The sequence below is a fragment of the Homarus americanus genome, unplaced genomic scaffold (genome assembly GCF_018991925.1).
Source record: "Homarus americanus isolate GMGI-L3 unplaced genomic scaffold, GMGI_Hamer_2.0 scaffold30535, whole genome shotgun sequence".
NCBI classification, from domain to species: Eukaryota; Metazoa; Arthropoda; class Malacostraca; order Decapoda; family Nephropidae; genus Homarus; species Homarus americanus.
Window position 1 is genome coordinate 15,572,033 of NW_024732440.1, and position 72,089 is coordinate 15,644,121.

General features: G+C 42.5%; 4 protein-coding genes across 4 annotated transcripts in view; all 4 read left to right on the top strand.

Moving 5' to 3' along the window:
• The first annotated feature begins 106 nt into the window (after positions 1-106).
• On the top strand, positions 107-3,407 carry LOC121868694 (protein O-linked-mannose beta-1,2-N-acetylglucosaminyltransferase 1-like). The gene is made up of 3 exons (XM_042369531.1): positions 107-204; positions 332-653; positions 1,545-3,407. The coding sequence occupies exons 2-3, from the start codon at positions 372-374 to the stop codon at positions 3,168-3,170; spliced, it is 1,908 nt and encodes a 635-aa protein (XP_042225465.1). The 5' UTR covers positions 107-204; positions 332-371; the 3' UTR covers positions 3,171-3,407.
• Positions 3,408-10,319: 6,912 nt separating this feature from the next.
• On the top strand, positions 10,320-11,896 carry LOC121868702 (protein O-linked-mannose beta-1,2-N-acetylglucosaminyltransferase 1-like). The gene has a single exon (XM_042369539.1). The coding sequence runs from the start codon at positions 10,349-10,351 to the stop codon at positions 11,894-11,896; it is 1,548 nt and encodes a 515-aa protein (XP_042225473.1). The 5' UTR covers positions 10,320-10,348.
• Positions 11,897-13,522: 1,626 nt separating this feature from the next.
• On the top strand, positions 13,523-17,411 carry LOC121868695 (protein O-linked-mannose beta-1,2-N-acetylglucosaminyltransferase 1-like). Its single transcript, XM_042369532.1, has 3 exons — positions 13,523-14,534; positions 14,665-14,986; positions 15,099-17,411. Exons 1-3 carry the CDS (start codon positions 14,401-14,403, stop codon positions 16,740-16,742), a joined length of 2,100 nt encoding a protein of 699 aa, XP_042225466.1. The 5' UTR covers positions 13,523-14,400; the 3' UTR covers positions 16,743-17,411.
• Positions 17,412-57,500: 40,089 nt separating this feature from the next.
• LOC121868862 (bifunctional glutamate/proline--tRNA ligase-like) overlaps positions 57,501-72,089 on the top strand; it is a 23,113-nt gene continuing 8,524 nt past the window's right edge. The window contains exons 1-4 of the mRNA XM_042369856.1: positions 57,501-57,636; positions 66,380-66,552; positions 69,851-70,007; positions 71,046-71,128. Coding sequence (XP_042225790.1) covers positions 57,600-57,636; positions 66,380-66,552; positions 69,851-70,007; positions 71,046-71,128 — 450 coding nt within the window. The 5' untranslated portion in view covers positions 57,501-57,599. The remainder of the gene's footprint in view (positions 57,637-66,379; positions 66,553-69,850; positions 70,008-71,045; positions 71,129-72,089) is intronic.

Genomic DNA, 72,089 nt, shown 5'->3' on the forward strand with positions numbered 1-72,089 from the left:
GCCTTTCATTGCCAACTCTCCTTTTAGGGATCCCTCCCTTCGACCTAATACGTTGTATAGCTGTCTTGAACTTATCAGGAAGCTCCTCACTCCTACACCGGCCAATATCATTGCCTCCTGCACTAAGGCAAATAATGGGTTTGTTCCCATTACAAGCTACCACCACAAACAACCACTTCCTATCAACCCGAGGGACAAGACAAGGTGAGTTGACAACCTTTTCTTTGTTGTATTATTCATGTTATAATTTGATAAATTTACTACAATCATCCATGTGTGGTAAACATGTAATGAGGAAACCAAAGAGCTTCTTTTTTTTTTTGGTCAACAGTCATACCAGTAATAGCACTAAAATCAGCAGCAGCAGCAAGATGGACAGCAACAGTGGGAGTACAGGTAGAGGCAGAAACAGCAACACAGACAACAGCAGCAGTGTTAGGAGAGTCGGGGTGGAGGTGTGGTCGAGTTTCAGTGGGTGGAGTGTGAGGGTGGAAGAGTGTCACCACAACCTGACCTGCCACACCTCTCCCCCGCTCGTCAGTAAGGGCTTCAACTTGCCCCCGGAGGACGCCCGCCCCCACCCACCTACCCTCGACGAGGGCGTCACCCTCACCGTCCTCAACCAACGAAAATCTTCCCTCATCTTCCACAGGGTGAGTCTCCACCCACTGTACTTGTGGGAACTAAACACACACACACACACACACACACAACCACACACACACACACACACACACACACACACACACACACACACATACCATAGACAACAAACTAAATTGGAAACCACACGTCAGTGAAGTTGTCAAATCCTCCAGTTTCCGTCTCCACCTCCTCCGCCGACTCAAGTCCCTCGGAGTTCCTGCACACGAGCTCCTCAGTGTATACACAACATTCATACTTCCCAAGCTCACCTATGCCTCCCCCACCTGGTCTTCCTCCCTAAATGCCACACAACGTAAACACCTAGAAAAAGTGCAAAAGAGGGCATGCAAGATTATTCTCTCCCCTTCCTACTCCACATATCAAGAAGCGCTCAACACACTGACCCTTTCGACTCTCACTGACCATCACCACGGCCTCATCTGCAAATTTGGTAAGAAGCTTCTACACCATCCCCGACACCGGCCCCTACTACCACCTGAGATCCCCTGTCCGAGAATTGCTGTTCGACACCACAACCGCATCCAGCCCATACGTGCACGAACTGATCGCTATAAGAACAGCCCAGTCCCAACCATTGTAAAAATTATCAATAACATGTAATAAATCAGTGTATTCACTCCCAGTAAACACTGCTCCCTACACTGTCACTATGTTGAAATGAACTGTAGTTTGAGCTGATCCCCATCTAAGTTATTATATGTCTTATTTGTGTCACTTATGTCACTTGTATATTATTTGTAATTCGTAACCCATTCCCCAAATATGTAACTGTATATTTTCAGCCTTCTGGCTGCCAAGCTCTTTCAATAAACCGTTAATTATTATTATTATTATTATTACCATGACCCATCAATAATAACGGTCTGTGTTTTGGACAGGTGTTCCCGCTCGGCCAGTACTGGGCACACTGGGCAGACCTGGAGTGGCACTTGAACCGGGTGGCACCGGGACGCATCGTCGTCATGACAGTGGCAGTGTCTGGCACTGTAGGACTTCGTGACGCCGCCCGACGCCTCGCCCAACTTGGATCACTGTTCGCACTCCACCTCACGCCCATGGCTCACTGGACATGGGTCTTTGTCAAGGGCGGACGTACCATCTCCGAGACGGCTATTATCCAAGGCTACGCCCCACATCACGCCCACCTTATCCTTCCACTCTCACACCTAACAACGCCGCCCACCTCATTCAGCAAGAATCAAGAGCTGCGACAGCAGCGTTGGCAGTACTGTGAATCCCATGGTGCCATGGGAGGCCTCTGTGACGAGGACACCCCCGACCCACTACCTGTGCCCCCTCCTCCGCCTGTGGCCCAGCAGTGGGCTCTGGATGGGGTGCCCGTGGTGGTGACGGCAGGCAACAGACACCAGTACCTCTACCACACCCTCACCACCCTCCTCACCACACCTGGGGCACAACACAACAACATACTCGTCGCCCTCGGTGACGCGCCACAACCCACAACACAACTCCTCCGTCTACTCAACATCACCTTCACTAAACTTGTCGTACACGGTAAAGACAACAACAAGCTCTTCCGTTACTACCGCAGCGTCTTCCAGTACGTCGCCCGCACCTTCCCCGACGCTCCGGCAGTCATCATCCTCGACGAAGACGTACAAGTCTCTCCAGATTTCTTCTCCTACATGAGCCAGACGCTCTGGCTCCTCCACCATGACCCGACACTCTACTGCATCAACTCTCACTCCATTTCCGGGTTCTCTGATCGAATTCACAATCCCTCTCGAGTATTTAGAGGCAACGTGCAGGTGCAGTGGGGATACGCCGTCACTCCTAGCTTCATCCGGGATGCCTTAAGCAAGTGGCCTGAGGACGAACACAAGACCAACATCATCATATACGATTACTGGCTCTACACCTACGTGAGACGGGGGAGAGAATGTGTCTTCCCGGAAGTGGGACGTTCCCTCCATTATGGCCGCGGCACTAACACCGACCCCCTCACAGCAGAGAGAGCTTTCATTGACAAGCCTGTGGTAGGCGAGGCTGGCGTACCACTGGTGGGAGTGTCGCGCCTCCAGCATGACATCTGGCGCAGCCACCTCGCACACAACATTACCCTGGCTACACCTTTACTGGACAACCCTTGCTCACCAGCCTTCATACCTACACACAACCCTCGAGAGTTGTATGTGTTCTACTACAGGCTGGACGCCGACGATGATGGACGGGCGAGTGCGATCCAGTTTTTTGATCTTCACAACTGTGTGGGAGGATGGAGTCTGTCTGATCAGGGCCAGCACGAGGGAGTGAGCATCGTCACGCTCTCCGCCCACACCACGCTCTACCTGGTGGGCGTCCCCTACTCATCCTACTCCCACCTCCGCCCTCAAGGACTTCCTCTGTGGGACATCAACACCATCTCCGAGGAAGACTTTATTATGGTCGAAGAAAATAAACTCAACAAGTATAAATTTACTCCAATTATTGCCAACAGTAACATGGAGACGCTGCAACTGATGAAGCTGTTGTCCACGTCCTGACACACACACACACACACACACACACACACACACACACACACACACACACACCCTGAGCCCGTAACACTATACCACAGTCACCTTTGTAACTATGTATATAACACCACAGTCAAGCTGGCCACGGGTGATAATACTGACCCTCACCTCCCCACCTTCTTCCCCTTAATAAACATAAATAAGGAGAGAGAGAGGAAGATGGTAGGGATGAAGGCGAAAGGGAAGAATAAATCTTTCGACATTTACCAAATAAATCCTTAATTTTATTTTCACCTAATAATAATAATAATAATAATAATAATAATAATAATAATAATAATAATAATGATAAAAATACAAAAAATAAAAATAATATTAATTATAATAATAATAAAAAATAATACTGCCAATAATAATAATGATAATAGTAATAATAATAATAATAATAATAATAATAATAATAATAATAATAATAATAATAATAATAAAATAATAATAATAATAATAATAATAATAATAATAATAAAACACAAACGTACGTCATATGGAAGTATACAGTACAGCCATCACACAGAGGCCTGGTAAAATAAAGAATGTAAATACACTTAATTATATAAGAGTTAATATTAAGAGACATCTAATACAGACATAATAACGAAGAAAATAAATAATAACAAACACCTCATGCGAATAACATCAAAAGACAATGAAGACAAAACAATACAAAAAAGTAATAAAGAAGAATCAAAACTGAAACCAACAAAAAAGTCAACAAACAGAAATAAAAACATTGTCTATACCTGTCTGTATATTTACCTTACCTAACCTAACCTAACCTAACCTAACCTAACCTAACCTAACCTAACCTAACGTCAGTCTTTATCTCTATAGCAAATGTCTCCTTGTGTTAACTATCTCCGTCTTGAATACTGAAGTGGACTAGTGGAGGGTAAGTGAGAGATGGAGGGAAGGAAGGTAAGTTGAGGGAAGGAGGAAAGGTAAGTCAGGGGAGGGAGGGAAGATGGGTAATGTGAAGGTAGAATGGAAGGAAGGTAAGACGAGGGAGGGAGGGTAGGGCAGGCGAAGGAGGGAGGAAGAAGAGAAGGAGGGTAAGGCAAGGCAGCATCATACACCAGGAAAACAGCAGCGGAATCAAGGCATCCCCCTGAGGCACACCAGCCAGCGTGGATTTGTATTACGCCAGCCTCCTCCACTCCTGTGTGTCTCTTATAGTCTCTCCTCCACCAGTACTATCACCATCGTCTCTTGTCTCTCCTCCACCAATACTACCACCATCGTCTCTTGTCTCTCCTCCACCAATACTACCACCATCGTCTCTTGTCTCTCCTCCACCAACACTACCACCATCGTCTCTTGTCTCTCCTCCACCAATACTACCACCACCGTCCCTTGTCTCTCCTCCACCAACACTACCACCATCGTCTCTTGTCTCTCCTCCACCAATACTACCACCATCGTCTCTTGTCTCTCCTCCACCAACACTACCACCATCGTCTCTTGTCGCTCCTCCACCAACACTACCACCATCGTCTCTTGTCTCTCCTCCACCAATACTACCACCATCGTCTCTTGTCTCTCCTCCACCAATACTACCACCATCGTCTCTTGTCTCTCCTCCACCAATACTACCACCATCGTCTCTTGTCTCTCCTCCACCAATACTACCACCATCGTCTCTTGTCTCTCCTCCACCACCACCACCACCATCGATCTCACCATCGTCTCTTGTCTCCTCCACCAACACCACCATCGTCTCTTGTCTCTCTTCCACCAACACTACCACCATCGTCTCTTGTCTCTCCTCCTACCACCATCGTCTCTTGTCTCTCCTCCTGCTTCCACCATCGTCTCTTGTCTCTCCTCCTGCTTCACCACCCACCATCGTCTCTTGTCTCCAACACTACCACCATCGTCTCTTGTCTCTCTTCCACCACGTCCTTGGTCTCCTCCTCCACCTCACCACTACCACCATCGTCTCTCGTCTCTCCTCCACCAACACTACCACGTCTCTTGTCTCTCCTCCCAACACTACCACCATCGTCTCTTGTCTCTCCTCCGCGAATCTACCACCATCGTCTCTTGTCTCTCCTCCGCCAACACTACCATCAAATCTCTCTCTCTTCCACCAACACTACCACCATCGTCTCTTGTTTCTCCTCCCACCACCACCACCACCATCGATCTCTCTTGTCTACTCCTCCCGCAGACTACACCATCGTCTTAACACCATCGTCTCTCTAGCTCCTCCTCCACCAACACCACCATCGTCTCTTGTTTCTCGTCACCACCACCACCACCACCATCGTCTCTTGTCACCACCACCACCACCGTCTCTTGTCTCTTGCCCTGTCTCTCTTGTCTCTCCTCCACCACCATCCACCATCGTCTCTTGTCTCTCCTCCACCAACACCACCACCATCGTCTCTCTCTCTCTCCTCCACCAACACTACCACCATCGTCTCTTGTCTCTCCTCCACCAACACTACCACCATCGTCTCTCTCTCGTCTCTCCTCCACCAACACTACCACCATCGTCTCTCGTCTCTCCTCTTCATCACCATCAGTCTCTTTGTCTCCTCCACCAACACTACCACCATCGTCTCTTGTCTCTCCTCCACCAACACCACCACCATCACTTGTCCTCCTCCACCACCACCACCATCGTCTCTTGTCTCTCCTCCACCACCACCACCATCGTCTCTTTGTCTCTCCCCTCACCAACACTACCACCATCGTCTCTTGTCTCCTCCCACCAACACTACCAGTCATCGTCTCTTGTCTCTCCTCCACCACCACCACCACCATCGTCTCTTGTCTCCTCCACCACCACCACTCATCGTCTCTGTCACTACCACCATCGTCTCTTGTCTCTCCTCCTCACCTACTACCATCGTCTCTTGTCTCTCCTCCACCAACACTACCACCATCGTCTTACTACCATCATCGTCTCTTGTCTCTCCTCCACCAACACTACCAATTATCGTCTTGGTCTCTCCTCCACCAACACTACGTCTCTTGTCTCTCCTCCAACACTACCACACCATCGTCTCTTTGTCTCCTCCACCAACACTACCACCATCGTCTCTTGTCTCTCCTCCACCAACACTACCACCTCTTATCTCTTCCTCCACCAACACTACCATCGTCTCTTGTCTCACCTCCTGCTACTACCACCATCGTCTCTTGTCTCTCCTCCACCCACTACCACCATCGTCTCTTGTCTCTCCTCCACCAACACTACCACCACATCGTCTCTCATTCTCCTCCACCAACACTACCACCATCGTCTCTGTCTCTCCACCAACTTCACTCGTCTCTGTCCTCCCTCCAATTAACACTTTCACCATCGTCTCTTCTCTCCTCCACCAACACTACCACCATCGTCTCCTCCACCACCTCACCAACGTCTGTAGTCTACCACCATCGTCTCTTGTCTCTCCTCCTGCCTTACCATCATCGTCTCTTGTCTCTCCTCCACCAACACTACCACCATCGTCTCTTGTCTCTCCTCCACCTACCACCATCGTCACCAACCACCATCGTCTCTTGTCTCTCCTCCACCAACGTCTGTACTACCATCATCGTCTCTTGTCTCTCCTCCACCAACTTACTACCACCATCGTCTCTTGGTCTCTCCCTCCTTGTCCAACACTCACTTTACCATCGTCTCTTGTCTCTCCTCCACCAACACTACTCAAGCACCATCGTCTTGTCTCTCCACCACCAACACTACCACCATCGTCTCTTGTCTCTCCTCCACCACCACCACCACCATCGTCTTTGTCTCCTCCACCACCACCACCACCATCGTCTCTTGTCTCTCCTCCAACACTGCCTCACCACCGTCTCTTGTCCTCCACCACCATCGTCTCTTGTCTCTCCTCCTCCACCAACACTACCATCGTCTCTTCTCTCCTCCACCAACACTACTCACCATCGTCTCGCCCCTCACCAACACTACCACCATCGTCTTTCTCTCCTCCGCCACTCGTCTCTTGTCTCTCCACCATCCACCATCTTGTCTCTCCTCCACCACCCACCACCATCGTCTCTTGTCTCTCCTCCACCAACACTACCACCATCGTCTTGTCTCTCCTCCACCAACACCACCACCATCGTCTCTTGTCTCTCCTCCACCAACACTACCACCATCGTCTCTTGTCTCTCCTCCACCACCACCACCATCGTCTCTTGTCTTTCCTCCAACACCACCATCATCGTCAATAACTTCATGTCAAGGCAGCAGCGTCAATTCTCCACCACGTCATCGCTTAGGTCATCGTTCCCGACATAGTGGAGAGGTTATCGTACCGTAATATAAGAACAGGATGCCCAGTGCTCTACCGCATCAATAATTAATTATCAAGACATCTGAAGAAAATACTCCGCCAGTACGAGCAACCAACAGCGCCTGACGAACACTCTCCCTTCGTCCTCTTCCTTCAACAGTGTTATTTTATCGTAAGAGGAATTGTAACAGTGAAAGTGAAAGGGGAGTAAGAGTGACAGTGAGAGGACAGTGATAGTGAGAGGAGAGTGACAGTGAGAGGACAGTGATAGTGAGAGGAGAGTGACAGTGAGAGGACAGTGATAGTGATAGGAGAGTGACAGTGAGAGGACAGTGATAGTGAGAGGAGAGTGACAGTGAGAGGACAGTGATAGTGATAGGACTGATAGTGAGAGAACAATGAAAGTGAGAGTGAGAGGACAGTGATAGTGAGAGGGGAGTGACAGTGAGAGGACAGTGAGAGGACAGTGAGAGAACAGTGATAGTGAGAGGAGAGTGACAGTGAGAGGACAGTGAGAGAACAGTGATAGTGAGAGGAGAGTGACAGTGAGAGGACAGTGAGAGAACAGTGATAGTGAGAGGAGAGTGACAGTGAGAGGACAGTGAGAGAACAGTGATAGTGAGAGGAGAGTGACAGTGAGAGGACAGTGAGAGAACAGTGATAGTGAGAGGAGAGTGACAGTGAGAGGACAGTGAGAGAACAGTGATAGTGAGAGGAGAGTGACAGTGAGAGGACAGTGAGAGAACAGTGATAGTGAGAGAACAATGAAAGTGAGAGTGAGAAGACAGTGATAGTGAGAGGACTGATAGTGAGAGAACAATGAAAGTGAGATGAAAATGAGAGTGAGAGGACAGTGATAGTGAGAGGACAGTGATAGTGGGAGAACAGTGATGGTGAGACAACAGTGATAGTGGGAGAACAGTGATGGTGAGAGGACAGTGATAGTGAGAGGACAGTGAGAGGACAGTGATAGTGAGAGGACAGTGAGAGTAAGAAGACAATAAAACTAAGAAGAAAGGTGAAAGTGACTTGACAAAAAATAGGAATATGAGGGTTAAAGGCAAAAGAAGAGTCAATCCAACACCCGCCTCTCCTGACCTGACTGATTTTGTTAGTCGCACGTGAGGGACTGTCTTTATATTTCTGTGTTTACCTCAAATGTAGCTTTACCAATAATATTTTCTGGATTTTTTTTACAGTGTTTAGAGTTAATTATTATTTATACATGGTAATGGTGATGATGATGATGGTGATGATGATGATGATGAGACAGAAACAAAAATTTACCATGTTATCATTTTACCATCAATCTAAGAAAGATGAAGATGATGTGATGACGACGATGATGATGAAGAAGATAATGATGATGGTGATGATATAACAACGAAAATGATAATGAAGGTGATGATGATAGTGATGATGATGATGATGATGGTGACAGCAACACAAACCTCTGCAGCAAAACTGAAAAGGTAACTCTCTCTTTTTTTACCATCATTATTAACTATTAAATAATGTCATGATACAGTATTACCATTATAATGCCCAGTAATACACGTGTATGTTTGTGTGTCCGTGGTATAGACCTATGGTGGGCGTGGTGGTGTGGTCGGGCGTGGAGGGCTCGGGACTGAAGGTGTACAACTGTGTGTATGGCCATGACCACTGCACCCTCAGGTAAATATACAATATACACCCACCCTCAGGTATCCTTTAATACACTCCTCTATACACCTGATACAATATTTTCTACTGAGTAATACATCTTATGAAACAAACTCCTTAATAAAGTAATGCAACAGCTAGCGTAATAATAATAATAATAATAATAATAATAATAATAATAATAATAACAACAATAATAATAATAATAATAATAATAATAATAATAATAATAATAATAATAATAATAATAATAATAATAATAATAATAACTGACAGGTCCACGACTACACCACCACCACCAGGCTCCATCACCACCACACCATCACCACCAGAACCAGGCTCCATCACCAATTACACCATCACCACCAGAACCAGGCTTCACTACCACCACACCATCACCACCACAGAACCAGGCTCCATCACCACCTCTTTTCACACCATCACCACCACCACTACCACTGGCTCACCTGCCACCACACCACCACCACCAGACACCACCACCACCACCACCACACCACCACCACCACCAGACACCGCCACCACCACACCACCACCGGGCTCCACCACCACACCACCACCACCAGACACCACCACCACCACACCACCACCACCCTCAGAAGGACTCACCCTCGACGTGCTCAACCAACACTCAGCGCTCGTCATCTTTCACAAGGTATTGCTCGAACCTTTACCTGCCTCTATCCTTGGCCTTATTAAAGTAACAAGAGATGGTCCACTACATAGTTTATGTGGCTCTAAATGGTTGCCACATACAAGTAGATTATGTACATTTATTGTATCTTTCTTCTACTGTATATGCCACGATAATGCCTCTTAGATAAACCTACAGGAAACTTATTTATTGCATGTTTACTCGTGTTACATCAGGCAGACAACATTAAGGATATTAATCCAAACACAATGAAACAACGTGTAATTATTATTTTTCCTTCTAGAGTGACCACACTGTGAGAACACCGAGTTATTAAAGAATAAACATATAAGTAGTTCCACTATACTAGGTCTACTAGACCCATCAGAGTAATGATACATTAGTTATCCGTTTGCTGTAGAGAAGTTTTATCTGAGGTCAAGGAACCGTCAGTTAATCATCACAGTGATAACAGTGTGTGTTCTGTACAGGTGTTCCCGCTCGGCCAGTACTGGTCACACTCGGTAGATCTGGAATGGCACTTGAATCGGGTGGCACCGGGACGCATCGTCGTCATGACAGTGGCAGTGTCTGGCACTGTAGGACTTCGTGACGTCGCCCGACGCCTCGACCAACTTGGATCACTGTTCGCACTCCACCTCACGCCCATGGCTCACTGGACATGGGTCTTTGTCAAGGGCGGACGTACCATTTCCGAGACGGCCATTGTCCAAGGCTACTACGCCCCACATCACGCCCACTTTATCCTTCCACTCTCATACCTAACAACGCCGCCCACCTCTTTCAGCAAGAATCAACAGCTGCAACAGCAGCGTTGGCAGTACTGTGAAGCTCACGGTGCCATGGGCGGCCTCTGTGACGAGGACACCCCCGACCCACTACCTGTGCCCCCTCCTCCGCCTGTGGCCCAGCAGTGGGCTCTGGATGGGGTGCCCGTGGTGGTGACGGCAGGCAACAGACACCAGTACCTCTACCACACCCTCACCACCCTCCTCACCACACCTGGGGCACAACACAACAACATACTCGTCGCCCTCGGTGACGCGCCACAACCCACAACACAACTCCTCCGTCTACTCAACATCACCTTCACTAAACTTGTCGTACACGGTAAAGACAACAACAAGCTCTTCCGTTACTACCGCAGCGTCTTCCAGTACGTCGCCCGCACCTTCCCCGACGCTCCGGCAGTCATCATCCTCGACGAAGACGTACAAGTCTCTCCAGATTTCTTCTCCTACATGAGCCAGACGCTCTGGCTCCTCTACCATGACCCGACACTCTACTGCGTCAACGGCTACTCAGCTACAGGTTTTCAAGGAATATCACACGATCCGAAAACATTATTGCGAGCTAACGTCCAAGTAGAGTGGGGCTTCGCGGTGACACTAGGTTTCGTCAAAGAAGTTATCAGTAGATGGCCGAGTGACCCCTCAGAGACAGACACACTGTTCTACGATGAGTGGCTGTACAAACACGGCAGTAAGGGGCGGGAGTGTGTCTTCCCTGAAATTAGCAGAACAATACATTATGGTATTGGCGTCAACTCTGAAGCTTGGAGTACAGAGATGTATTTCTTGTTTAAACCCATGGTCCGAGAGGCTCATGTTTACCTGGACAACGTGAACAGAATGCTGCAGCGGCCGTGGGAGGAACACTTCTCCCGCAGCATTAAAGAAGCCACACCGCTCACGGGCAACCCCTGCAGCGATACCTTCGTGCCATCTATCAACACTGCCACCAACTTCGTGTTTTACTACCGCGTCAACAAGAAGCCAGACGGACAACTTGATTACAGAAACTTTTTGTACGCCGCTACATGTCTCAACGCGTGGGGTGTGTCCGAGCAAGGCTTACACCAGAAGGTGTTGACAGTCAGGGTGTCCATGCTAGCCACACTCTACCTCGTGGGTGCTCCATATTCTCCCTACGCTCACTTCCGCCCACGACACATCCGCCCATGGGTTTACGATTTAGTTTCCGACGAAGACGATAAAATCATTATGAAGAGAATAGCAGAGATCCAAATAGGGAAATATAAAATACTTAATTGGAACGTTACAAGTGACTCCTTGATGGACTTATTATCTGTGACAAACTAATAATGCTGGCAACGTAATCTATATAAAAAAGTAACTATAGATGAAGCAATGAGTGATCTATAACACTTACACCTAACAACCAGCAACCAATCAACTGCTATGTAATGAAACAGTTGCTAAGGACGCTAACAACAACCACCAACCATGACTCCACAAACAACAACCACCACAAAAAAACTGTACACAACTATGGCCACCACACAAACAACCAATACAACTACTACCAACACCAAATAAACAACACAGTACTACCACCACCACCACCACAAACACCCAATACAACTACCACCACCACACACAATCAACCAACACAACCCACCACCAACACCAAATAAACAACCACCTTAAGCCAAAAACAACAACAACACAATCACCCGCCAACCAAGAGGCAACCATCACCACACACTGTCAAACAACCATTACCTAACAACAACAACAACAACCAACACGAACTCTACCACACCAACGGACACTACCACCACCACCACCACCACAACAACATGAAAATGGTAAATGACTTTGGTGTTTGTAAAGGAAAAAAAGCTTTTGAATTTGGGAGAAATCAGGACAAAGAGAGAGAGAGAGAGAGAGAGAGAGAGAGAGAGAGAGAGAGAGAGAGAGAGACCTACACCATGCCCAACAAGACAACCGTACACAACCAAGACAATCAGATAAATGCCATTAAACCCTCAAAACACTGCCATGTAAACATATAATCAACCCAAAACACCAAAAACAGACAATCAGACATACATACGTACACCACCACACAACCAAACACACAGAATTACACGACCAGACAGACAGAAGTACACAACCAGACAACCAAATACAACCACACAACCAGACAGACAGAAGTACACACTCAGACAACCAAATACAACCACACAACCAGACAGACAGAAGTACACAATCAGACAACCAAATACAACCACACAACCAGACAGACAGAAGTACACAATCAGACAACCAAATACAACCACACAACCAGACAGACAGACGTACACAACCAGACAACCAAATACAACCACACAACCAGACAGACAGACGTACACAACCAATCAACCAAATAAAACCTAACATAACTTAACACATAACCAGTCAACCAAATAAAACCAAACATAACTTAGCACATAACCTGTCAACCAAACAAGACAAAACACAACCAGTCAACCAAACAAGACAAAACACAACCAGTCAACCAAACAAGACAAAACACAACCAGTCAACCAAACACACCCAAACACAACAAGTCAACCAAACACACCCAAACACAACCAGCCAACCAAACACACCCAAACACAACCAGTCAACCAAACACGACCAGTCAACCAAACAACCAGTCAATCAAACACCCAGTTAACCAAACAACCAGTCAATCAAACACAACCAGTCAACCAAACACAACCAGTCAACCAAAAAGCAACCAGTCATCCAAACAACCAGCCAGCCAAACACACCCAAACACAACCAGTCAACCAAACACAACCAGTCAATCAATCACAACCAGTCAACCAAGCAACCAGTCAACCAGTCAACCAAACACACCCAAACACAAACAGTCAACCAAAAACAACCAGTCAACCAAACACAACCACATAACCAAACAAACAGACGACCCGGGAGGATAATGTGACAGCCCCCCCCAACCCCTCCCCCCATGAACTGAAGGCGCGCCACGTGAACCATCAAGCTGTCATAAATAAAACAACAGAGAGAGGAGGAAAACAGTGAAGAAATCCTACAACCTCTGGCCCGACCCATCTGCCTCCTCAACAGTGATCTTTTAATACCGTGCTGCACGAACCTAACCTGGGTGAATCTTACCTTCAAGTTCTATCTCCAGAGTTAAGTTTATTATGATCAAGTTTAATTGTGGTGTTAAGTTCCATATACTGAGTTGGACTAATAACCCGGGTGAATCTTATCTTCAAGTTCTATCTCCAGAGTCAAGTTTATTATGATCAAGTTTAATTGTGGTGTTAAGTTCCATATACTGAGTTGGACTAATAACCCGGGTGAATCTTATCTTCAAGTTCTATCTCCAGAGTCAAGTTTATTATGATCAAGTTTAATTGTGGTGTTAAGTTCCACATACTGAACTTTTGACTAGCAACCTGGGGTCCATCTTACACCTAAGTTTATTTGCTGCTTAAAGTTACATATTGTTAAAGAAAAGTTCGATGTCTTGGTGGTAAGGGAAGACAGTATTACTTTTTCAGGAAAGTTCAAATATTTTAATAAATCTCAGTTCGCTGGTGTAATCCGGAGCATCAAAGAGAACTAAGATCAAGTTCAGTTTGTTGTATATTACTCTACATGATAACAGCAGAATGTCCACTCTCGCTGTCTGAAGTTGCTGGAATTATCTACTGCACAAAACAAAACTGTAGTCAAGTTCAAGAGAAAACAGGTGGGAGCCTTTCAATGGCCTCCTGTAGGGTAACACAAGCTTTCTTAACTATCAAGTATTACCTGGACCAGAAATATCTATTCCCCCAAACATGAGAGCAACACACGGAACATCCTCATTACAAGGTGTGGTCACCGTGGTCGCCGTGGTGGTAGTGGTGGTCGGGCAGAATACAAGCTACCACCACAAACAACCACTTCCTATCAACCCGAGGGACAAGACAAGGTGAGTTGACAACCTGTTCTTTGTTGTATTATTCATGTTATAATTTGATAAATTTACTACAATCATCCATGTGTGGTAAACATGTAATGAGGAAACCAAAGAGCTTCTTTTTTTTTTTTTTGGTCAACAGTCATACCAGTAATAGCACTAAAATCAGCAGCAGCAGCAAGATGGACAGCAACAGTGGGAGTACAGGTAGAGGCAGAAACAGCAACACAGACAACAGCAGCAGCGTTAGGAGAGTCGGGGTGGAGGTGTGGTCGAGTTTCAGTGGGTGGAGTGTGAGGGTGGACGGGTGTCACCACCACCTGACCTGCCACACCTCTCCCCCGCTCGTCAGTAAGGGCTTCACCTTGCCCCCGGAGGACGCCCGCCCCCACCCACCTACCCTCGACGAGGGCGTCACCCTCACCGTCCTCAACCAACGAAAATCTTCCCTCATCTTCCACAGGGTGAGTCTCCACCTACTGTACTTGTGGGAACTAAACACACACACACACACACACACACACACACACACACATACCATGACCCATCAATAATAACGGTCTGTGTTCTGGACAGGTGTTCCCGCTCGGCCAGTACTGGGCACACTGGGCAGACCTGGAGTGGCACTTGAGTCGGGTGGCACCGGGACGCATCGTCGTCATGACAGTGGCAGTGTCTGGCACTGTAGGACTTCGTGACGTCGCCCGACGCCTCGACCAACTTGGATCACTGTTCGCACTCCACCTCACGCCCATGGCTCACTGGACATGGGTCTTTGTCAAGGGCGGACGTACCATCTCCGAGACGGCTATTATCCAAGGCTACGCCCCACATCACGCCCACCTTATCCTTCCACTCTCACACCTAACAACGCCGCCCACCTCATTCAGCAAGAATCAAGAGCTGCGACAGCAGCGTTGGCAGTACTGTGAAGCTCACGGTGCCATGGGCGGCCTCTGTGACGAGGACACCCCCGACCCACTACCTGTGCCCCCTCCTCCGCCTGTGGCCCAGCAGTGGGCTCTGGATGGGGTGCCCGTGGTGGTGACGGCAGGCAACAGACACCAGTACCTCTACCACACCCTCACCACCCTCCTCACCACACCTGGGGCACAACACAACAACATACTCGTCGCCCTCGGTGACGCGCCACAACCCACAACACAACTCCTCCGTCTACTCAACATCACCTTCACTAAACTTGTCGTACACGGTAAAGACAACAACAAGCTCTTCCGTTACTACCGCAGCGTCTTCCAGTACGTCGCCCGCACCTTCCCCGACGCTCCGGCAGTCATCATCCTCGACGAAGACGTACAAGTCTCTCCAGATTTCTTCTCCTACATGAGCCAGACGCTCTGGCTCCTCTACCATGACCCGACACTCTACTGCATCAACGGCTATGGAGGGACGAAGGATCTTTCTCATGACGAAACTAAAATATTACGAGGAGATAACCAGGTCTCGTGGGGTTACGCTATTTCACTTGATTTCGTTCGAGAGGCCTTACAACTATGGCCTTCCCCCAGGCCAGGTAGAACCTTTATCTATGATTATTGGCTGTACAGTAACATTGCTGGAACGCGTGAGTGTGTATTTCCTGACGTCAGTCGCAGCCGACATTTTGGCATAGGAGTCAATACTGTCCCCTGGGTCAAAGAAAACATATTCCAGCTTAATCCTTTGGTGGAGAAGAGCGGGGTGTTGCTGGCAGATGTTGAGCGTGTACAGCTGTCAGTGTGGAGCCGTGATCTGGCTGCCAACATCAGAGACGCCACACCCATCCTTCACAACCCCTGTGACAAAACTTTCCTCCCTGATCCTCGGCAGCCATCCACCTACGTGTTCTACCTCAATATGACCAGGAAGGCAGACGACTCTCCTAACATCGATGACTACTTCTGCGTGGCCCACTGCCTCGGGGCCTGGAGCTTCTCTCCTATGGGCCTCCACAAAGGTGTCAAGACACTTCGGCCCTCCACCCACGCTACACTCCACCTAGTAGGTGTCCCTTATTCCCCTTACTCTTATCTCCGTCCACCTCACATCCCAGTGTGGTCTATGGCAACTCTTACTCCACCTCAGAAGGAAGTTCTTAATGACCGCATCAAAAACAGAACTCCAGTGACCATGGCCAACACTAACCTGACCATAGAACAAGTTATGAATACACTCTCGGGGTGTGACGTGAGTGTCTTGTCTGGTGCACTGTGTTGGTGAGCAGGGACACAACCTAATCATATCTAAGTTACTTAGACAACATTTTGAGTAAAAATATCAGTAACAGTTTTCCTGAATCCTTCTGTGATGTCATAACTGCACCTAGATTCACTCTTCGTTTTCAATGTGTTTATTTATGATCAAATTGTAAATCGTAAAGGTATAAATTGACTTCTATATTTGTGTATGAAAAAATCTAGAAATAAAAAAATCATTATTTATAAAGTTAATCTATTTATAGTAAATAACTATTATCACCTAATGTGCTTTACCAGACTAACTAACACACGGAGGGAGGCGTAGTAAAAACTTGCCACACATAACAGCCTTGAACTAGTGACCATCAGGACCCGTCGGCAGTGCACCCTACAACTTCACTTTTGATTTTCTTTTCCAACACCTGTAATTACCTTCACATATCTAACCAGACTTAATGATATAATGCTTATCCCCTCCAGAGTTCCTGCGCCCGAGCTCCTACTCAGTTCTTACTCAACATTCATACTTGCCAAGCTCACTTATGCCTCCCCTGCCTGGTCTTCCGCCCAAAATGACACACAACGGAAACACCCAGAAAAAGTGCAGACGAGGGCGTACAAGATTATTCTCTCCCTCCTACTCCACATATCAAGAAGCGCTCAACACCCTGATCCTCTCGGCTCTCTCTGATCATCACCACGACCTCATCTGCAAATTTTGGGAGAAGCTTCTGTACCATCCTCGACACCAGCTCCTGCTTCCCATCCAGCCCATACGAGCACGTACTGATCGCTAGAAGAACAGCCAAGTCCCAACCATTGTAAAAATTATCAACAACTCCGAGTTAACCAATGTGTTCACTCCCAGCCAATCTTACTTTTGCACTGTTACTATGTTGAAATGCCCTGTCGTATGACCTTCTCCCCCCATTGTTATTATATATCATATTTGTACCACTTATGTTACTTGTACATTATTTGTCAATCAAGTGATCTATTTCCCCAATTATGTAACTGCATATTTTGAGCCTTTTGGCTGCCATATTCTTTCAATAAACAGTTAATTATTCGTATTAGTAGTAGAAGTAGTATTATTACACACACACACACATGCACCCCCCACACACACAACAATCTCCTCAAGTCTAGCTCATACCTCGCACGATCCTAATAAATCCAGATTTCACGGAGAGAAGAATCCCTCGAGGGTGAAATCAGGAAACATTTTGTGTTTCGGAGGAAGAGAGAAGAGAAGAGAAGACCCGGGTGCTCAAGACTCGTAGGCTCATATACTTACCCTTAACTGGTTATGAAAAGGAATGCATCGAGTTACGGTAGAGTCTCAGCGACATCCTGAGACATTCGGGTTCTCATCTTTGTGTTGTGGCTGAGACTGAGTGAAGGAGTCAGGCGCCGCGACCTGACATTTCTACCGTACAAGTATCTGAGAATCCAGGTCTGTGTTACGGGAAATAGATACGTTCTCAAATCTCCATCTAGGGCCAAAAAATATCCCAACTTACAAACCTTTGAGAATCATGAAATCAGATCAACAAGGTTCTAGTGGTGAGGCAACAGACACGAAGCAATTGTGAGTTACGACCACCCAGGAGTTATCAGTATGGTATCTGCGGCTGTTTTTAGTCCTGTTGGGGGGAAGGTTAAAGCTCAACAATACAGAGATAACCTGAAGGAAAATGCTGAATCGTGTTGCTGGGTTTTGATGATGAAAGTTGTGTGTTGACTTGTGTGAACCAGAGTGAGTTCTTCAGCCCATGTAACCAGGCGAGTATAGCTTATCATGATATATGGAGCAAGGTTTAGTTTTATAGTCTGGTAGGTGATGGTGGTGGTGTGGTGGTGGTGGTGGTGGTGGTGGTGGTGGTGGTGGTGGTGGTGGTGGTGGTGGTGGTGGTGGTGGTGGTGGTGGTGGGTGGTGGTGGTGGTGGTGGTGGTGGTGGTAGTGGTGGTGGTGGTGGTAGGTGGTGGTAGTGGTGGTGGTGGTGGTGGTAGTAATTCTTTAATCTAATTAATATTGTCAATGACATCAGAGTTTATTGTGCACACCCACACTCATCCTGTGAGCGGTAGCGTAAAAGGATTACAGAGTAGAGTTTACAAAGGGTCAGAATAATTAACCCCCCGTAGTCAGGATATTATGGCATTGAGTGTTACAGAGTATTTCAAATAGATTCTTTGTTTAGTTCTGTACATAGAGGGCGACTTATTCACAACTGCGTGAGTACAGGAGTGTGAGGCAATATGTCTGGCCACACACTTTGTTATTCACATTTGGGTGAGAGGTATTCAAGTACATTGTGTGTTTGGTTCTATACATGGGAACTGGGGTGGTGGTGGTGAGTTATGGATGGATTATGATGGCGAGTGGTGAGTGACGGTAGGTGGTGGTAGTGAGTAGTGGGTGGATGGTGAGTGGTGGTAGTGGGTGATGGTAAGTGATGAGTGGTGGGTGATGATGAGTGATGAGTGATGGTAAGTGGTGAGTGATGGTAAGTGATGGTAGTTGTAATGCTGGTAAGTAATAGTGGTGCTACTGATGATGGTAATGGTGTTAGTGATCCATGAATTAACTTGTAAAAACGTAAAACTCAGAAGTCCCTAAATTTTACAGTTATCCCAAGTTATTTATCGTAAGGGGACGTGTGCTCGCCCCCGTGTTCCCACTATACGCGTCACCCGCTACTTGACTATGGGATGGGTCTTTGGAATCAAGGTTGACAGTAAACATAGACAAGTTGCCCTCCACGCCACATCAACATCGAAGGTGTTATAATTCGAGACAATAAAAACACAAAACATATAATTATCGACATCTGGGAGCTCCTGGGGGCTCTCAGGGGGGAGATAGGACATCCGGGGGGTTCCAGAGGCTTTCTTTCCAGGGGGAGATGGGGCACCCGGGGTTTCCTGGGGGCTCTTTATCAGGGAGGAGATGGGGCACCCGGGGGTTCCTGGGGGCTTCGTTCATGGGGAGGATGGGTACCCTGGGGCTCCTGGGCCTCTCTTTCAGGGGGTTCCGGGGGCCCGAAAAGCTTCTTAACCACTCGAGTCGTTTTTCATAGTCGCTCTTGTGTTGGTCCTCGTTGTGGGAGAAGAGGGTGATAATGGCCGTCGATGGAGCACTGTGAGGGAGGGAACCGTGGAAGGGATGAGGAAGGAAAGGAAGATATAGGCGATATAGAAGGAAGAGAAAGAAATAGTGGAGAGACACAGGAAGAAGAGAAGATAAAAAAATAGAAGAAGAGGAGGAGGATAGGAGAACTGGAGAAAGAAGAGAAGGAAATGTGAGAAATGGGGAGGAGGAGAGGAGGGGAAAAGGAAGAAAGTAAGGGCGAGCCAACCAGGGTAGGTTAGGTTAGGTTAGGTTTGGTTACGTTACGTTACTCTACGCAACGTCACGTTACTCTATGTTACGTTACGTTATGTTGGGTTACGTTACGTTACATTACGTTACCTTAGGTTAGTTCAGCGGTCATAATGTTTTAGGAACACATTTACCTATCAATCTACAACAGGTAAACTCCCAAACAACATCTTGAGCCTTTACAGTCACCTTAGACAAAGACCATAACCAACAATTAACTCAACACAAACCCACAAAAATAAATATAAATAAATAAAAACATAAAAATCAAATCCCTCAACAAAAACCAAAACAAAATACTAATCCCTCCTATGCATTACTCCATAACATTTTTTTTTAGTATTTATTTTTTCAGACTTTTTATAATCCATTTCCTCTCACAGGGAGGTTGGGTTCAAGAGGAACATGTGATTCTACCCCAACACGGCCTCTACATTCTACCTCTCGTTACCTCTACATGTAATTCTACCCCAACACGGCCTCCACATTCTACCTCTCGTTACCTCTACATGTGATTCTACCCCAATACGGCCTCCACATTCTACCTCTCGTTACCTCTACATGTGATTCTACCCCAATACGGCCTCCACATTCTACCTCTCGTTACCTCTACATGTGATTCTACCCCAATACGGCCTCCACATTCTACCTCTCGTTACCTCTACATGTGATTCTACCCCAATACGGCCTCTACATTCTACCTCTCGTTACCTCTACATAGACCTCCCCATGTCCGGTAGTTTGTATGTAACGTCACTTGATAATTCGCAGTAAAACCAAAACGTGAGACTTTGAGACGTTGTTTATTTTGAGAGATAAGAAGATTTGTTTTACGTTTAAGAAGTGAGAGACAGAGTGAGACAATAGGTAGATAGAAAGTGACAGACAGAAGTAGACATATAATAAGAGACGGTCAGAAACAGAGAGAGACAGAAGAAAAGAGACAGAGAGATATAGATACTGAGAGAAACAGAGATTTAAAGAGAAAACAACAGAGATAGAGAAAGAAAAAGAACGAGATAAAGATACAGAGAGAAAGAGAACGAGAGAGAGAGAGAGAGAGAGAGAGAGAGAGAGAGAGAGAGAGAGAGAGAGAGAGAGAGAGAGAGAGAGAGAGAGAGAGAGAGAGAGAGAGAGAGAGAGAGAGAAAGAGAAGAGAAAGATAGAAACATACTGAAAGAACCACAAAGACACAAAGAGGCTTTCAGAGACTGGGTGAGAAATACAGGAAGAGATAAAATAAATTATGAAGGTACAGATACACGCCTCTGTAAAACTCTTTTGAATTTTTTAAGCCATTTTTATCCGCATAGAGAGAAAATATTACTTTTTTTTTCAGAATAAAGTTGGCATTGTGTTACCGATGCTATTTGACGTAATGGGATCCTCTCTCTCTCTCTCTCTCTCTCTCTCTCTCTCTCTCTCTCTCTCTCTCTCTCTCTCTCTCTTGTATATTTGAACAACAAGCACCAAATACAATGTTTACAGTATATGAACCTTACTTCCGCCCACTGCACCTCAAAACCAATATGTGGAGAGGACTTAGCAATTTCCGGATCAATAACCTTACCTAACTTAACCAACCCTATCCTAACCTAACCTGGCCTAACCTAACCTAACTTTGCCAAACTCAACCTAACCTAACCTAACCGATCGATAATTCAACTTTAGTCAGGAGGTCGTGGAGTGAGAGGGCCGGGGGTGCAGTGAGGAGGCCGTGCAGTGAGGAGGCCGTGGAGTGAGAGGGCCGGGGGTGCAGTGAGGAGGCCGTGGAGTGAGAGGGCTGGGGTGCAGGAGGAGACCGTGGAGTGAGAGGCCGGGGGTTGCAGTGAGGGCCGTTGAGTGAGAAGGGGCCGGGGGTGCAGTGAGGAGACCGTGGAGTGAGAGGGCCGGGGGTGCAGTGAGGAGACCGTGGAGTGAGAGGGCCGGGGGTGCAGTGAGGAGACCGTGGAGTGAGGAGGCCGTGGAGTGAGAGGGCCGGGGGTGCAGTGAGGAGACCGTGGAGTGAGAGGGGCCAGGGGTGCAGTGAGGAGACCGTGGAGTGAGTGACAGACGAAGGAGAATTTTCTGTTGGTTACTCATTCAGGAGAAGCGTCCATAGATCTAACTAACGCATCTATAAACATATATTAGCAAGCGGCTCTGTCTCGTATATTTACTATAAATCAGAGAGGACGAATACATTGAGGGAAAATATATATTGGCGTAATGAAATACAAACAGCCAGGAATATATGTCATGCTTAGTGAAAGATGTGACTCTTGTAACTCCTCGGGGTCAAGATTCTCCAAAACACGTAGGTTATTTTTTTATTCCCTTAACTGTGGCGATAAAAGCACATCTGGTTACGTTAGTTAGAGTCTCAGGCTGACTTTGACGCCATTCCAGCAATCCCTTTTGTGCTGCAATAAGATGGAATGATTTGACGTATGGAAACACTTGAGACCAGAGTTTTGGGGGAACTTATTGTATTTGGGGTATTTAGACGATGGTGTGAGAGGCGTCGTTGGTGTTGACGGTAGGAAGGGAAGGTGTTGGGTGTTGTATGAGAGCAGGACACCGGGTTTTCTAATAATGACACTGTAGCTTACCTGTACGTGCTCTTAACTCTACCCTATACAATTACTAATATTTCTGAATATTTTCTTATGGGGATTTTGCAAAGGTGAAGAATGTTTAAAAGTAAAACCCTTTAAAGAGGGAACTTATCAGATCCCCGAATGTTACTGAATCGCTCACGAACACCACAACTCTCAAAGGTGATCAACAGACATGACTGGGGCACTGGATCTTCCCAAGAGCTCGGGTGAGATAGATATCACTCAAGATACAATTAAATTGAGCGATTTGGTGGCAGTTTTTCATTACTGAAATTTCCATAAGTAAAATCAGTTACCTGGTAGAGCGATAAGGAAGTTGAACACGGTCTTGTTGGGGACTGTTGCCATCGTTAAACATATTCAACTCGAGGATTGAGGGCGTTCGGGGATGTATCATGTGTTAGGTTGTATGGGAAATTATATACTTAGTGTCACTTTATAAGATTAACACGATCTTATACACGACTGGTGAGGTTTCAGTAACTTGGTTTCCGATGGGACTAGTTGTAGTGGACGAGGCGAGGAAAGAGGATTGGTCATCCTGGCTCACGGTCACGAGGGCACAGATGTGAATGGAAATAATATTTATATTTTGTTTTGAAACCAGTTTTAAGCGACGAATACACAGAAAGATTTTTTTAAAGAATATATATATATATATATATATATATATATATATATATATATATATATATATATATATATATATATATATATATATATATATATATATATCTCTCTGGCGTCAGCACTTCACTAAGTCCTGGAGATAAGTACACATCCTCTCACACATCAAGAACAAATCCATTTAGCTTTTCTCTCACAGTCACACCGGCAATAAATTTGACAACAATTCTTGTAAAATTGTGAGCAAATATTAAAGCCACACACACACACACACGCACGTGAGGTCCCTCATATCAACACCCGAGGACGAGTTACTACACCACGTGAACACCACACCACCCGGTGTCCCCATGATCATGTGAGGTCCTTCATATCAACACCCGAGGACGAGTTACTGCACCACGTGAACACCACACCACCCGGTGTCCCCATGACTACGTGAGGTCTTTCATATCAACACCTGAGGACGAGTTACTACACCACGTGAACACCACACCACCCGGTGTCTCCATGACCACGTGAGGTCCTTCATATCAACACCCAAGGATGAGTTACTGCACCATGTGAACACCACACCACCCGGTGTCCCCATGACTATGTGAGGTCCTTCATATCAACTCCCGAGGATGAGTTAGTACACCACGTGAACACCACACCACCTGGTGTCTCCGCGCGATCATGTGAGGTCCTTCATATCAACACCCGAGGATGAGTTAGTACACCACGTGAACACCACACCACACACCACGCGGTGTCCCCATGACCACGTAAGGTCCTTCATATCAACACCCTAGGACGAGTTACTGCAGCACGTGAACACCACACCACCCGGTGTCCCCATGACCACGTAAGATCCTTCATATCAACACCCGAGGACGAGTTACTACACCACGTGAACACCACACCACCTGGTGTCCCCGCGACCACGTGGTCCTTCATATCAACACCTAGGACGGTTACTGCTGCGTGAACACCACCACCGGTGTCCCCATGACCACGTGAGGTCCTTCCTTATCAACACCCGAGGACAGAGTTACTGCATGAACACACACCACCCGGTGTCCCCCATGACCACGTGAGTCATATCAACACCTAGGACAGAGTTACTACACCACGTGAACACCACACCACCCGGTGTCCCCATGACCACGTGAGGTCCTTCGTATCAACACCCGAGGACGAGTTACTGTACCACGTGAACACCTCACCACTTGGTGTCCCCATGACCATGTGAGGTCCTTCATATCAACACCTGAGGATGATTTACTACACCACGTGAACACCACACCACCCAGTGTCCCCATGACCACGTGAGGTCCTTCATATCAACACCTGAGGCCGAGTTACTGTACCACGTGAACACCACACCACCCGGTGTCCCCATGACCACGTGAGGTCCATCGTATCAACACCCGAGAATGAGTTACTACACCACGTGAACACCACACCACCCGGTGTCTCCATGACCATGTGAGGTCCTTCATATCAACACCTGAGGACGAGTTACTGTACCACCACGTGAACACCACACCGCCCGGTGTCTCCATGACCATGTGAGGTTCTTCATATTAACACCCGAGAATGAGTTAATACGCCACGTGAACACCACACCACCCGGTGTCTCCATGACCACGTGAGGTCCTTCATATCAACACCTGAGGACGAGTTACTGTCCCATGTGAACACCACACCACCCGGTGTCCCCATGACCACGTGAGGTCCCTCATATCAACACCCGAGGACGAGTTACCACATCATGAACACTACACCACCCGGTGTCCCCATGATCACGTGAGGTCCCTCATATCAACACCCGAGGACGAGTTACTACACCACGTGAACACCACACCACACGGTGTCTCTATGACCACGTGAGGTCCTTCATATCAACACCCGAGGACGAGTTACCACACCACGTAAACACCACATCACTCGATATCTCCATGACCACGTGAGGTCCCTCATATCAACACCCGAGGACGAGTTACTACACCACGTGAACACCACACCACCCGATGTCTCCATGACCACGTGAGGTCCTTCATATCAACACCCGAGGACGAGTTACTACACCACGTGAACACCACACCACCCGGTGTCCCCATGACAACGTGAGGTCCTTCATATCAACACCCGAGGACGAGTTACTACACCACGTGAACACCACACCACCCGGTGTCTCCATGATCACGTGAGGTCCCTCATATCAACACCCGAGGACGAGCACACACCACGTGAACACCACACCACCCGGTGTCCCCATGATCACGTGAGGTCCCCATCAACACCCGAGGACGAGTTACTACACCACGTGAACACCACACCACCCGGTGTCTCCATGATCACGTGAGGTCCTCCATATCAACACCCGAGGACGAGTTACTACACCACGTGAACACCACACCACCCGGTGTCCCCATGATCATGTGAGGTCCTTCATATCAACACCCGAGGACGAGTTACTACACCACGTGAACACCACACCACCCGGTGTCTCCATGATCACGTGAGGTCCTCCATATCAACACCCGAGGACGAGTTACTACACCACGTGAACACCACACCACCCGGTGTCCCCATGATCATGTGAGGTCCTTCATATCAACACCCGAGGACGAGTTACTACACCACGTGAACACCACACCACCCGGTGTCTCCATGACCAGCCCAGGCCCTGGCCATCAACTGTAAACTATAATAATTTGTATATTCAATTCATGTTCCTTCTTTCAGTAATGAAAGCTCTTGTTAAACGACCCACCCACCCCATGTCTTTGTATGTAATAAGTCATTTTAGTCCAATGTATATTTTCAGCCTTCGGGCAGTGTGTGTGTGTGTGTGTGTGTGTGTGTGTACTGAAATAACTTTAAGACGTACTGTACATTTAGTGTATTTTAAAATCTATTAACATATTTGTCTATACTTTTTTTTTAGAAAGTTACTGAGCTTTAGAGGCGAGAAAATGTTGTTGTTTTAAGGTTGTTGTTTTTGTCAGGAATTGTGGAAATATGAAAAGCAATTGTGTGGCGGAAGAGCCTCAGTGAGCTGGGTATTTCCCCATAATAAAGTATTTACACCAGAGCAGCTCAGGAAACACCAGAGTGTGTCAAAGCATTACAGGGACCGGCCGCGGGGCTTTAATGTTTATTCTCAGGTAAGGTTTATGTCTTTATCCATTACATAAACTTAAATCATGAAGTTATACAATGTAGTAAGATGAGACACACCTGAAGCATGGATTGGGTCGGGATGAGTCGGGTCGGGTCGGGTCGGCCGGTCGGGTCGGGTCGGGTCGGGCCGGGTCGGGTCGGGTCGGGTCGGGTCGGCCGGCCGGGTCGGGTCGGTCGGTCGGTCGGAGTCGGGTCGGGTCGGGTTAGTAAGACAGATGCACCTGACACAAAGGTTAACAAAAACTTTCAGACAAAAGGAAACTGTAGGGTTGATTGTATCTGTAGTGAAGGATAAGGTGTGGAGTGGTCATGGTGCTGGGAGTGAGTACAGGTGCTGGGAGGGGGTTCAGGTGCTGGGAGTGAGGTTCAGGTGCCGGGAGGAGGTACAGGTGCTGGGAGGAGGGGAGGTCTGGGAGGGGAGGTACAGGTGCTGGGAGGAGGTTCAGGTGCTGGGAGTGAGGTACAGGTGCTGGGAGGTGGAGGAGGCAGTGAGGTTCAGGGGTGTGGTGAGGTGCTGAGGTACAGGTGGGGTGGTACAGGTGCTGAGGTGAGGTACAGGTGCTGGGAGGAGGTACAGGGTGCCGGGAGGAGGTGCAGGTGTGGGAGGAGGCAGGTACAGGTGCTGGGAGGAGGCAGGTGCTGGGAGGAGGTTCAGGTGGGAGGAGGTACAGGTGCTGGGGAGGAGGTTCAGGGAGTGTACAGGTGCTGGGAGGGAGGTGCTGGGAGGAGTACAGGTGCTGGGAGGAGGTTCAGGTGCTGGGAGTGAGGTACAGGTGCTGGGAGTGAGGTTCAGGTGCTGGGAGTGAGGCAGGTGCTGGGAGGAGGTTCAGGTGCTGGGAGGAGGTACAGGTGCTGGGAGGAGGTTCAGGTGCTGGGAGGGAACAGGAGCTGAGGAGGTGTGGGACAGGCAGGTGCTGGGAGTGAGGTTCAGGTGCTGGGAGGAGGTACAGGTGCTGGGAGGAGGTACAGGTGCTGGGAGGAGGTACAGGTGCTGGGAGTGAGGTTCAGGTGCCGGGAGTGAGGTACAGGTGCTGGGAGGGGAGGTACAGGTGTTGGGAGGAGGTTCAGGTGCCGGGAGGAGGCAGGTGCTGGGAGGAGGTACAGGTGCTGGGAGTTAGGGTACAGGTGCTGGGAGTGAGGTTCCAGGTGCCGGAGTAAGGCACAGGTGTGGGAGTGAGGCTGGGAGTGGGAGGTGAGGTACAGGTGCTGGAGTGAGGTCAGGTGTGAGAGTACAGGTGCTCAGGTGGAGGAGTAAGGTACAGGTGCTGGGAGTGAGGTTCAGGTGCTGGGAGTGAGGTACAGGTGCTGGGAGGAGGTCAGGTGCTGGGAGTGAGGTACAGGTGCCGGAGGAGGTACAGGTGCTGAGGTACAGGTGCTGGAGGAGGTACAGGTGCTGGGAGTTAGGTACAGGTGCTGGAGGAGGTACAGGTGCTGGGAGTGAAGTACAGGTGTGGGAGGAGGTTCAGGTGCTGGGAGGAGGTGGCCGGGAGTGAGGTACAGGTGCTGGAGGAGGTGCTGGGAGTGAGGTTCAGGTGCGGGAGGAGGTCAGGTGCACAGGAGCGGGAGGAGGCACTGGGTGCTGGGAGTGAGGTTCAGGTGCTGGAGTGAGGTACAGGTGCTGGGAGGAGGTACAGGTGCTGGGAGGAGGTTCAGGGTGCTGGGAGGAGGTTGAGGTGCTGGGAGGAGGTTCAGGTGCCGGGAGTGAGGTGGTTCAGGTGCTGAGGTGCTGGAGGTTAGGGTGGGAGGAGGTACAGGTGCTGGGAGTGAGGTACAGGTGCTGGGAAGGTTCAGGTGCCGGGAGGAGGTTCAGGTGCCGGGAGTGAGGTACAGGTGCTGGGAGGAGATTCAGGTGCTGGGAGGAGGTACAGGTGCTGGGAGGAGGTACAGGTGCTGGGAGGAGGTTCAGGTGCCGGAGTGAGGTTCAGTGGGGAGTAGGGTACAGGTGCTGGGAGTGAGGTACAGGTGCTGGGAGTGAGGTACAGGTGCTGGGAGTGAGGTTCAGGTGCCGGGAGTGAGGTTCAGGTGCCGGGAGTGAGGTACAGGTGCTGGGAGTGAGGTTCAGGTGCTGGGAGTGAGGTACAGGTGCTGGGAGTGAGGTACAGGTGCTGTACAGGTCCACACGGTAAAAAAAATCTTATCTCTTTTTGTGTGAAACAATATAACACAACGGACAAGTAATTTTGACAACCCTAACAAGACAACAAGAGTCGTCATGATTATTTCGAAAGCCATCTGACCCATCCACAAAGATACTTCAGTTTCAGCAGAGAATAATGGGCCATGAACGTCTGATTTTCTCACACCCATCCAGACATTGTGTGTAATAATTTGAGAATAAATTCCCTTTCATTATTAAGTTCTTCTACCAGTTCGCCGCACACTGCGGCTCGTCTGGGATAACCCCGAAGAGAATGTAAATCATGTAGCTATGCGGTAACTCCTGTTTTTACGTTGATTTTAAAACCTTGTAAACAGATGGTCTGGTTCTGCTCAGTCTCCGTGACGCTGTGTCAGTTAACATTCTGGAATTCCTTACAAAAGCGTCTCTTATTAAATCGACTTTTTTCTCGGGGATACACTCACTGCACGTCCAGGTGTTGCCTCGTTATTAACAGTTGGATTTCTGTATTATGATTTATGTGGTATTAAATGATTTTTTACACACACACACACACACACACACACACACACACCTGGTCTGTGAGTGTCTGCCAACTTCCTGGTATCAACTATACCTTTTCCTGTGTTCGACTTGACGTCAAAATCAGAGGCCGCCCTGATAGCCACGTCTTTGTTGCGATATACAGTATTGCGGGATATTGTTGGTGGGTGAAGAGGATGAGTGAACAAAGTTTAGAATACAGTTGTGAAAGAGAACTGAAGAGAAGCAAATAAGTTGATAGAATGCAAATATGTATGATAACTGTTGATATATTATAACTTTGTGAAATTATATGTAGGAATAGTGTGTGTGTGTGTGTGTGTGTGTGTGTGTGTGTGTGTGTGTGTGTGTGTGTGTGTGTGTGTGTGTGTGTGTGTGTGTGTGTGCAATTAACTGTGGACTCTGTTCCGTCACGCTTTCCTATGGCAAAGTTCCTCTTATTCCCAACCACTGACATCATTCCTCTCCCTCTCCTCCCCCCACACCCGAGGACGACCCCTACTAAGAGAAGACTGGAGGAGCAGCTTAACAAATTCATAACGTCCGCTGGAGACACATTCAAAGAAGGTGTCGAGGATATGAGGGCTTTTATCTCCACTAATACCGGGATGTCCCTCTCCTTATTACTCCGCCTCTCTCCCTTTGACTGCCGGACGTCTGGTGCTTCAGAATGCCAGATTGAATCCCAAACGCCGGGACTTGAGAGCACTTTCCCTGCCGCTGCCTCCTGCAAAGAGATGCTTTTTCGAAACTCTGATTCTTTCACGTGATGATCGCTACTTTGATGTACACGAATTGAATATCTGTCTGTCTGTCTGTGTTTATCTGTCTGTCTGTGTTTATCTATCTGTCTGTCTGTCCGTAATTCCCTATTTGTTATTGTTTATATTTCACTCGATGCAATGGATGTTTATACCTGACTTACTGCAGTAGCGTCATATGGTCAACTTACTCTATAGTTCTCCGTAGTGTATATCCACAGGAGAGTTGAAAGTCCATCTGTCGGTTTGTTTATGCTATCTGAATCTCGGGCTTTTGTTAGGTATACCTGTCCTCAATCTGTGTGTGTGTTTACATACCAGATACAAATTAATAAATAAGTCGAAAAATAACCTAACTCAATTTCTCTAGTTGAATCTGTACTCCCGGGTAGAAACACTCAGAAGTCATAACATATTTTATTATTAAGAGAGTTTTGCTATGTACTGTTAAGATAATGGACCGGTAACTGCACTAAATTTAGGTACAGTACAAAATTTAGGGTAAAATTTTTTGAGAGTATCTTTGCTTTGAAAAAAAAAATATTATAACTTTTGTACATTTTAGGAGAAAATTTGGTACAATTTTACCGAAAACCCTTAAGTAAAAACCACTTTTCTCAAACACTTGGGAATTTCCATGGATAAATCTTTCAACTCTTCACCTTAAAGCGCCAAGTTAAATCGTCTTTATGAGCAATGGATAAGAATATAATTTAGTTGCATTTTACTTTTCACTTAAATGACCGAAGCAAATTAGGAAAAAAAATGTGATTTTAATGGAAGCAACTTTATGGTTGGGTGAATGAAATTGTTTACATTACTTAGTGTTCAGCGGATAACCTTAATCACAGCAAATGGTCGATATATTACAGTCTGAGGGTCCTCGGGTAAATCTATCTATCTACTTCCCGAATCATCTACTTTCTGAAAGCCTCTTGGCCCTTGAAGTCTGGTTATTAAATTGTACATAGCATCAGTAAACAAGATATGGAGAGTGGAGGGGTGGACATTGGCTCAAACAGAGATGTAGGATAATATTTGGCATTACTCGTATGCTGAATTACGAGTCGAATTATTCCCCAATTCGATAAGGGTAAAGCTGACTGGCTAGCTCAAAACAGGCGAACAATTTTCTTAGTGAACCAGTCAAAATTAGTTAATCATAGAACTTACTGACGCAGCTAAAAACTATTCACCAGCTTGCGAAACTCGGTACAAAATGTCTTATGAACATTACCACGCACACCAACACAGGACGCGCAGCTGCTACCCCCCAACAACCCCGCCGACAAGTCATAAACCAGAGCAGTGTGGTGAAGAAATTACACACAGACTAACAGCAAGACGCAGGAGGGGAGGTGAGAATGCTTTAGGAGAAGGAAACAGTGGCGGGTAAAACAGAAAGGAAGAGAAATAAAATAAAAAATTAAGTACAGTCTTTATCCCCTAAGATGTAGAGTAGATGAACTGAACAACTTATTCCAGTAGCAACAAGACCCCCGAGTTGTCTAGTAGATACAACAACTTGAAGGCAGAAATGTTTATAAGTAAATGCCAAGACGATGAAGTTCTCGGAGGTTGGAGAGAGAGAGAGAGAGAGAGAGAGAGAGAGAGAGAGAGAGAGAGAGAGAGCACAACGACAACAAGATGCCGATTGTAACAACGATACGAGGACGAGAATCACTATGTCAATAATTGGAGTACTAGAGCTCTTGGTAAAGATGACACTGGTTCAACGAAACACTGGGAACACACACACACACACTTGCACTGTCACTATGTTGAAATGCCCTGTAGTTTGAGCTTTTCCCCATCTAGTTATTATATATCTTATTTATATCACTTATGTTATTTGTATATTATTTGTAATTCGTAACCCATTCCCCAATTATGTAACTGTATATTTTCAGCCTTCTGGCTGCCAAGCTCTTTCAATATACCGTTAATTATTATTATTATTATTATTATTATTATTATTATTATTATTATAAAAAACTAAAAAAAAAAGAGAAAGTGTAAATCAGAAACTCTGGTAGGAATAAGTAGAGTGTGTGTGTGTGTGTGTGTGTGTGTGTGTGTGTGTGTGTGTGTGTGTGTGTGTGTGTGTGTGTGTGTGTGTGTGTGTGTGTGTGCACTACTGCTGATGTGTCGGAGAATATCGCACGTCAGCTGGAGACAAACAGACATGCGAGAATTTGTAATCAAACTTGTAGTGAAAGAAGACAATTTTCCATGTCTACAATACAGTCTCCGTGTCTACTGAGATCATCCTCAGTTTTGTGTACAAGGAAGACTGTTTTTTATCCATTTCTCCTTTAGGCAGTGGACGTCGAAACTGTTCCCCAGAGACACGACTCTCTTCATGTGTGGGGAGGATTAACTCGCATGATATTCACGTTACTCTGAATCCTTCCAAGTAACACACACACAGATAAATTACCTGCCTATTAAGTATGAAACTTTTCTTTAAGGAACATTTGTCCCGTCTGGAATCATATTAGTAATTGAAGAAAGTTATCCCCGGAGAAATATCAAGGGAATGACAAATAGACCCAGACTATAACAAGAGACCCATTATCATGAACTGGGTGGGATGACACGTGCAAATCCCGATGTCCGAGTCAAGGCAAATGGGTTAAAATAGAAGGATCAAGACCATCCAGTGTCAGAGGCAACCAGCATTTATGGCACCAACCATCCAGTGTCAGAGGCAACCAGCATTTATGGCACCAACCATCCAGTGTCAGAGGCAACCAGCCAGAATTTATGACGCCAACCATCCACGTGCATCAACCATCTTACAATTTTTGCTTCATATTAGTATGCCCATTTAGTATCACGGTGCTAACGAGTCCTGTGTATGAATTACCAGTTAATTTTGTTATTACTGAGTGTTATCATCAGCAGAAAGGTCTAACACTGGTCCTTGTAACGCTACTCTGATCTTGGAGAAGAATCGCTCTCTAGCACCTTGGGATACGCCTCTCGCAGTCAGTAGAAATATAGCGGCATTTTTAATCTAGGCGTGATCCTCTGAGCTATTGAAGAACTCACTTAAAGTCCCAGAAAAAAAAGTTCCTCCTTGTTACTTCAAAAGTTTCGGTGAAGATCATGGGCCTCCCTCTCTCTCTCCCTCCGTTTCTCCCTCCATCTCCCTCACCCTCCATCTCCCTCACCCTCCATCTCCCCCTTTCATTTCTCTTCCCTCCAATATCCAGAAGACAACTCGTTCTCCTCCTCTTCAGTCTTGAGGAACACCACTCGCCCTCGCCTTCCCTTCCAAAGTCCTCAGAAAAACACAATCCCTCTCTCTTTCCTTCCCTCCCTCTGATCCTCCTTCCCTCCTTCTTTCTCTCCCTCCCTCCCTCCCTTCCTATCTCCCTCCTTTCCTCCTTCCCTCCCTCCCCCTCAAGGTCTAAAAGAACACCCTAGTTGTCATCCACTTAAAGTCCCGAGGAAGAGTAACAGTCCCTTGGAGAGCCTCGGGATACGCCCTTACGAGTCCCTGATGAGGTCCTCCTCTAGCCCCCAGGGAGTAACTCCTCCTTTACCATTACTGCTACTACTACTACTACCACCACTATCACTGCTACCACCACAATTACCATCAATACTACTACTATTATTACTACTACTAACATCACCACTACTACCACCAATACCACTACCACCACAATCACTACCATCACCACTAAACTACAACCACAACCATTATCACCACAACTACTACGCTCTCTGTCACCACTACTACGACTACCAGAGTGAATGTCTTGCTTCACATCCTCCGAGGATTATCTCCCTTGCCTGATGGAGGGAGAGAGAGAAAATAAGAGAGAAAGAGGCACAGTAGAAATTCATCTCCCCTTTACCCAGATAAGACTCTCTCTCTCTCTCTCTCTCTCTCTCTCTCTCTCTCTCTCTCTCTCTCTCTCTCTCTCTCTCCAATGTGAGCTTCAAAGATATCTTCCTCCTCCCATTTATCTACCCCTCCCTCTCTTCCTCACCCCCCCTTACGACCCTCTCATCTCACATCCCCCTCTCTTCTTCTCCTCCTTCCTTCTCTCATTTCCCCATCCCCCATCTCATCTTCTTCTCCTTCTCTTTCCCCCTCTCATCTCCTCATCGACCCTCTCCTCTCACCATCTCAAAGTTAACACTGATCATCTCCTTCCTCTATTTTCCCACTTCCTCCCTACTTCTGTCTTTCCTCACTCCACTCCACTCCACCCCCGATCACTCTCCCTCCCCTCCCCACAGCAAGTCCCCCCCGTGCCCCTACTCCACTTATTAACCCCTTCTCCCTCCTCACCCACTCCCCTCTCCATGATAAGTTCCTAGCACCCTCCCCCCTTGCCTCTCTCTCTCTCTCTCTCATCCACTCACTCACCCACTTATCTCCTCTCCCCCACGTCCTTCTCCCTCCTCTCCCCCTACACCCCCTTCCTCTCTCCCTCTTCCCCTCTCCGTCCCCCCTTCCTCCTCCCCAGGGTAAGCTCCCCGGGCCGCCTGCTGGACGGGCTGGGTGATATTTCAATAATGGAAGGATTACTGGAGGCGGCGCCGCGTCATATTGAAATTGATTTTAACGTATTTTGCCGGATTGAGTGAAATCTCTCCAATATCTCCTGCAACCTGGACCACGGAGACGCCAGAAGGAGGGGGGGAGGGAGGAGGAAGACAGGGGGAGAGGAAGATTGCCCATGGAGGAGGAAAAGAAGGAGGAGGAGGAGGGTTTAAAGAAGGAGGTGGAAGTAACTCACTAATGATGTAGAGCGAGAAAGAATTTTTCCACAAAGGTCTTTGGGTCTGTTGACTGGGTTCATGTCTTATCGTAACAACAGGAAACAAAGTCGTTAAAATTAATACCAAGTGAACACTGTTGTTGATAGACCTGCAGAGTTCCCACAAGGGAGTATCCTAGGACTACTGCTCTTCCTCCACTATGTAAATGCTCATTGGTGTTAGTTGGAAACTTTTGTTCTATGCCGATGACAATGTCCTTTTAGTGTCAGGTAAAGATCCAAATGATATAGCTAACAAGTTAACATCTGAAGCGGAGTCATGCAACGACTACTTCACTGACAATAAACTTTATCTACATCCTGTGCAGACTGAAGTGATATTATTTTGATAAAAAATTTAACTTAAAAGAGTAAACGAATTTAGCGAAGTGTGGTAATGATCCTCAGTGAAATACCTTGACCAACTCTTGACTCTTGTTTATCTGGACAATTAATTATAGATGATACAGTAAATAAAAGTAATGCCAGAATAAACCTTTACCCAAAGACCTAACATACAGTATGTCTCTCAGTTGATGCCCCCAATAGGAACCTTTACTTAGCGCTCATACAATAATTATCATATAAAAATTCCTGCCCGCCATGGTACTCCGCTTAACACAGAAGTTAAAAGCCACCCTAGAAATTCTTCAAAACATGGCGGTGAGAGGCTGATGGATCACTTTAATGATAAAGAAATAAACTCTCTTCTCTTGCTGTAACTTCATCTGTTATGTAGTTTTTTATTTAAGTTTTCAATTATTTAATACTATGACCGGTTTTGATATGACTTTAGCTTTTTGCAGTTTGTTATAGCAGTGAAGAAGAATGTGTTTTCCTTTGACCGCGGACACCAGGTCTCGGATAGTCAAGCACAATATAATACTTCTTATATTTATCAACAAGATTTCACTTTTATTCCGGTAGATAGATTATTATCAATGATTAGTAACTAGTCCTAAGCAAAGGACTCGACTGGTAATAAATACCTGATGGATTTTTCGGCTGATTCTTAGTCAAATTTCCTTACTGTTTACTGTACCGTTATTATATACCTGCACTGTCCATATAACGGCGTTGTTTACATACAGTACATACCAAACCTACTGCAAGTTTGTATGCCGACTCTACTGAATGATTATTATTATTATTATTATTATTATTATTATTATTATTATTTTTATTATTATTATTATTATTATTATTATTATTATTATTATTATTATTATTATTATTATTATTATTATTACACAAATACAACACCGAGCAAATTACGGTTATGTAACTTCATCAAGATTTAAAAGTTGAAGAAATAAATAACTACAATTATTATAATGATATTCCTGGCAGGTGATAATGGACGTGTGTAGGAGGTGTGGGAGAGCTGAAGGAGAGGTGTGTGAGGGGGATGTTAGAGGTGTGTGAGAGGTGTTGGAGAGGCGTGGGAGAGGTGGGAGAGGTGTGGGAGAGATGTGGGAGTGGGGTGGGAAAGGCATATAAGATAGAGAGAGAGTGATAACGTGGGAAGGGTGAGACACTGGCGTGGGAGGGGTGAGAGAGTGATGTGGGAGGGATAAGGAGCAGATGGGAAGGGAGGGAATTTAATTTGCTGGCAGCCACTAGAGGAAGACTCGTGGAGGGGACCAGACCAAGCTCGCTAACACGTTGAAGTTACTGGAGAGAAGCCGGAGGGTCGTGGGAGTATGTGGGTTGGGTTGGGTTGGGTTGGGTTGGGGGTTGGGTTGGGTTGGGTTAGGTTCGGTTAGGTTAGGTTCTGGGAAAAAAAATAGATAAACCCGACATACAGTCACACGGTCAGGTCTATCTAATATAACAAACGATAAAGAAATAAGATAAAGGAGACAATATTAGAGGAGACACAACTGTTGAGTCACTCGGTGGATCAAAGTGTCTTAAAGTCACGACGTCGAGGGCGAGTGTGTTCAGACACTGCAAGTCACAGTCAAGATATCACCAGCTGTACCCTGAAACGTGATTGGGTTCAGATAATTGAAACCACAGTCGAGAGAGAACATCACATATCTTGTTGAGTCTCATCGGTGCGTCACAAACTCCGCCATTGATAGGAAGTAACTCAAGCGTTGTATCCCGTAAGTTATAACTGCCAGGTCACCCTCCATCAGTCACCTCGATAAACTAATGACAAGTGGCAGCAAAAGTTACCATATATTATGTTATTACTGTTTACTGCGGCGTTAAAAGCATCTATAGCGTGTTATACGCAATCCAATAAGGTACCTCACAGTAGACGCAGATCTTTTCCTTTCATCAATCCGGATTTTACTTTATAAGAACGACATAACAGAACGAAAATATTGGAACATGAAGCTAAACCTATAAGACTCCTATTTAAAACACTATATTGCTATTTGAAGCCATAAGACCTCATGGACATAAAACAATAAACCAGATTAAGTTTGGTAATATTTGTCTTCGTTGAACAGCAAGATGTATGTGTGAGCTAAGAAACAACATATTTAACTTAAGGAAAAAGGAAGAGAAAAGTAGGATGAAGGAATATTGTGGAAGAAAGTTGGAAGAGGAGGAGGAGAAAGAACTGGCAAAGAGAGTGAGGAAGACAAAAATGGAAGGCAGAAGGAGGAGAGGACAGAGGGGGCAGACACGAGAAGGTGATAAACAGATTGAAGAGAGACCGAGAGAATAATGCTAGAGTAAGGATAAAGACGGTCAGATGAAGGAGGATTGTGTGGTGAGATGTGTGTGACATATATACTGTATAGCCCGCCACAAGACCGAGACAAGGAGGAGGTGATGTCAGAAAAGAGAGAGAGAGAGAGAGAAAAAAAGGAGGGAATGACACAATGATGGAGAACGGGAAATGGCGGTGAGAGAGGAAGTGAGAAATGTGATACAGACTTAGAGCGAGAGAGAGAGAGAGAGAGAGAGAGAGAGAGAGAGAGAGAGAGAGAGTCAGGCATCGCACAGTGGTAGGCTATGCAAATCACGACCAAAACTCTATGGATATTACACAACACTGTACGCTAAAATCCCTTGATTCGTCTTTTCTTACAGTAAAGTAGTATAAGTTCTTAGTCCAATCACGTTACACATTATAAATACTTTCTTTTTACGTGAACATTTTTGTCGCCAGTGTATATTGAATAGTTATTTTAGAAGAGTGATCCTGATGAATCTGGTGATCCTGAACAGCACCGAAAAATAGCTTCTTCAGAGGTGCCTTCCTACCCTGGCCTTAGGTAGAGGGCGATGATTTTCCTTCTCTTTATGGACGCCATCATTACTTTAAGAAAATATATATTATGTATATCAGCCGCTCAATGAGTTAGGGATATAACGATGAGAGATACTGAGAGAGATGAGTGGGAGATAATGAGTGAGAGATAATGAGTTATACAACGATGAGAGATGAGTGAAAGACAATGGAGTAAGAGATGACCGTGATAAATAATGAGTGAGAGATGTCAATGAGAGATAAAGAGTGAGAGATAATGATATAGATCAACATATTCTTTTTTCCTCTAATTTATGTGTTCTTTTGCCCCCCCCCACCCCCACCCCCCGTTGTGGGGTCGGTGACCTGTGCCTGGGTGGGCTATCCCCCCCATCACAAAAAAATAAAATAAAATAAATACCTCTGGGACAGGGAGCTCCCCTTCCACCCTCGTCTCCTGACGTACAGCACCCGAACTTGTCCACCAATCAGCTCTATCATCGTTACGAGACAACTACCCAATCATTCATAAATTTGGCATTGCGACCCTGCCACGTTTACGTAAACATCACCACAGGGAGTAAAGGAACTCTGAGGGCAACTGTATATGTAACCAACAACTTGTAAATCGTATTGAATATTAAAGCAGTTGAACGGAAAAGTAACATAGCGTGTAATAAGTACAGTAAAATATGTATTTTAATGAAATAAGTACTCAGTATGGCGCTTATACAGCACTTAGTACTGTAAAAGCGTAATATAAAATAAGTATAATATAAAATAACTCACTTAAATTAATTGCTGCGTATAATGCGTACTGTCATAAATAATAAATCAATACAGTAAGAACAGTATAAAATAAATACAGCGTAAAATAAGCACCACATACAATAACTTCCCTAGAACTAAAACAACTTCAAACAATACCGTATAACTTAAGGACCATATACTGTACGTACCTTCCGCTGCGAGTGCGTTTATCTGGCAGGATCTGAAAATGGAAACAAAAGAAAATTAACTCTGGGGATTATTTTGTCTATTTATTCAACTGATTTAAGAAACATTGAATAGATAATAATGAATAAACGTGACACTTTTTTTGTATACAAGTTTCTGTTTATTCTTGAAAGATGTTTGCAATGGTGTTTATATTAGGCTATGAATATTCCCTTTATGTTATGTTTATTTAAAAAAAAGTACTTATTTTGCCATGTACTTATTTTATCCAATGTTTACGTATTTACTTATACTTTATTCGGTACTGATCACACTATCACTTATACTTTATGCGGTACACATATCTAACACATTTAGTTCATTTTATACTGTACTTATTTTCCCTGATACACTGAGAACCGTTGACTAATACTGAATCATGAAGTGACACACACACACACACACACACACACACACACACACACACACACACACAATACAGTACATTAATAAACAAAATCCAAACTGCCAAAAATAAAAAATAAAATAAAATTCATCAAAAGTCACGTAAACACATCAGGATTTTCTAGTATTTCACAAACATCTATATCCTCTTGTTTTTAAAAGTCCTTCCGATTTATCCGATCTGGATTATGGATTTACCTGAGTAAAATGTTTTAGCGTTCATGTAGAATTCCTGTCACATGTTATACTGTATATACTGTACGCCACCTAAATGAAAATATCTGCTTGTATATAAACTGATAAAATCTGCTTGCATATAAACTGGTAAAATCTGCTATATAAACCTGTAAAATCTGCTTGTATATAAACTGGTAAAATCTGCTTGCATATAAACTGGTAAAATCTGCTATATAAACCTGTAAAATCTGCTTGTATATAAACTGGTAAAATCTGCTTGTATATAAACTGGTAAAATCTGCTATATAAACCTGTAAAATCTGCTTGTATATAAACTGGTAAAATCTGCTTGTATATAAACTGGTAAAATCTGCTATATAAACCTGTAAAATCTGCTTGTATATAAACTGGTAAAATCTGCTTGCATATAAACTGGTAAAATCTGCTTATATATAAACCGGTAAAATCTGCTTTTATATAAACTGATAAAATCTGCTTGTATATAAACTGGTAAATCTGCTCGTCTATAAAGTGCCGTTTATGTTCTGGGTAACATTTTTTTTAGGTCTTGTCATGGCTAAATGTAATTATGAGGCTTTAAGGATTATTGAGTTATGCAATGGGGAATGTATTAATTTTTGTATTGTTGTTGTATGATGCTGAAATGAATATAATGTCTCTCTCTCTCTCTCTCTCTCTCTCTCTCTCTCTCTCTCTCCATCAACACACACACACACACACACACACACACAGGCAAGGACGTGAAGGGGCGTTGCCTCCTTCTGTCAGGACGAGGCCTGGATGTTATAGTCCCAGCTGATAAGGAGGCATTATGCGTATGTTGTGCCTCGCACTTACTGCCACACTGCCTCTATCGTTATACTGTGTGGTATTCCACCCCATGTGCCAAGCTAGTACTATATGGAATTATAACGAAATTGGCACCACTGATATCGAGGACCAGCTGCTACTATCACAAGCTGTGAACTTCCCTACACACGGTCACAATTCCCTTGACCTTATCTTAACTGACTTAGCGGACCAGTACCAACCACCTCAACCAATGCCTCCTATCAGGTGTAGTACACACCTATCAGTGTTCTGGTCTCCAGCTCCCACTACCAGCCACGTACAGAGCCCTTACATCAAGACGTACAGGCCGACTGAAAAACTAAGTGTGGATGACGTAGACACAAAATGGACAAATTACATCAAAACCACCACGGAAGCTCACCACCACTTCTTCCCTGAGAAGTCGGTCAGATTACACCCAGCTGACTTGCCCTGGATCACACCTCGGATCAAAAGACTTAAGCAGCAGAGAAACAGAGCCTTTTATCTCAATGACAACAACTGCTACCAAGTCATCCGTGAAATGCACTCTACAAAGAAGTCTTACTACCCAACCAAGCTGCAACACCTGAAGCAGACCAACATCAGTCAGTGGTATGGTAAGCTTAAAGAACTCTGTGGACTAAACAATAAGACACACCCCCTCCTCTTCCTTAGCCACCTCGCTAAGGATACAGCCACACTGCACGCGACTCACTGGGTGGGTAGAGGGTAGCGGGTCAAGGCCAGCGGTGCAGTGTCATTATCAAAGATCTCTAGAAAACTGCTTATAGTTGAAACTGTATCCTTAAAACTTGATGACCGTAGTGAATTTAACAATTTGTACCGTCAAGTTCGCTTTAATGATGATAAATTTTTCGAGTATCTACGTAAGAGTCAAGAAACATTTTATTGTTTGTTGAAGAAACTGGAAGTGAGACTGACGAAAATTACAACCAACTTGAGAGAACCGATTACAACCGGGAACTCGCTACCCGCGGTCAGTATAGCCACACACACTAAGATACTAAGTATTCGTTCTTGCCTCTCACCCGCTCGGCAGCCCACTACCCTCAACCCTCCCTGCTAATCGCGTGCAGTGTGGCCGTACCCTAATGATGACGCAGCTTAGCAATCAAACAACCATTTCGCAACTATATGCCAAACGCCTCCCCAGCTTGACACAACCAGTCTTCCAGCTTACCTACCAACCCTCTCTCCCACTGACTTGCAAGAATTTGAAGTACCAAAGCGTTTGGATAAACTGAAGATCAATCACTCCACCACCCCCAATGACTTACCAATGAAACCCTACAAGGAGTTCTCCCCGGAACTAGCTAAACCCCTCTGCTCCCTTAATCACGCAAGATGCCCAGCTGACTGAAAGACCTTTTATGTGTCACCAGTGCTCAAGTCAACCAGCCCACAGTCAATAAATGAATTATGACCCATTGCTTTCACCCCAATACCCAACTTAATCTGCGGAAGTTTCGTTTTTACTCCAATTCCGTTCAACATCATTTTAAATTCAACTCGATTGAGAAGTTGTCGGTTACATGTTCAGTGTCGTATTCAAATGCCATATTCCATATCAGTTTACCATGTAATGTCACTTCCAACTGCCCTTGTCATTTCATTGTCGATGACATGTCACCTCAGGTGAAACTGTCATTTCAGTGTTGTAATAGTCATTTCCATTCTGGTAGAAGTCATTTTTATGTGATAACTTGTCAACACCAAGTGACAATCAGTGTATTTGAGCCGGCAAATGGTGTAGTCTACAGCACCTTAAATTTTGTCAATAGATCATGATATCATTTTTATAAGAATGACATACAAAATATTTTCATCGCTATGAGAATAACGACTTCGCCTGATCTTATCAACTACACACACATGACCTCAGAGGCATTTTCTCCTTTGCCGCTGACCCGCCCACGCTACGGGCATCCCATTGTATCCCTGACTCAAGCACCTACAATATAATACAACATGCTCACTACATCACTCAACTTAAGGATCACCTATATAAATATTTACAACATTTCAAATACATCTTATATCATTATAGGTCATGTGTGTGTGTGTGTGTGTGTGTGTGTGTGTGTGTGTGTACAGAAGGTAAACGTACAGGGTGGGACAGAAACAGTGTAATAATTGCATAGGTAACAGTTAAAACTACCAAATTTCCCACATGAACAAAATCCACCAACATCAAACGGAGCTAAATCAATTAAAATAAACTCACCTTTTCATTTTTTTGTACGTAGCTAAAGGGAAAACTGTCTAGGAGGAGAGTGAGGGGGCGTCCGTCGTAAAGCAACGTCGATCAGCGTTCATAAGTAAGTCAGCAACCAGAAGTGAGTCAACAACTAGAAGTGAGTCAACAACTAGAAGTGAGTCAACAACTAGAATTCAGCAGCCATAAATGAGTCAACAACCAGAAGTCAGCAACCAGAAGTGAGTCAGCATCACCCTGGTCCATCGTACTCGGCATTCAGAGACTTTATCTTGCCTCCCATTGTTGACATCCCCGTGAGAACAACAGCAGCGCCGCACCAACAATTAGCCCTGGCACGAAGACCATAACTTGTGTAGGGAAAAATGTTAACTAGTGAAGAAAAGTGTCCGGAAGAGGATTATCTCGTCGGCGACTCCGGGGAGACGCGAGTCAGTAAAATTACTCTCTTTCACGCCAACACACAAAGTGGGTCTAGTCTCACGCGCGAACCTGCCTCTACCTTTTGTTTCTTGTGGGAGGGGTCTTAAGTGTTGTTGGGGGTCTTTACTTAAGGAGGGGTCTTAAGTGTTGTTGGGGGTCTTTACTTAAGGAGAGGTCTTAAGTGTTGTTGGGGGTCTTTACTTAAGGAGAGGTCTTAAGTGTTGTTGGGGTCTTTACTTAAGGAGGGTCTTAAGTGTTGTTGGGGGTCATTACTTAAGGAGGGTCTTAAGTGTTGTTTGGGGTCTTTACTTAAGGAGAGGTCTTAAGTGTTGTTGGGGTCATTACTTAAGGAGAGGTCTAAAGTGTTGTTGGGGGTCATTAAAGCGATGTTTAAGTGTTGTTATGAGAGAGATGTCACCTGCAATGTCTCTTACAGGTGTCTCTTAATTAAGGTAAACTCATTACACGCCCGTAAGATGTTGTTTGTGTATAGAGGAGAGAGAGAGAGAGAGAGAGAGAGAGAGAGAGAGAGAGAGAGACCAAATTAAAAAATATATTACAGATATAAAAATGAATGACCATAAGCAGAGAGTGAAGTAGATAATGTATTTAAACTACAGCTTTTTAGGTTTGGTTAGGTTATGCTAGGTTAAGTTAGGTTAGGTTGGGTTAGGTTAACCCCTTGTGTACGTGGTCCTCTCTGTTTTGACTAAAATCGCCTGTAAAGGGGGTTAGGTTACGTTTACGTTGGACTGTTGGTCTTAGTGAAAATTGGCGTATGATAGAGGAACAGTGGCTACTAATGGTCACATATTTTACCGTGGAGACCCAAGGTAGGTGTACAGCTCCTTATTGACGCGACACTGATACAAACCATAATAAAAGTTAACAGTGCAGAAGAGTGAACAACGAGGAGTGTGCTTATAATTTACAATAGATACGACCATTCATTAATTTACCCAGCATCTAACTACACTGTGTTCAGATGAAAAAAGAATGTGAATTTATATTGATGTAACTACCAAGAAAGACGAAAAACCATACGAAATTATTATGGTAAGCCAAGTTAATCTTAACACCAGAATTGTAAAAGACTTAACAAGTAATGGGCAGTTCAGGATGTCGTGTTTAACAGCAGAAACTTTAATTTACAAGACGTTCAAGAGCCACTCGTCTCTTCGTCGTGGCGTAATGTGTAAGGCAAATGAATAGTTGGCATACAAGTGTAAGACCTTAGTCAAGAGTACCACCAGAGTACCACTAGAGTACCATTGAGTGACCTATAATTAAGAGCTTGGTGACACAATTTAGTGACGGTACCTGGACGGAGACTTTACTGAATTTAATAAATATGATTTTATTTATTAATCATGAATCATTTCTTTAAAAAAAAATAATAATTGATAATGTATTTGGGAAGATTCCAATGGAATTAAAAATGAAACTGATTTTATGTCAGGGAGATAGATTATAGTGCTGGGAAAATATGTCGAAAAAAGACCGTAAAATAGTTTTGAAGGAGAATAACCTAACCTAACCTACACAAGGAAAGTTAGGAAGAATTTACTTGGTTTGTCTCGTCCGTAAAAAATAAAGTTTCACAGCCCTGTTCTCGGTCATTTATAGTACTACTATTGTTTAAAATCCGAATTTTTCCCTTAAACAGTTTGAATTTTAAAGGTACAACTCCACAAAATATATATAGATTTTTACATGGAAAAATGTCAGAGAAAAAGATCTACCAGTCCGGATCTAACGACGTGAGGCCTTAATCGGTTTATTAAGAGAGGGAAGCCGTGGTAGCGGTGCCGGCGCGGTGTCTCAGTCGGGCTCCAGACGCATAATGGATTCCCAGACTCGGTACACTGTGTAAGATTTCCCAAACTTTTCCCCCACACCGGCTCAAATTAGATATCTTTTGAAGTCAAAATTGGAATCTCTGAATCAAGTATATTAAATTGTGGAACTGGGATTTGCATATTGAAGTAATATCTAAAACCGACCTCTATGTCTTGCCTATTGTAAAGCTGATGTTTCGCTTCCTCTACAGTACGTGAGAGAGAGAGTGAGTGAGAGGGGGGGGGGTGTGTGTTTGCGATAATAATATTAAATAACGGTTTATTGAAAGAACACAACAAATGCTAAAAATACACGATGAACAAAGAAGACAGAGATCACATATGGTAACATTGGGGAGTGGGTCATTCAACAAAGGCTTTCAGTATAAGTTGAGAGGGAAATGTGGAGGGAACTTACAAGTTAATTATGAATATGATAACTTTCACAGTGGTTGGAAAGAGGTTAGTGTTGTAGCCCTGATGGTGTTGGACAGCTGAACGTGGACGAGGAACCGATTCTGAAGACTGTACAACAGTTCTGTCCCAAACTGGTAGATGGTGACACGATGGTGATCAGAGGAGCTGAGAGGGCCAGTGTACTGAGTGCCTCTTGATAGGTGGATTTTAGAAGAAATAACATACTGTGTCGTTCAGAGATGCATTGTCTCGTTCCAGAGTAAAGTTAGGTGGGGGTCGCTTGCTGTTAATGGGACTTTTCTTATAATAATAATAATAATAATAATAATAATAATAATAATAATAATAATAATAATAATAATAATAATAATAATAATAATAATAATAATAATAATAATAATAATAATAATAATAATAATTATTAACGGTATATTGAAAGAGCATGGCAGCCGGAAGGCTGAAAATATACAGTTACATAATTGGGGAATGGGTCACTTGATTGACAAATAATATACAAGTAACATAAGTGACACAAATATGAATATAATAACAAGGTGGGGAGAAAGTCATATTACAGGGCCTTTCAACATAGTGACAGTGCAAAAAGGTAAGATTGGCTGGGAGTGAATACACTGATTGATTATGAGTAGTTGATAATTTTTACAATGGTTGGGACTGGGCTGTTCTTATGACAATCAGTACGTGCTCGGATGGGCTGGATGCGGTTGTGGTGTCGTACAAGTGGGGCCTCAATTGTAGGTCGTGGCCCTCGGCTTCCCTCACCTATTGTATCACGTGGTATTAACGGGAGCTCCCAGCCTAGCTGGTGTTGAGGCGAGTAATCGCCAAAGGTTGAAGTGGACAGGTTCGTATTGTATTCTTCCACCCAAGTTGTGTTGTCAATGGCTAACTCTTCTTCTGCAGTTAATATGTGATGAAAATAATACACACCACCATCTGCCAGCACACATCACTTAGTTTAACCTCTGTGTTCGGATCTCTACGGTTTATTGCCAACATACAATATGTGAGGAAGCGTCTGATTGGTTTTCGTCGTGAGGAGATGGAAGCTTGAAGGTTCGTGTATTAAGTTTCCCCCTTAACTAAATATTTGAGTGACTCAATTAAATGCGTCTCAGAAATACAACCCCAGAGTTTGTGAGGTATATCTTACCTCTTAAGTGATGAAACGAAAATATTTATAATCGGCTCATTACAGCGACAGACGGCCAAACTGACATCAAAATCACGTCGAGACTTTATCAGGAAAACAGCAAAAAACCGCACTTCTTTTAATATTTCGAACAGAAGTTTTAAGTAATTTATTTATTATCAGCACAATGCAAGAAAGGAAACGCCAAAAAAAACGTTTTCGACCTTTAGTAATGAATATATTTGCAGGTTGATTATGTAGATTGTAGAGGATGTCATAGGGAAGCCTCCGTATCACTTGGCATAATCCCTGAGTGACGGCCATTCCTGTTGTTGGCTTCCAAATTCAGTTTCAATCAGCTGAGGGGAGGAACCAATTAGGGCAGAGCTCATCCCCTGACAACAGGAAGCCGTCGCCCCTCCCGCCCTCCTCTCAGCTTGCCACCCATCCACTTAGTTAGCCAGTCCCCCAACAACTAGCCAGCCAGCCAGCCAAACAAATAGCTAGGCAGCCAGTCAAACAAATAGCCATTCACTCAGCGAGCCAAAGTAAATAGCCAGTCAGACAGTCATCATAGAAAAATATTAAGAGAAGAAAAAATTTCAGGTTTTCAACATGAAAGAGATTTGTTTACCTTGAGTCAAGATCCATCCATACTATTTATCCAGTAGAACTTTGTAGGCCGATTATGGCTGGCTGGAGACAAACTCTGAGTTTTAGTACATGGTTTAATGCCCATGAATTGTGTACTCTCTCTCTCTCTCTCTCTCTCTCTCTCTCTCTCTCTCTCTCTCTCTCTCTCTCTGGAAGGTTTACTCGGGCAATATTTACGATAAGCAAGACATTCTCCTTCAACACTATGATCTTAAGAAAAAAGGACATCACCTCTACCACATTGTGCAATGGTTGCCTCCCAATGTTTATTTTATTGTAAAGACTATTAGACGAGCTAATGGGGATCATCTAGCACTAACTTATCTTAATCTAACCTAACCGAACATAACCTAACCTAACATAACCTAACCTAACATAATCTAGTCTAACCTAACCTAACGTGAAATATGATGGTATGCCTAATCTTCATATGATCCATTAACTGATACAACTTGTAAACTGACCCCTGCGTTCGTAAAGAGGAAATGTAAACACGGCTGATCAGAGTCCGACCAAGAGAGTACAGTATTATCATCATCATTGTATGGGGTGATAAGAGACAATGACGTGTGTCCGTGTGTGTGTAAGGCTCGACTTGAACCATAATATACATAGTTTGCATCACGATTACTCAACCACTAGCTACACTACCACGTACCCCATAAAAAACCCCAAGTAATTGAGCAAAAACGTTAAAGAGTTTTATATAAAAAAAATATAATTCCTTCTTAAATATAATGAATTACGAATTTTCTTAAGCAACACAACAATAAACTTCTTTCTAACTCCAGTATTGTCTGTGTCTTAAGGTTATCCCTCCTCCCCTCCCTGGCCTGCTGCATCTCCTAATAAAGAACGGTATGTTGTCGGCATTGATTTCGCTTTTTGACGTCTGGCGAGTTGGTGCGGGACTCCTGAAATATCTGCAGTTGGGATACGTGCTTGAGTTGTGTGTAGCAAAGACATGAAGATAAACATATAACCTGAAATTCCACAAGTTTCCTAAAATGGCCTCAAGGTGTGTCTATAGGTGTGACTATTACAAATATAACCGCCTCGACTCATCATTACATGGCGTAAGGAATTATTTAACGTACTGAATATATACGGTACCGATATTTGAATAGAGCAAACGTAGCACACGATAAAATGATGAATATTTCACATAATTATTGTTTATTAAGTAAAATTAGATTTTTCCATAATGGCAGCCACAAAATGGCCGCCAGCTTCGACGGCGGTCTTGCTTTTATGACACTGCATAATTTTAACACAGGCCCGCGCTTCTCCCTGCGATTACAGACGGGATGGGGGACTGTATACAAGAACATAAGTATGCTACTCTTACATTACCTGGCCGAGATGAAGTAACGTTTTCAATGAGGTTAGGTGCTTATTAATTTTATTTTATTAGGTATTTCCAACATCAAGGTTGTTTACCACAATTATGATAACATTATATTTGATAAGTTGAGGTGTCGATCATGATGTTTTCATGATCAGATAAACCAACTTAGATAGCATGAATGATGAGACGTAAAATAATAACATATTTACACCTTCATTTTGAAAAACAACTAAACTCAAAAGATTTTCAACATGTACCTATTCCTTCACCACCACTTCTATACATACTAACTGTCATACTAGTCACCATCACAATGCAAATTCTGGAACAGGGTGGTAATATCGACAATATATACCTCGATTTTGCCAAGGCTTTCGACAGTGTACCCCATGAAAAGCTGAAAATTAAACTGGAAGGGTACGGGATTCGGGGAAATGTCCTAGTGTGGATCGGAGACTTTCTCCATGACCACAAGCAGTGTGTGGTGGTTGATGGCACGAAATCATCATGTGTACCCGTCATAAGCGGGGTTCCACAGGGCAGTGTATTAGGCCTGCTGTTATTTGATTGTTTCATAAATGACATGCCTGGCACTGTACATTCCTCCATACAAATGTTTGTGGATGACACCAAGTTATTTAGGGAAATTAAGAACCAAGCAGACTGTGAAGAGCTGCGGATGGATCTCTGTGAGCTTCAAGAATGGTCGAAGAAATGGCTGCTAAGACTATGTCACGAAGTGTAAGAGGATGCACCTGGGAAGTACCAACGGTAAGGAGGCTTATCATATGTTCCAACGGGACGAAGAAACTGTATTAACTGAGACTGAATGTGAAAAGAACCTGGGTGTGTATGTTGACAATGAGCTGAAGTTCTCGGGCCATTGCGAAAAGAAGGTGAGTCAGGCAACTAAATTATTGGGTCTTATAAGAAGGTCCCTCGTAACGATCTTCAAGAGTGAAGTGCTTCCCCGTCTGGAGTACTGTCACCCCGTCTGGTTCCCGAGAAATACTAGGGATTGTCCACTGATTGAAAATGTCCAAAGGAGGACCTCCAGACTGGTGCCTGCACTACGGCACCTCAGCTACCCTGAGAGATTACAGTGCCTGAAAGTGCCTAGCTTATACTACAGACGGGCAAGGGGTGACCTAATTGAGGTGTATACACATCTCAAAGGGCACTACTCAGCGGCTAACGAGCCGATCAATGGTGAACAGGATAAAAGTAGAAGTAAAACATAAATGATGAGATGTATATGGAGCAAGTAACAAAGATCATTAGATTACAAGATGTTGTAACAGCTAGAATAAGGTTAGGATATAAGTATCTCTGGCAGTATATCCCTCAAGCAGATATGAACAAAACTAAATGTAGTGTGTGGTCAAACACATGACCACACACACAAACACTATGTCCTTGACTGTGTGAAGGTAGAACCTTTAAGAGATAGGTCCAAGCACACTGTGTGTGATATGGTACAACACTTTATCTCTAATGGCAAGATAGATGACATATTAATACTGTATCCACTTTTTCTCACTGAGTAGCTATATCAGTTCCCATGTATAGAACCAAACACACAATGTACTTGAATACCTCTCTCGCAAATATGAATAACAAAGTGTGCGGCCAGAAATATTGTCTCACACACTCCTGTACTCACGCAGTTGTGAATAAGTTACCCTCTATGTACAGAACTAAACAAAGAATTTATTTGAAATACTCTGTAACATTCAATGCCATAACAACCTGATCACGGGATTAGTTATGCAGACCCTTTGTGAACTCTGTAATCCTTTTGCGCTACCGCCCACAGCATGAGTATGGGGTGCATAATAAACTAGCCGCTGTAAGTGGCAAGATTAATTCAATTAAATAAATTAATGAATAAATTATACTGAACATTAAATCTCGCAAAATAGAAAAACTATTTTCAAATATTTTAGTAATACCAAAATTCTGCCATTTTCTGTCATTAAAACTGTATTCGTTTTCTATGATTTCCTATTTCATTTACTTCGCTTTACTGTAATGTAAATGATTTTCTTACTTCGCCAGTTCCCACGCACTGTTAACAAGTTAAGTCTGGACATGTCCGGGGCTAAGAGCCTTTGAATATGCGGCACCTGTACTGTACATGTGCCAGTGTTAAAAGAGTTCTATCTCTCATAATTTTTAATAGATGTTGGACTACCGTATTTAGTAACCATATTATGCGCCTCAAGTCCTTAGTTGATGAAGACCAGTCATAATATCATAACAACTTAAGGCATCTCTACACTACCATCACCACCATAAACACCATCACCCAGTGCCGGATTTAGACCTGTGGAGGCCCATGGGCAGCCTCTTTGGTGGAGGCCCCCCTCATTATAACTACCCAAGAGGGTGGGGTGGCGAGTGAAGCGAGCCTAAACATGTGGGAGTTCCGGGGGGCGCTGTAAGCCCCCCGGAAAAATTTTTAAATTTGAACACTTCTTTGGAGAATTTTGAAGCCATATGCAGTTATATTGAGGAATTAGAACATTGAGAATTTTTTAATTAACTGTATATTTATTGATAGTGTACAAATTCCCATCACACACATTTTTAATCAATATATGTTTGTGGAATTCTAAATATATTATTAGCAACACAAACAATAGCATTCATTAAAAATATACGGTTCATAGGAAAACCAGGTATTCATGAATTTCAAGGAGTAGCGAGCCTCATTTCTATCACGCTTCTTGCTGAACCTAGTTTTACGAGATGGAATAGATAAATATGAATTTTAAAGATTGAAAATAAAAATAATCCAAATGAATAAACAAATAAATAAAATATTGTAATATGTGGAGGCCCCCAGATTGTGGAGGCCCCTGGGCAGCTGCCCACTTTGCCCACTCCTGAATCCGGCCCTGCCATCACCACCACAAACACCATCACTACCACAATCACCATTATCACCTCAAACACCATTATCACCTCAAACACCATTATTACCACACAAAAATCACTAGGGAACACATGAAACACCATCACCACCAACACCATCCTACATCCATCCTCTTTACTATGGCGTAACTTTGAAGACAACGTTCGTCATCCCTCGGTTTTGACTTAAGTCAACCGTGGAAACAAATTGCAAATGTCCTCTAGTTCATTTAATTATTGCTTAATTTAGACTTTTATAGATTTACTCACTTGTATTGTAATTATGTTTACTTTATTTTGATTATTACTGCAGCTCGTGTTCCTCTCCATTATTAGACATGTTGTTTAAATATTAGGTATAATACACTATACATTATACACGCATTCACTACCCCCCTGCCTAGTATCTGCTGACATGGCTACGATGTTGTGTCTTGGTCAGTTTACGACTCCCACTTGAGACTTTCCATTGCTTGTTGGGTTACGTGATGTTATGTTGTCTAGCACTCAGGATGGATGGATGGAACTCTAGGTGGTGGTTTTCTTATATAAAATATATTATATACAAGACAGTCTGGTGCTGGAGATGCCGTGTGGTGAGAAGCTTGCTCAGAAGACACGTTCAGTGAGTAGCGTGTTTGAGGAGGTATCTGTGCAGGAGCTTCGTTAGAGATGTTGCATGTTGCTGGCCTCCAGGTTGAATGAGAGCTGGAGGACAGCGAGGAGCTTGCTCAGAGGAGGTGTTGCGTGTTCAGGAACTTAGGGTAGAATGCGAGCTGGTCAGCGAGGAGCTTGCTCAGAGGAGGTGTTGCGTGTTCAGGAACTTAGGGTAGAATGCATCTCAATGGAGAGACTGAGAGTTTATATACACAGCAGCCGGAAGTAAACCCGTGGGAACTCGCCGGTTGCTGCTGGATTCCGTTGCTAGGGCAAACGTCGCAGGTGGCGACCCCCGTGAGCAGCTTGCTGGTTATTAGGATATTGTCGCATTGGAATGCGGCTACGCAGTTGTAGGGGAGAGATCCACTACGTGCTGATAACACCTGCATAAACGCTGACACCATGGACTGATACGTGGATAGCTAAATATTTGTTTATTGATAGATAGATAGATAGATAGATGCAGGTGTTGCTTAATAAATTTTGGTAGGTGTAGATAGATAAAATAATATACTGTGTCTGTATCTCCAGTCGCCACTATCTAATAAATTCAATAAATTGTGGCAGGTGGATGGCTAGATAGTTATGTAGATAGATATGGATATACAGTAGCTAAATAAACTTTAGTAGGTGGATAGATAGATTAACATGGATATACCAAATAAATTAGGTTGATGAGTGATGCCCATGTAAACAATATGTAATTAAATTTTGGTATTTCTTTACCCAAGCCTGGCGCACGTGTAAACATTAATCCATGTCTGCAGCCAAACTTGAACTTCTTGAAATGCATAGTGGATACAGGTACGGCAGCCGTATTGTTGCTAATGGTTAGGTTAGGTTTGGTTAGGTTTGGTGCCATTTAAATACAAGAAGCTAAGAAAATAAGGAGTCTGCAATAGGCCGGTTGGCCTGTGCATGGCAGCTCCTGTCGAGAGTTACTACCACTCTCTATCATCCATGAATCTATCTAGCCTTCTTTTGAAACTTTCCAGAGTTCCCGCACTTACTACAAAGTTGCTAAGCTTGTTCCACTCGTCCACCATCCTATTTGTGAACCAGTTTCTTCCTATCTCCCTCCTAAACCTAAACTTATCCAACTTGAATCCGTTGCTCCGAGTCCTATCCTGCTCGGATATTATTAGAACTTTATCTATATCTCCTTTATTGATTCCTTTCACCCACTTAAATACTTCTATCATATCTCCCCGCACTCTTCGTCTTTCTAGGGAATGCAAGTTAAGTTTCTTTAGCCTATCCTGATATGGAAGGTTTCTAAGTCTCGGAATCATTTTTGTCATTCTTCGCTGCACCGACTCTAGTGAATTTATATCCATTCTATAATAGGGGCACCAGAACTGAACCGCATAATCGAGGTGTGGCCTGACTAGCGCAAGATATAGTTGCAATAAGACCTCTGCACTCTTGTTATTACACTTCTAGATATAAAACCCAATACTCTGTTTGCCTTATTTCGAACATTAACGCACTGTTTTCTAGGCCGTAGGTCCGGGCTTACAAGTACCCCTAGGTCTCTTTCACAAGTCGACTTCTCTAGGTTGATGTTGTTAAGGCTGTATACATTATAAGTATTTGTTCTTCCAATATTAAGTACGCTGCACTTGCTGGTGTTGAATTTCATTTGCCATTTTTCAGACCACCCCTGCAGTTTATTTAGATACTCCTGTAATGCATTTGCATCCTGCCCTGAATTAATTTGCCGCCCTATTTTGGTGTCATCCGCAAACTTGCTTATGTCACTGCTGATCCCAGTATCTAGATCGTTTATGTAGATTATGAACAAGAGTGGGCCTAGTACTGATCCCTGGGGAACCCCACTGGTTACACGGCCCCACTCAGATTTAACACCATCTACGCTGACCCTCTGCGTTCTATCGGTGAGCCATGATTTTATCCAATTTAAAACTTTCCCCTCGATACCATGAGCCTTAATTTTTCTCAGAAGCCTCTGATGCGGTACTCTGTCAAATGCTTTGCTAAAGTTTAAGTAAATAACATCGTAATTTTCGTCATTATCTACTACCTCGAAGACTTTCCTAAAAAACGTCAGCAGATTTGTTAGAAAAGATTTTCCCTTTGTAAACCCATGTTGAGAGTCGTAGATTAATTTGCTTTTCTCTAGATGCGATCGGATGCTATCTGCTATAATTGATTCAAGAAATTTCCCCACTTCTGACGTCAAACTGATCGGCCGGTAATTTGACGCTGATGCTCTGTCTCCCTTTTTGAATATGGGTACTGCATTTGCCTGTTTCCACAAGTCTGGCACAACTCCGGTGTCTAATGATTTTGTAAATTAGTTTACGAGAGGTCCGCTAATCTGTTCCCTACACTCTTTCAAGACTCGAGGGAAAATTTCATCCGGCCCTGTTATCTAATACGGGTACGAGGTAAAAAAAACAATAGAATAAAAAACGAATATTAACCGAGCGACCTAACCTAACCTAACCTGCCATAGAAGAAAATCGATTTCTAACTAAAAATTGTGGTGAAATGGTAAAAAAAATTCAAAATACCTATTGGGTTAAAAACGAATATTAACCCATTACTACAGTACTATATCATACCAACCTCCATTGTTGAAAAGATTCATTTCAGCATTATGTGTTTCAGAATCAGATATCCTCTCCAAGCAGCTGATAGATGTATATCAGGTGTGGCATCTCCATGGAACCGGTGAATTTTGACTGGATCACAATCCAATGATTCATATTATAGTTTTCGAACTTTTCTGTTCACTACTAAAATGTTGTTCACGTATCACTGCATTCATCAAATTAAGTATGCTCTTCGACAATGTTGCACCTAAATATTCTTTTTTTTCTTTTTTTTTAAGAATATTTTGTAATACCGTCTCTCCCTGGAGTATACCCAAACCACTGATCTCGAAAAACAAGACTGGATCGAGCTGGATTACTTAGAAAGTGCAGCCAGGTTGAAATATTGGCGGCCATAATGGATGAAACCAAAACGTAAACAAAGCTGCGGAGATCACTGTAGCCCTTGTATTGGAGAATATCTGAATAACTAATGACAGCAGAGGTTTAAAAAAGGTTTCACATGTATGTTTGGCCAAGTTAAGCTCAGATACATAATTGCTACACACATTAGATAATACATACTTATGTTACATTCAGGGTAAGCTTTGGGTCCATCCAATATGGCGCTGCCCAAATTTTGTTGGCTGCAACTTTGCGCACTGGAGAACAATGGCTTGTTCGATCACGTCTTTTTTGTCGAGATCAGTGACCAAAACACGCACACTTGCTCCCCCCATCAATTGGTTATTATTATTTAAAAAAAAAATTCTTGGAGCAATTCTAAGTTCTAGTTTCAGTTATAATCACCTGATTAAAAAGATATATAGATTTGCACTAAAATTAACTGTTTTTCGCTGTTTTACCTGCATATTTGTTTACCGTTGCCACTATTTACATACAAGGGCGTACACTGACGTGTTCGGGGTGTTCCAGTACTCTACTCGGCCGGCCGTTTGTTTACCTGTTGAATATTGAGACCAAAGACTATAATAAGACAAGAAAGCATTTGCCAGAGCTACGATCACCGCCATCTGTTGGAACGAGGCCCGGGGCGCGTGAAGGCAGCGTACCCATGTTTCCCTGATAACCAGCAGAGTGAGCTTGCGTTTCAGGTTTTCACGTTGTTATCATTGATCATATAGAATTTACTGTGTAATATTTTATATGTGTGTAATATGTGTGTGTGTGCATGTGTACACATTAAGAACGTCAAGGCAAAGACGTCAAGGTAATATTACCTTGACATTCTTAACGGTTTTTTTTTTTTTTTTACGGAATTAGCCCACCCGGCACAGGTCACCGACCACATCGGGGCCGGGAATAATAATAATAATAATAATAATAATAATAATAATAATAATAATACATGTAATAATAATAGTAATTCATCGTAAATAAAATTTATAATAAAAATACAAAATTACAAATACATTAATAATAATTCATAGTAAATAAAATTTATTATAAAAATAAAATAATAAAATAATAATAATAATAATAATAATAATAATAATAATAATAATAATAATAATAAAGAAATACAAAAATTAAAAAAATTAAATAAAATAAATAGTGAGAAACAATATATGTATGTTGTGTTGTCAAAATAAGAGAAACAATTGAGACCCTGCAATTGTGTGTAAATGAGGCAGAAAGTTGGATCAGCAACCTGGGACTTGGTCACAATTTTTGTGATGCCACACACACACACACACACGTAACGATCTTCAAGAGTGAAGTGCTTCCCCATCTGGAGTACTGTCACCCCGTCTGGTCCCCGAGATATGCTAGGGACTGTCAGTTGGTTGAAAATGTTCAAAGGAGGGCCACCAGACTGGTGCCTGCACTTCGGCACCTCAGCTACCCGAGAGATTGGAGCGCCTGAACTTGCCCAGCTTATACTACAGACGGGCAAGGGGTGACGAGGTGTATAAGCATCTCAGGGGGCACTACTCAGTCCAGTGACCTTGCTTGAAGCAGGAGCACGCTCGCCCCATAAGGGGTCACAGCTCAAGATTGAAGAAGCCGCAAGTCCAGAAAACTGTGAGGGCAAACTTTTTCGGAGTGAGGGTTGTGAACTTTTGGAACAATCTACCAGAATGAGTTGTGACGGCACCGAGTGTGAGCTCATTCAAGGCCAGACTTGACCAACACTGGAGCAGGTTCAGGTACATTCAGGAGCTGTTGCATGCCCAGTACTTGCCAACAGTTCGTATCAGAGACGTGACCGATCGCCCAAGCGGCTAACAAGTCGATCATTTGGTGAAGAGGATAAAAGAAAAAAGTAAAAAGGAAAGCATGAAACACAAGCTCAGGACGACCTGTTTTTGTACGTGTACATACGGGGGGGGGGTGGTATTAGGTCTTCTGGGGGGGTATACAGGGTTTCCACGTCTATTTACAGTATACCAGACTGGGACATATGTGAAATTTGTTTAGTTGAAGGAGCACGTTTCTGTCTTTGTATTCGAAGGTATGCTTTATAATTTCCATGTATATATATATATATATATATATATATATATATATATATATATATATATATATATATATATATATATATAACTTGAGAACTTTGAACGTGTATAGCAGATGATTCACCTGGCCAGCATAGCAGTACATTAAAAGTACTTTCATGGCTCACAACAGACTTTAAATTCTTCTGAAAATGCGCTATTTCAGCCACAGTTGCATCAGCTTCACACTATATTATACCAAAAAATTATCATTTAATTCCTTTATATACTTTTACAATAATTTACCATCTGTCAGTTGGTGAAGAAGCAGTGGTGAGAATTTATCAATTCATTCCATAATCTATGGGTTTCAAGGATGATTAACATCCAAATATAATGTAATTTCCTAAGACTATAAATAATTTAATTACTGTATAATATTACATGATATTGTTTAATAATATAAGAGTAGTTGTATGTGGATTGCCTCAGCCAGCTGGGAGGATGTTATATGTGTTGGTCCGTTACCGTCCATAGTCCTGTGCTCGGCTGTGACGACACGCGTGAGACGTCTGACACCTGAACACATTATTTCCCTCCCAAGATGAAGGTGGTTGCTTCTAAAACGGACCCCCCTCTCGGTTAGTTACTGATTAGTGTATGATTAACACGGTGATGTGAAAAACCGACAATGTGTTGGCACCCTGAATGAAATATAAGTCATCATATGTTAGTCATCAGGCTTCAGCCGTCGCCCCAGCGTTTACAACGTGAAAGTTTCGTCTATTAATAGCTTGCTGATTTTAAAAGCATATGTATTCATTTAAAATCTAAAGTCTGGTTCCAAATAGAATGTCTCTGATTTCATTTTATTTTTTATTTAAGCGATAGTTCAGGATTAATTGGTCCCACTCGCTGAAGGTTCATGGGAGGCGTCGCCACTTTATAGATTGTGTTGTTTATGATAACCGTTTTTATTATTGATGACATTGACTAATAAGTTAGTTTGTTACAGTTCAGATATAGCTGTGTAGGCTTATTAATGGTAAATATTAAGACACATTCAGCACTTTAACTGCCTGCAGTACAACGTATTAGCATAGTTCATAAATGCTTATATTATGAAAATTATGAAAACTGCACAAGAAATGCATTTTGTGTAAATCACTTTGGGGTAATTTATGAAAACACCTCTACTACCAAGAATTGTTGTTCGATTTCGTTCATTTATTTTTTCCACAGGAAGTAAAGGGTCAATTTGTAGTTTTGACCAACCACTGCTCTCTAGTTGAGTAATTTGTGTTTCTGATGGTTTAAACAATTTTAAGACACTTTTCTTCAATGACTTTTCCATCACAAATGACCTAAAATTACCTAACCTAACCTACTATCCAGGGGGTTGCACCCCATTGGATTCCGCGGTATATTTAGGTCATTTATGAGGGAAATGTCGGTAAATTTTTACTTTAGGACATGAGTCCCTAGGGGTTGACCAATATGTTTTTCCATTGTATTTTGGTGTGTTTTAAACGAATCTGACCTTAATTTTTGGCGGAAATTGCTCGTTTTTGCCCCCAATTAATAATGGGGGAGTGCCTGAAAAATCTAGGTTTTTGGGTGGGGGAGAAAACGAGTCATCTGACCTAACATAATCTAACCTTTATCATAAAATGAACCAAATTATCTAATTAACTTAATCTAATCTGAAATACTACACATACCAAACCAAAACAGTACAGTCCGTCGAATATCATTTGGCAATGTCAGCTGCATCTGTAACTGAAGCACAAAAAAAAACTCATAAAATTATATACAAACTGTATTGCTCTTGTATTATGCATTGATTTCATGAATTAAGAAAGCATATCTATGGTTGAAATGTAGTGCCGCAGGTGGTTAATATTAAAGGACAAGGGTTTGGGTTAAACAGCTACCTAACAAAAAGTCTGTAGAAGAAAACTAATTAAGATTAAATCAGGTAAGATGGAGCAAATACACTTTTCATATTTATATTTTGTACGGTACATTATTGAACTGTTCCAGAGTAGGGTTGCCATATCTGAACATTAAAAAAAAAGGACGTTCCCGAAAACATCCTGCCCCCCGCCCGGCACACACTTTGGCGCTATGTAACCTTGAAGCAGCCGTGACAATTAATTTTGCATATTTGCATAGCACATATATATATATATATATATATATATATATATATATATATATATATATATATATATATATATATATATATATATATATATATATATATATATATATATATATATATATATATATATACATACACACACACACACACCAGTATCGGTGTACTGTATTGCATTGTGTTTTTAATGTAGGCTAATATACAACATACATGGTATAGAAATCTTAAAAAAAAAAAAATTACCTTTCCTTAAGGCTGAATATCTTCATTCCCTTAGCTGCAGTCTTCTTCCCCCCACTGTGTGTGTGACTTGATGTGCCCATGCATACTTTTCTGTAGATCGGATCTTTTTCAGTATTGGCTGATTGCTCTTTAGAAAGGTATAGAAGTCAAGCAAGATGTTTCTCTGAAGTTGTACTGTACAGTCATAATGCCTTTCATTGTTTCAAAACTCAATTTGTTCCTTTCCTTTTTTCCAATGACTTTGCATCAATGAAAATACTCTTTCTACATTTGCATTGTGAGATGATATAGCAAAGAAGAATTGTGCAATTCTTAGCAATTCTGAGTGGCATTAAATGTTCTTTGATTTTTCAAAGTATCTGGTCCACTTTTTATGTGTTGGCAGATTACTAAATTCTTCATCACTTGTAGTTTTCCACAAACTGCTTCAGGTTACTAACTTGGTCAAAACACTTCATCAACTTCTACCCCCTTATCAATCAAATATTTGACAGCTAAGTTGACAACACCGTACAGGCGTACACGTGACTTATCAGCTGACGAAAACCGAACGAGATCTCTACGGTTTCCACCTCCCCTCTCTCACAGTCTCACTCTCTCGTCATTACAGTTTCATGTTTTTTTTCCTTGGAGAAAATGATGGAAGCTGAAATTCCGGATTTTTTAAGAATTTTAAAAATTACTTCCGGATGAAGATTTCGAGACTTAAATGGAGGACATGTCCGGGAAAATACGGACGTATGGCAACCCTATTCCAGAGTATTACCTGGTATTCAGCATTTAGCTTACTCCAGAAAAATTATTTTACTTACTCCTGCGAAATGGTAGGCAGGTTATGGCATCCCAGTTATTAGTGTCTCAATGAATTAACAAAGATAAGCCTCTTAAGGCTTTATTGGCTATCCTTGGTCCAATTGTCAGTTATACTTAAGGACAAGGGTGTGGGTTATGCTGCTACCTAACAGAAAATATCTAAAGAAGAAAACTTATTTTTTCCCTCAGGAATAAAGCAAATCGGGTGGAGGAATAGCACTTTTTTTCTGTGAAGCAGATCCTCTATACCAGTGGTTCGCAACCTTGTTTGCCCCATGCACCCCTTTCACCATATGTCAGAATGTCATTCCCCCCTCCTTTCCAAGATTGTCTGCCTCAAAAAGTACATTCCAAATACTATGCATATAATACTGAAAATCCTTTATTTTTTCCATATTAGTATCAGTTTCCCCCCCCCCCGAAAACCTGAGGGGGGAAATTCCCCCCTGGTTGAGAACCCCTGCTCTATACACTGGATTTCAATACTGTATATCAGAATTCGATTTTTAGACTGATGTACTCTGGACCGCCTCTCTATTTACCAGGTCGTAGGCATCTATCAAACAGGGAGGTACTACCGCCTGGGAAGATTTTGGAAGCATAATGTGTTGTCTAATGTTGACCCTGCTGCCGTTTGGCATCACAAAAATTGTGACCAATGTCCCAGGTTGCTGATCTGCCTTTATGCCTCATTTACTCACAGTTGCAGGGTCTCAATTGTTTTTGTCATTTTGACAACACAACATAGATACAGTACATCGTTTGTTACTATTGATCTTTTTTTTTTTAGTTTTGGTATTTTTAATATTTTATAATTATTGTAATTTATTTTTATTATTTTTATATTGTATTAGATTTTGTTAGTTATTATTATTATTATTATTTTTATTATTATTATTATAATAGTAATAATAATAATAATAATAATAATAATAATAATAATAATAATAATAATAATAATAATAATATTTTCGCGCCCCAGGCCTTGATGTGGGTCATTAACGCGTGCCCGGATGGACTTATCCCCTTAAAAAAAAAGGGAAAAAAAAAGATGTTTCGGAAAAAGGAAAATCAATTATCATTCTGGAGGGCTTGTGTTTTCGTATGTGTGGTTAAATGTTTGTGTGTGTGTGTCATGCGTCATGAGCCTCAGTCTTGAGCCTGCCTTCATATGTACAGTTCTGTAGTATTGTATCAGTGTTCTGCTCCTTGCTACCAACACTCATTTACATGAACTTATTTTTATTTATTTATTTATTTTTTCATCATATTTGCCACTTATCTGCTCACTAGCCGTTTGGGCGGTTTATCCAGTGTTAGTACAGGAGGAAACCGGGGACCGGGAACCCTGTGGTGTTTGGTAGTGAGGGTCACACCGGATTATACCCTTCTCGTGTGTGTCCGGGGCGAGGCTCGAACCCTTGACATATTGGTGAGAGTGATGCGCGTTACCGCAACTTATAAAGGTATACTTGAGGGTTTAAAAAAAATGGTAAAATTAGGTAATGTCTGGTATGTTAAGAAATGGGTAAAATTATGTAGAATTCTTATTTTAAGACATCGGCAAAATTTTACAAAATGCTTATGAAAAAGACTTGCTCACTGATTATTGTACTACATTGGTCTAATTGGATACATATTCTGTGTGCCTAACAAAAGCTACTGTACTAAGTACGAGAGCCAAGACGCTGCGTGTGTAAGCAAGTTGAAGATTGCTGCATTCATGCCTCTTATGGTGTATAGGTCATCATAATTAATATAATATCTTCAATAACAGAAAAAAGTACAATATTAAATTTGTAACTTCACTTGAAAATAAAAAGATAAGCTGTATCAGAAGGTATTCACTCAGGACGAGTGGCTGGAGAGAGCGGTCAGTAAATCAGCTTACAATGGGGTCATTACAACACAGTTCTGTATAGTACAGTACAGGGTATTTCATTTGGAGATACTGTAGTTGTACATTCATAACAACATTATTTATTACCTTTGAGTGATACATGATGGCTCTGTTTGGCTAGTTGTGCATTTAAACAACATGTTGATGAATAAACCACTTTCAGTATTTACTAAAAGCTGATAGATACACTACAATATTTATAATTGCTAAAGACAGTTGTTTGTTGTTGTTGTAAGTGTGAGAGATGGGGATCACTGTTAACATGGTGAGGGAGGGCTAGAAAGATCAGTTGTTTGCGCTTTGTAAACAAAGAACCCGGAATTTAATACGACACAATTACTCGTCTGGTGTTAAGTGTGGGGTTCTTTTGGGGGGGAAGTTGATTATTTTACAATAATTTAATTCTCTCAACCCGGCACCGAATCCCACTGACAGAAATGCCTGCGATCTACTTCCAGACAATTTTTTGAAGATGAAATAACAAAAAATTACATTGTTTTGACTGATTACAGTGATCCCTCGGTTAACGAGATTTCGGTCAACGATTTACCTTCCATAAGATTCTTAACTTCGGTTAACGAGCAATCCCTCGATTAACGAGTTTTTTACGAGCCGACTTCAACATGTTTTCGCTTGCATTTGGCGGTCCACCAGCTGTAGTATTAGTCCGCCAATACAGTAATCGGTTTTAGGGCTTAAATTCCTTACTATTTTAGTAAATATCAAGAAGTTTATACTATTCAATAATTTTAAAAGTTTAATATTAACTTTTTTAGTCATTTTAACAATTATTGAACATAATTGAAGGTAAAGAAACTAGTTTTTTGGCGTGCCATCCAGCCTGTTAACACACCAGACAGGCGTTAGTGTCTCTGTTTTCAGTGGAGGTAACATCTTGCTTGAGAGACTCTTCAACTAAACACTTTTTTTCTGTTTCCAAGCAAATTATTGGTCATTTTGAAATTTATTTTACATATTGACAATATATAATGCAGTGCAGTGTTGATTTAAAGAAAATAATCTTGAATTACACCAAGAGAACTAAAATTTTATGGGTGAAATGGTGCCATGGGGTGACTTCTCTTCCACCCCAATGCCTTCTCTTCTCCCTTCTCCTCCACCCTCATTCTAATTCCCATCATCATCATCCAGTAGCCTTCTACATACACACCTCAAAGTAAGTGTGCTTTTCTACCTTTTTTGTTGAATTTAGGCAATTTTCGGTGAGCTGGAACCATTTACCCAAAAACCTGCTGGAACTGATTGTGCTCGTTAACCGAGGACCACTGTATATTGAATTCAAAGAGATGCAATGTTTTATTTGTTATCAACTGTTGCGTCTGGACTGAAATAAATATTGCTACCCTAGAATTAAATTTAATTAGAGGAATACACAATGGCTGAGAAAAAATGTGCTAGGCAGGTGGGCACTGACTTGAGTGTAGATTTTTTCCAGGATTAATGTTCCTCATCATTGTTGTCACCATCATTCTCTGTTATTTTTAAATTTTGCATCATTCTCATCATTGTTTTCACTTTGAACATCACTCAAATATTCAAACAAACCATAATAAGCAGGTGAGCTGTGTGGGTTGTAACTTGTCTTGCATTATTCGCAAGACAAGAAACAAAAAAAATTTTGATTAATCTACAGTTGCTCAATCTCAGCCAGGCCTGAATTTTTTCCTAGGTCGTACAGTGTTCCTGGCGACTCCTGCACCTTGTATCATACTGTGTGAATGTACAGTACAGGACATATACCTGTACAGGGGGTCCCCAGGTTATGAACGGGTTTTGTTCTTGAGGACGTTCTTAAGTTGAATTTGTATGTAAGTTGGAACACATGCTATGCGCATACAGTACTGTACTTACAGAACAATGTTTAAAATCCAACTATATCATAGCCTAAGTCCTTATATACATCTAAAATCATTAATTTAAGAGAAAAGAATAAATAGGATGACAAAATACAGTAAATGAAAGTAAAAAATAAGTCATCAGGTAAATCAAATATACTGTAAATTTCAAGTTTAACCCCGTTCATATAGTCGGATGTGCATCCCTGTACCTGTAGATGTTGTTTGTATTAGTTATATTTAGTAGTTTACCTAACTAAACTTTGATTCTACACATGTTACATATGATTTATTTTTATTTTCAAAATAAAGTTTTAAAATTAATATTCAAATTTGTGTATGTGTCAAGATAATATGATAAATAAACCTTTATAAAGTATTACTATAAACTGCTGTACTGGAAAAAATCAGAGAAATTTGACTTGAAATTTTACAAATCGCAGACAAATTAGATATTTCGGTCATTGGGCACCAAATAAAACTAAATAAGGTACACGAGCACTTTGAAATAACTTTTCCACAATTCTGTGGTTACCAAACATACAACTGTACTCTGTACTCTCGTTAATTTGGATTGTTATAGTATTTCGGATTTTGGCTTAATTCATTTTTTTTTTTTTTTTTTTTTTTCCAAAATTTAATAACACCATTTGAATTCGGAATACCGTACTGTCAATCTGAAATAACCAAGCAGTTCCGAAAAGTTTATTATTATTATAGGAATATACAGTAATATCTCCCGAAGCTGGAATCCCTCAAACCCAAAACTCTCCGATAGCAAGAATTGAAATTTTCTCGGAAAATCGTTCCCAAAACCGTAATTTTCCGTAAAATTCTGACTCTGGGAATGAATTTCCAAGAGGCACATTTTTCCGGAAAATTCCCAAACAATTTCCTAATACAGTACCCAGAAAATTCCGGGGATGTGGGGAGTTTTTTCCGGGTTTGAAAGATAAAAATCAGGCGCATTTTCTGGAAATTCCGAGAAAATATTTCCGTTACCTGGAAAATTCCAGGGATGAGAAATTTTTTTCTGGCTTTTAGTGTCGTCTTGTAACACGGAAATCTCGCATTCCCGGAAGTGCTCTGCACCAATTGTTCTAGCTAATGGGGATATTACTGTATTATGAAATCGATTAAGATGAATGAATTATAGGAATGGAACATGAATATGTGTATATTAATATTGTATAAAACTATGTTTAGTGTGTAGCCGGGGACAGGAGGTGGAAGAGGAAGGAGGGAGTGAGAAAAGACAACTCCACACCGCCTGGTCGGCAACCCGTGATCCCTTCATAATCACAGCATGCAATTTCACCATAATTCCCATATTACCGTATATAGGTTCATTTGGTGCCAGGTTATTAAAATCTTATTGAAAAATAATTAATTTTCCACCCCAAATCCCACACCCAATTCCGGATGAGCTGTTGCTCCGTAGTATATTCCTCTCTTGTTTACAGACTGGTAACAGCTGATTGTTCCTGCTCTTCCTAACAATGTTACTAGTGCTTGCCATCTCTCAACCATTGTTGTTGTCACTGCTAAAGAGGGTTTCTGCTTACCACAGGTTGTCTTGATCACTTAGTAAATAATGTTTCGTCACAATTATCAGAACATTATAAATATTATTGTAGTGTATAATGCATCTCCATATGCCCTGATCAGTTGTCAAAGTAGCCCAGTTGAGTCTTCATGTATCAATTAATTTTAAAATTGAAATTAGAAATTAAAAATGTTATAAGAATGGTTTAGTAGTGCTATGTAAGTGCCTTGTTACGTTACCTCACTTGTGCCTCGTCACCTCACCTCTCGCCTCATAACTTTACCTCTCGCCTTATCACCTCACCCCTCACATCATCAGTTTACCTCAGTGTTTCATTTATATTTATTATTGTAGTATTTACTTCATTATTACTGTGTGTACATTTAGAAAATAATTTGTTTGCACAGTAATTATAAATAGATTATTTTTTGTAGCAGCCAAGGCAAGGCGCAAAAACTGAACATAAAATGAGCAAATAATTAATCAAACACAAAAATTTGGAAATTGTTGAATTACACCAAAATATTCTGAACTTTGTTAATTAAGATTTTTCGGTAATTCGAGTGACCCAGCGGCCCCCTTTTTTTTAATTAACAAGGGTATAGTGTGTACTTACATGTATCACTTTGCAGTATGAAATAGTCATATCTGCAAAAACAGTTGTCGACAACCAGACTTGAGTCTGAAACAGTACAGATAAGCAGTGTATGAAGGAGCTACTGTACGTATATCATTGTTTCAGTGGGATTTATTAATCTGGTTTACAAACACATTTTCAGGTAGAGTACATGTATACAGTACATTCAGTTTATAACTGGGTACAGCCTGTACAATAACTTTATAAGAGCCACTTTTCTCTTTGCAGGGGCACTTATAACATGTTCCAAGGCTGGTGTGAGTGTGGAGTGGGGCAAGGACACAAGTTTAGCTTTGAGCGACACCTTCAGCGTCAATTCATCTCATGGCATTTCCAGACATGTGGCTAGAGTCAACCCTTCCCTGGATTTGTATCCTAGCCATATTCTTCACCGAACTGAGGTATGTTGTTTGTCACTAATTATCATGATCTACTGCTCAGTATTTTTAAAATGTGAATGTAAGGGCATCTGTGAGGAAGTGCAGTAGCTTTCTTTTCAGAATACAGTACAGGTATAGTAGTTAAGTTTCTATAGTGGGTATAAGGGTACAGTCCTCCTGAACCTATATAACTGTGCCCACAAAATTTGGATTTGGTTGATAAGTTATTCCAATACTGTAGCTACAATGATAATATAAATACGTAATCTAGATAATTTAATTAAATACAGAATTATTAAAATACTATAAACTGCATTGTACTGTACTGTACTGTATTCTTGTTATATTGCATGCAAATTACACAAAATGGTTTATGTACCTGTACTCATATTATTTTCAAAATAAGGTACAGTACAGGTGTACCCCAATAACTGATGCATATAGAGACCGGGAAAAGTTGTTGTTTAGTGAAACAACGGTTATCAAAGCAATTAAAAAACATAACAAATTCAGGAGGTTAGGGACTGGCCACCCTCCCAAAACTCCCATCTACCCTTGATATATCTCTGTACTGCATACTGTCAAGTAAGAAAATAAAGCAGACATATAAAGCAAGTATAATATGCCTTAAATAAGTAATGTAACGCATAAATTGTGACTGCTATTTACCTGTGTTGAGGATGGTAGAGAGGGTCTAGGGTGGCAAGTTCAAGTCTCTACCCATACTGTATTTGCTGGTCCATCACCACTCTTATTATGCCTTATCAAATCATATAAAACTGCCCAGCACAAGAGGAACTATCACTGTGGCGTTTAAGCATGATCGAGTAACACACTAAGTCAGAAATAATGAAAAAAATCAAGTCTACCATTCTTTGCTGGTCCATCACCACTCTTATTACCATATATGTCGGCGTACAAAGCCAGGGGTGTATAAGACGACCCCCGAAATTTCCATTTAAAACAGGTTTCGAGCTATACTCGCTGTATACGACTACCACAAATCTGACACTTACCACTGGGAGCTTACTGCCTCAGTAGTCCTTTACCAACCATCCCACTGACCAGTCGAGTGTTGCTATTAAACACACTGCTAAGCAACAAAGTCTGCCATAATCTGCATCAAACGTTACCAGCTGGTGTAGTGTAAACACTAGTGACGTCACTGAGGCGTTGGTTATTTTACTGGAGCTAATGTAGGTGTCGAGTAAAATTTTACCATTTACTTGAAATGGATTTACTGATTTATTTGTTTATATATTTATTTATTTATAATATACTGTAATATATTAGAAATGTAGGCATAAAATAGACTGCTGGTGTTTTGTTTAATTTATAAACTTGCTTCGCGAGACGATCGGTAGGATTGGCTGTTTGTTTAATTCGGCGGCAGTTGCAAATGGCGAGCGGTGCGTGATGATACCTGCGTTTATTATGTTGTTATATTACGGTATTTACGGGATGTTGGACAGGTTTATAATGCTGTACATTTTTATTATTTTAATATACCGTTATCTTATTTTTAATCCAGCTTCCCAAACGTAAGTTTCAGTAAAAAATAATTAGTGGTAGGACCGTGCGATTAAGGCGAGTGTTTTATGATGTTCTCCATCACCACTGGCGACACACTAAACAACAGGATGTAGAGGTTCGGATTTTATACCCGGCTTTTAAACGACCCCTAATTTTGGGCTGATTTTTTTAAGGTTCAAATTCCGACTTATACGCCGACATATACATCACATCGAGCTGCTCCTAAGAGGGGCAGCTCAAGAGGAACTGTCTCTTGGGCGTTTAGGAATGCTTGCATAACACACAAAGTCTGAAGTAACTAAAAACATGAAGTCAGAGACACATGGTAAATGTAAACAATAGCAAAGATGGTAGGAATGAGTCAGGAGCAGCGTGCAGAGCCCTGTCGTGGCAAGAATTCTCACCAAGCCACCGCCTACCAAATTCAAAACAGCCCTGCCGCTCCTCTCCCGATTATTGGATCTCCAGGTTCTCAATGAAACTTGCGGGGTATATTCCCTATACTGTATATCATCATTGGTTGTGTGAAGTTGAGGTTATTGGGGCGTCTGTTTTTGGGGTACGTATACTTGTGTGTCTTTTAACTACAGTATTGTACATTATTTGGAAGAGAGTGTTGGATTTTTTCTTATATGAAGGTTCCCAGTATCAGACATCAAAACACAGGATCTGTAAAAAGTGCAAATTTCTTTTGGATTGTGAGACAAGTTGTAAAAAAAAATAAAAAATTGTGTGATCATTTTGATAGTTGGATAATTTGATATTTCTTGATAATTTGATGGATCTAGAACCCCAACGATATCAAATTAGCAAGAGTTCAGTGCATGTCATTCAGTATTGTGTTAGTTCATCTGTTAGGGAAGTTTCTCTATTTCACAGGTGAGCAAATTACACCATACTGTTGATTAATGAGAGACAAACATAACTTTGGGACAAAGCCATCATGTTTTAACCATTGGTGATGACAGCAACTGAAACTGTTACTGATAATGTGGTCTTTGTAATAGGCAGTCCCTGAGTTACGAACGCTCAACTTACAATCACCTGCATACAGGTATACAAACGGGATGCTTTTTATTTTCATTAAAAAAAATATGTAACTAAAATCACATTTTTTACATTACTTTCATTATCATGTACAGTACATATTGTTGAACCTCAATTTTTTAACAGTATTTACATTATTTGTGAGGAATGGGATATTATTGTTGTTTTGTATGGGCAGGGTTGTGCTTTAACCTAGCCTAACCTATGAAATTAACACTGTTCTGACCTTCGAATAGATCAATGTATAAATAGGGTCCAGGAACGTAACCCAGGAACTGCCTAGTCTAGATCAGTGATTCTGAACCAGTGATACATGAGATAAAGTTTGAAGAGCCAAAGGTATAATGGGTATACTGTATACATTTTTCTTAATGATGTACAGTACTTAGTTTATTAAAGAAATAGAGAAATGAGTCAGTCACTATTGAGAGGGGGTATTTGCATGACATTTCACACCCAAGTGATAAAAAAAGGTTCAAAACCACTGGTTTATGTTAACTGCTTTATGCTCTATATAAGTTGGAATATTTTTTTGACCCGATGTAAATATTTTTATTAATTGATGCCAACTTATATTCGTAACTTATATGGAAGTGTGCCGTACCTTACTGGATTTTTAAATCTGTTATTTAATACCAACATTGATTTTAGATATGCTAATATTTGCTTTGCTTATGAACACTACCTTCAGTGCTCATGGCTCAGTTATATTTGTTAGTGATACTTTTAAATTTTTCAGGTGGATCATTGGTTGTCCACAGCATCAGGACCTTTGTCATGTGGTGGAGACATCAGTGCCACTCTTGAACAGCTAAATAGGGCTCTTGCTCCCTCAGATGAACTAGTGGGAAATCACATAACTGTTGCAGACTTTGAAGTGTTTGCAGCTCTTTACAGTAAGTGTTGAATATTGTACAAGTTGAATTATATGATGTTGACAGCATGCAAAGTAAAGGTAAATATGACAAATTTAGCTAAGTTACAGGCAACCACTTGTGTTCATTTGTATTAAGAATTTATTATACTCATAATTGTGCACCCCACAGCCTCACACTCCCAACAATTTCTCTTGTGTACAGTAGTGTGCAAGTCCATGTCATTGTGACCTGGGGTGGTCAGCAAGGTGAAACTATGAAAAGTTTCTTTTAACCATTTGCTTGTGTTTACTCAGCTGTACTTGGGGAAACCAGATATTATTCGATTAGCAGATTGTGTTCCAGGGTATTGGTTAGCCAGTGCAATTGGCAAGTGTTCTGGTCTTCATGGGTTATTCCTAGACCCTGATTCAGAGCTTGTGAAATCTGGGTGTGGTTTGAGTTGGCAACAGCTTCTACACTTTAAACAAATTCATTCCTGGATGTCTTTAGGGCTGATACTCCTTGAGCACAGGGGGCAACCATTATAATTGTACTTCATATTAGATAACAAGTAGGATAATGCATGTATAAAATGTAGATTGGTCTAGTATAGAAATTATTTTTTGTTGTTCATTTATGGCACAAGAGACTGGCTGGCAATTTGCTTAAAATCAGATGTTTTCTCTACAATTATTATTGATCAATCACTCACCCCATATATAGTCCATATATGTTGGACAATCTAATTAAGATGTATTTTCTGGTGTCTTTTTAAAGTTTTAATAAATTTATTCCCCCATATGTTGCATATCTATTCCCCTTTGTTACTTAATAGGTTTTTAATATTTGAGGAAATGTTGCGTCTTTGTGACTTTACACTCAAGCAACTCACTCTCAGGGTGTAGTCCTTCAGGCTACCCTATCACTATATGCCTCTTTTGTCCTATATGTCTTTCCCTGTTTTCTCCTTATTGTACTGTTCTGCCATTCTCCCCTTGATGTTCTCCCAGTTTTCTCCATGATGTTGATGGTCTCCCTTACATATCACCAGTATAAATATAGACTACTATGTTTCAGAAAATGCAGCATGGCATATGCGACTGAACAGTGGAACAGCCCCGGTGAATGTTCTTCGTTGGTACAACTTCATTGAGAAACAGGTACTGTTTTGTATCTTACATTTGTGTATTCTCTTTAATATTTGTAATAATTATAATCATGAAGCTCAAGAATTTATTGTTAAATAGTTGAAAATTTTCAGTTATGTTATTATTCAGTGTTATACGGTAATATCTCCATTAGCCGGAATCACTTAAACCCAGAACTCTCTGACAGCTGGAATCACTTAAACCCGGAACTCTCTGATAGCTGGAATCACTTAAACCTGGAACACTCTGATAGCTGGAATCACTTAAACCCAGAACTCTCCAATAGCTGGAATTGAAATTGGCTTGGAAAATGATTCCCAAAGCTGGAATTTTCCAAAAATTCTGGTGTTGGGAAAATTTTTCCAAGGTTGAAAATTGATTGCATTTTCAGAAAATGTCTTGAATAAAGACAAAAGCTAAAGTATTTTGGGGAGGACCTGACCTGACTCAATGTTAGGTGGAGGTAGGGTAGGGGATTAGTGGTCTCATATTACTGACCTTATGATGGAATGTCAGGCCACCCTATCGTGGGTGGGGGATTAGTGGTTCTCATGACCTGAAGATGTCTTGAATACAGACAAAACCTAAAGTGTTTTTAGGGAGATTGTGATATTTATAAGTATTATTATGACCCTCCTTTTTCGCCGCTTACCCAGCTTCCACCACTGGTTACCAGCGGCTAGGGTCGTATGTACAGAAGCAGTGGATACCTCACAAGTTTTGTCGAATTACCACTGGCTGTCCCGCCAGTCCCTGGTAATTTCCTGATGATTGGTATCAGTGTACAGACACACAACAGCCAGGTAGATTTCCACCAGGTCACAGAAACACACTTGTGCACTGTAGTCTTCTTTAACAAGCACTGATTCTTCAGAACACTATTAACAGGGTAATGGCTTAACAGCTTGACTTCTCACATCAAAAATATACTATAGTTGGCACACTACCAGTACAATTCCTTTGTCTTTTCACT

Coding starts and splice junctions, on each gene's coding strand:
- LOC121868694 (XM_042369531.1), top strand. CDS start 372: ATGGACAGCAACAGTGGGAGTACAGGTAGAGGCAGAAACAGCAACACA. Junction 654..1,544: donor CTTCCCTCATCTTCCACAGG/GTGAGTCTCCAC, acceptor TGTTTTGGACAG/GTGTTCCCGCTCGGCCAGTA.
- LOC121868702 (XM_042369539.1), top strand. CDS start 10,349: ATGACAGTGGCAGTGTCTGGCACTGTAGGACTTCGTGACGTCGCCCGA.
- LOC121868695 (XM_042369532.1), top strand. CDS start 14,401: ATGAGAGCAACACACGGAACATCCTCATTACAAGGTGTGGTCACCGTG. Junction 14,535..14,664: donor AACCCGAGGGACAAGACAAG/GTGAGTTGACAA, acceptor TTTGGTCAACAG/TCATACCAGTAATAGCACTA. Junction 14,987..15,098: donor CTTCCCTCATCTTCCACAGG/GTGAGTCTCCAC, acceptor TGTTCTGGACAG/GTGTTCCCGCTCGGCCAGTA.